At 48.5% G+C, this 70,160-nt stretch overlaps 2 protein-coding genes across 3 annotated transcripts in view; both read left to right on the top strand.

Moving 5' to 3' along the window:
- Nucleotides 1–10,338: 10,338 nt before the first annotated feature.
- bcl2l12 (BCL2 like 12) lies at nt 10,339–51,176 on the top strand. Of its 2 annotated transcripts, none has more exons than XM_068019753.1 (7): nt 10,339–10,531; nt 35,543–35,746; nt 36,765–37,381; nt 39,079–39,213; nt 39,607–39,707; nt 43,313–43,576; nt 46,041–51,176. In XM_068019753.1, exons 2-7 carry the CDS (start codon nt 35,550–35,552, stop codon nt 46,086–46,088), a joined length of 1,362 nt encoding a protein of 453 aa, XP_067875854.1. In that variant the 5' UTR covers nt 10,339–10,531; nt 35,543–35,549; the 3' UTR covers nt 46,089–51,176. The 2 variants fall into 2 exon arrangements, with proteins under 2 accessions (XP_067875854.1, XP_067875855.1); XM_068019754.1 differs by lacking the exon at nt 10,339–10,531 and adding an exon at nt 34,658–34,731.
- Nucleotides 51,177–58,062: 6,886 nt separating this feature from the next.
- The window catches only part of prmt1 (protein arginine methyltransferase 1), a 19,421-nt gene continuing 7,323 nt past the window's right edge, over nt 58,063–70,160 (top strand). Inside the window, exons 1-8 of the mRNA XM_068019752.1 lie at nt 58,063–58,119; nt 60,230–60,343; nt 60,711–60,866; nt 61,883–61,946; nt 63,532–63,674; nt 64,667–64,754; nt 65,420–65,535; nt 65,819–65,969. Of these exons, the coding sequence (XP_067875853.1) occupies nt 58,102–58,119; nt 60,230–60,343; nt 60,711–60,866; nt 61,883–61,946; nt 63,532–63,674; nt 64,667–64,754; nt 65,420–65,535; nt 65,819–65,969 (850 nt within the window). The 5' untranslated portion in view covers nt 58,063–58,101. The remainder of the gene's footprint in view (nt 58,120–60,229; nt 60,344–60,710; nt 60,867–61,882; nt 61,947–63,531; nt 63,675–64,666; nt 64,755–65,419; nt 65,536–65,818; nt 65,970–70,160) is intronic.

The following is a 70,160-nucleotide window of genomic DNA, read 5'->3' as shown; positions in this document are numbered from 1 at the left end:
TTATCTTTGTATTTGGAAAACAAACTGGAGCTTCATCCCCAGTCACCAGTAGTTAGTTTTAAAATTGCACTGAAAATCACAAATTCAAGCACACAAACATCAGGCGCCCAAATACAATAAATAAATACACACACACACACAGACGCACACACAGACACACACACACACACAGACACACACACGCACAGACGCACACACACACAGACACACACACGAGTAGCACGTGCGTTTAAAGGAAGGGAAACAGAAATAAATCAATTACGTCAACGATCCCAATTCTCCTCCTTCAAATGTCTTACAACAACTATAATTAGAAACTAAAAGAAAAAGATAAACTCTCACAAGTCAAACAAACTCCAAGAGGTTATGCAGCAGCCTTTCACAGTCATTCTTTGATGAATATTCTGAACTAGCTGATATGTGTCCCCTTTTCTGAGGCCCATAGCCCTAGTTACCCAAGTCTTCATTTTGTCCCAGGTGCCTCCAGCCATTCTCCCTTCCTCTGGTAGGACTGAGTAAATCTCCCTCCTGCTCATCTTCACTACACCTCTGCCTCAACAATCTCTCATCCGCCTCCCTCTTTTCCCTTTCCCTTGATATATCTACACAATGTGCCTTCAGGAATTACACTTTCCTGGCTCACCGAGTTCTCTCTTCTATATGTCTGAGTCGTTCCTCCTCTTGTTTATCCCTTTTATCTGTAATTGACTCTTTGTCTTGTCAACTATGGAACACCTATCTTCCTTCTCTTTCCTTAATTTACTCAATTCTAACTCCGACTGTCTACACATTTCCTCCTGCTGCTTACACTTAGCCTGATACACCAACAGCCAGACTGCTTTCATTTATCTGTCTTCACATGTGGACCATGTATCGACTGTTCTGCCTCACCGACAGGGTTGTCAGAAATCTGTACAACCCAGAGCCACCCTATAAATTTCACTACCACCAAACAAAGCAAGTTAGAAAGCAACGCTTTCTAATAACTTAAACACTCCTCTTAATAGTAGCTTCTTCTTTTAAACCAATTTAATACAACTTCACTCAGATGTTTCACACACATTCATATTTACCATTCAACAACTCTGAACACACAAAGAGACCAAACACCAACATAGACAAACACAAACACACAGACACAGACACAGACACACACAGACACAGACACACACACACAGACACACACACACACAGACACAGACACACACAGACACACACACACAGACACAGACACACACACACGTTTTCCTTCTTTTGTCCTTTCAACAGCATTTTAGACTACTGTGATACTTCCAATGTAATTTCTACCGATCGTTTCCTGAAACTTGTTTCTGGACTGGCTATTAATTTGTTTCTGCTTTTGGAAATGTTTGTGGACTTGTCGGCAGAGTTCCATATAAGAATTGATTCTGATCCTAATTGCCTTATTTTTCAGACCTTTCTTTTGGTCCTTCCACCATGCTCTTTGTACGTCTGGGGGGTTATTAGAATTCCACTGTCCTTTACTGGTCAAGTTCTCATCTGCTATAAACCTGGTAAAGGACCCCTCCTGTCCCCAATCTAGACCTTCTGCTCTATTGGTCATTCTGTCAGAGTGTGGTCTGCCCGATTAGTATTGACCTGCGGGATACCATTTAAATCCCCTGGGTGGTATTGACCTGCAAAAGCCTATTAAATCCCCTGCGCAGTTCAACCTCTTGTGAAGGTCTGCCTTGTGGTCTCTCTCTGCGAGGTCTCCTGCACAGTAACTGCCTTCTAGATACCTCTAAATCCCCTGCGCGGCTTCACCTACTATGTGGCTCTGCGTTGCGGCTTTCTCAGTGCGGCTGTCTGCCCGGTTCTCTCAACTCTCGACCTATTACCCTGCCTGCGCTTTGATCGCTCGGCACTCAAGTCTCCAGGTGTTGGTTCTTTGATACCCACTTAAAGTACCAGTCCCGTGACTGTGAAGTAGACCTTTCCTAACTATGGGTGGTAAAATAAAAGGTACTCACTCCTTGATTGGTCTCCTCACTGTCGTGGTCCTGATGTGGTGTATCTTGCCGACTACGCCAAATGTAAGGGTGAGGGCTTGCCCCGGTACCCAAAAACACCTCGAGAGTCAGATCTCTTGTACAAACGAGCAATCTTTATTTACGAGCATGCAAGGAGAAGTCCTACTCTCATGAATGATTGTAGGGGTTCTGCGAGTACATTGTTCCAGTAGTTATTTTATACAGTTTTATTGGAGGTTTATTTGATAAACTATTTCTTAATTACATCATCTCCCATCTATTGCCTTCCCTGATCTCATCCTGCCTTGGTTATATTATTCATAGCGTCAACCTCTTGATTACCCTATTTATATGATTCTTAGACTATTCATAGGATTTGGGTGTCTCCCTCCTGAGCTCATTTCCTTCTGATTAGGCAATTCATAGGATTCGGGTATCTCCCTCCTGAGCTCCTTACCTTCTGATTAGGTATTCATATAATTCATGTGTCTAGCAGGCAAGCTTTCTCAAGTTACAGGGACCTAGGTTACACCAAGTATCCCATGGTTCCCTATGCCAGCCTCCCCTACAATTGGGATGCCAAAAAGGGCAGTTTAAAGCAGCACTGCTACCAAGAAAAGACAAGCTGTAACAACTTTTAGGATTTCTGAGTGACTGACATAGATGCATGTGTGTTTTCCTGTACCTACTCTTCTCTCTAATCCCTTTTAATGAACTTCTCTTCTAAAAATCGCATTTCATTTCACTGTGTGGAGGTGTCATGAAGACCCCATCTGCCAAGAATGAGGCATATTAATTTCATTATATGAACATTAATTTTAAACTGTTGCTGGAATGAAGAAATGACTTGTTTAAAGAGATCAGCAGTGGCTGGAAAACATTTGCATACTAAGAGACAGTGCCTGGAGACAATAGAACGGCTCCCTGATCCAATTAACCCAAATAGATTTTAATCACCAGACATTGAAAGTGTAAGAAAGCCAGCATTCCAGGGTGTCTGCTAAGATGGAGAATCCACAAAAAAAGAGAGTTTGTTTAAAAAAAAACTACTCACATGACTAACCTGCTGGCCCAGGTTGCTCACAGGACAGTTTGGGAGATTGCAACTGAACTTGGAAGAAGAGGGCCTCTCTCCTGGCTTGCTCTCTCTCTCTCTCTCTCTCTCTCTCTCACAAATCTCCGGATACACTGAAGTCACTTAAACCTCAAGAGAGAAAAGACTCCTACATCGAAACAAGTTTTAAAGCATCCACTGGGCCCCAACGAAACAGCAAGACTTACCTGCAATCAAAGACTCTACATCGAACTCAAAGGACTGAAAATAAATCCCAGCCATTGCCTCAAACTTTTCCCCTTTATTCTTTCTACTTTTCTGTCTCTATCTGCGTGTATTTATCGCGTATACATGCTAGCATAGTCACGTTGTGTATTTATAGTCATTAACCGAATTAGAGTTTAAGGTTAATAAACTTCCACCTTCCTTGTTTAAATCTAAGAAAACCTGTCTGGTTGATTTCTTTGCCATTATAATTGGAGAGCAGTGAACAAGGACTCACTGAGGGGAAGCTAAGAACACGATGTTTTTAAAATTAAACCCTGTTATGATTAAACCATTTAAAGGCTGACAGGGAAACCCTAGACCCCTTTCTCACCTGGTCTTAACAGTGTGTGTGTCTGTGTGAATGTGGCCCTGCTGCACAGATACTCCCACTCTCCCAGGGGCTTAGGAGGCCGAAGATGATAATGGCGCATGGTGATCGGTGGCACCCTCATCCTCCTCTGTCATCCTCGGATGTTGGCTGGTGAGGAGCGTCAGCTGGGGCGCAACTGGTATCCCCTCCCAACATCTCTCCACCATCAGCGCCACTGATGGTCCAGGTTACAGAGTGTGACATGCACCCTGTGTAAATCAATGCTCAGTTCCTGCATGCACTCCAAGTGGTGCTGCACTTTCCATGAGGTTGGTCATGGGGGGGGAGTGCTTGTGTGTTTGAAGCCTGAGCCATGGTGGCGCACATGAGCTGGATGGACTCCTCCATTTTCAGCCCATGATCCCTCAGTGCCTTGGGGAACTCCGACATGTGGGAGCACATCCGCTGCTGCTGCTCTAGGTAGAGCCTCCTTTCCAGTGACTTCTGAGGCCCTGCATCTGTACTAAGCTGAGCAGGGCTGAATCTGCCCTCCCTCTTCTGAGGGGAAATGCCCACAGCTGCCTCTGCCTCTGGCACCTCCGTCTGCATACTAGTAAACGTGCGCAAGGGCCCACCGAGGTGAGTGTATTTGCGCTGGTGGATGGCGCGCTGGTAAGGTGTGACAGTGTTTCTTCGTAGCTTGCTGGCACTGTGGTGGAGAGGGATAGGATCTCCTTGGGTGGGCATCTGACCTGTGGGAGACACAAGAAGAGGTGATGCGAGCTAGCCTTGGACAGCAGAAGCCTCTGCGGTGCAACTCAATGTTCGGCATGCGGGGTGGGGCGTAATGCACCCCCTTAATGAGCGCATTGCCCTCTCGAATCACTGTCAGTCACCCACAGTATCTCCATTGCTCCCTCTTCCATGGTATGACTTGGATGTAGGGAACGTCTCCACCCATTTGGGCTCTCTCTCCGGCATTGTGTGTCCATTTCTCCTGCAAGGACAAAAGAGAGCATGAGAAGGGAGTGATGTTCTCTAGGGCCAATGGCAGTTGCTCAAATTCATTGGTGGGTGCAATTTTAGTGTTGGCAGCTCCTCAGCAGCTCTATGGCTGTGAGCTATTCTGAGGGGTCCTCCCATTGTTCAGGAGCAGCGTGTTCCCTGAGCTTCCTCTGCTGGTGTGTCTGCTGGAGGGTGAATGACGAGGCCTATCCTGGGGGGTTGGGTATAACACTCACCTTACTAGAGATAATCAGATCATTAAACCTCTTCCGACACTGGATCCATGTCCTTCTTGCAACACGTCTTCCACTGACAGTGGCAGCTACCTCCATCCAGGCCTGCATGATCTTGTGGGGGGGAGGGGGGAAATGGCCTCTTCCTGCCACCCTCCGGGAAGAAGCTCTCCCTCCTCTTCCTCAGCCTCCAGCATCACCTCCAGGTAGGCCCAGCCCCACATTCCAGGCCTCCGGCTCTCCTGGGATATCATGGAAATGAAAAATGCAGCCTGAATTTCGAGGGGAGGCGGTGGCGTACTGGTATTGTCACTGGACTAGTAACCCAGAGACCCAGGTATTGCTCTGGGGACATGGGTTCAAATCCCACCACAGCAGAAGGTGGAATTTGAATTCAATTAATAAAAAAAAAAATCCGGAATTTAAAGCCATGAAACCATTGTCAATTGTTGTAAAAACCCATCTGGGTTCACTAATGTCCTTTAGGGAAGGAAATCTGCTGTCCTTGCCTGGTCTGGCCTACATGTGACTCCAGATCCACAGCAATGTGGTTGACTCTTACATGCCCTCTGAAACGGCCTAGCAAGCCACTCAGTTCAAGGGCAATTAGGGATGGGCAATAAATGCTGGCCTAGCCTGCGACGCCCACATCCCATGAAAGAATACAAAAAAAAAAATTTCTCTGTGATTCGTCACTGTCCCGTCACTGCACTCAAACAGCTGCCGCAGTAATGGCTGCCATGGTGAGTCTGAATCGGGCTCACACTTCAGTTGACTCCCTCCATTCCAGTCCCTGAGCAAACCTGTCTTCACATCAATTAACCGGTCGCCCCCTGAAACTCAGGGTTCATTTCTGTTTCTCCCTGGGGCCAGGTCGGAACCCGAAAGCTGTCCCTACTTCCGTTTCTCTGTCCCTGCAGCAATTATCCAGCCCAATGTGTGTGAGGTGACCAGGAATCAGCTCCTCCGATAGACAAGGAGTAAAAAGAAGACAAACAAACGCTTCAAAATTCTTCAGCGTCTTGTCCATCCTCTCTGACAGCTGGAGGAGTGGGAGAGGCAGCAGCTGTTCTGGACAACTGAACACCAAGCAAACACTCACTCTCCAGCAGAACTAAACACACAGTCATTATGAGCTGCTCGTCTCCCACACACAAGGCAACATTGATCTTGAGAAATGCGGGTTTCCCTCCCATCACATTCAGGCAGCTGAGCCCTCATCAGTGCTGCCTCTCAATCGATGAGGATCCTTTCCCCCCCGCACCCCCCCCCCCCCCCCCACCCGCCTCACCTGAAGCAGCCCACATGTTCCACATCTGTACAACACAAAGGCATTTCATTAACGTCTCCATCTTCTGCCCGCATTCGTGGCACTCCAAACACTCACAGCCTACTTATATTTCACAGAACATTCCCTGCAATTTATTTTTGGGCCATCGCCTCATTCCAGTAAAGGTCAGACTGCCTGTTGAGACTGAGAACCCAGACAGCAGGTTAAGTAACTGAGGGTTGTGACCTCTCTTAAAGGGGATGAGAAACTTGATTTACTGAGCGTGCCTACACCCTGCACTCTCCTGCACAAAGACGACTTACTTCCATCTCCACCTGACTGTGCTCATCTGCTACTGAAACATGCAACCGCTATGGACACATGCTATCCCACACAGTCCTGCTCACCCTTCACTCCTGTCCTTGCCGACCCTATATTGGCTCCTAGTCTACCAGCACCTCCAATTTGTGACCTCACCACTCTCTATCTCTGTAACCCCCTCCAGCCCTACAACCAACCCCCATCCCCATAACTCTCTGACCCTCTGACTCTGGCCTGTTGTGCATCCACTACTCCCATCACCCCACCACTGGTAGCCATGCTTCAACTGTCTAGGCTCTAGGCTCTGAAATGCCCTCTTTAAACCCATTCACCTCTCCATCTCTCTCTCCTCCTTTAAGATGCTCCGTAAAACCCACCTCTTTGACCAAGCTTTTGATCACCTGTCCTAATATCTCTTTCTTTGACTCAGTGTCTGGTTGTATCTGATTATGGTTCATGGATTTATTAGTGACTATTTTATATTTATGACCTCTAGCTCTGGTTTCACCCACAAGTGGAAACGTCTTCTCTATATCGATCTTGTCAAATCTTTCATAATTTTAAAGACCTCCATCGTGTCACCCCCTCAGCCTTCTGCCTTCTAGAGAAAAGAGCTGCAGCTTGTTCAGTCTTTCCTGATAGTTATACCCTCTCAGCTCTTCGGAAAAACTCTTGAAGAAATTCCTCCCGACTCCCTGTGGCAATCTAGTGAAGCTCGAGCAGACACAGTCCGCCCGCAAACTCAACTACATAGCGACTCACTGTCCGACAGCTGTAGGTGGCCTCTTCTCCCAGGAACTTGCCCAGTTTCCTTTAAAAGATATTTCTGAGGCAATGTCAGAGCGAGCAAGTTGCGTCTGAATTCAAACCATCAGATTAGATTAGATTAGAGATACAGCACTGAAACAGGCCCTTCGGCCCACCGAGTCTGTGCCGAACATCAACCACCCATTTATACTAATCCTACACTAATCCCATATTCCTACCAAACATCCCCACCTGTCCCTATATTTCCCTACCACCTACCTATACTAGTGACAATTTATAACGGCCAATTTACCTATCAACCTGCAAGTCTTTTGGCTTGTGGGAGGAAACCGGAGCACCCGGAGAAAACCTACGCAGACACAGGGAGAACTTGCAAACTCCACACAGGCAGTGCCCGGAATCGAACCCGGGTCCCTGGAGCTGCGATGCTAACCACTGCGCCACTGTGCCGCCCATAAACCCATAAGTTTAAAGACAATCCTTAAGGGTACATGCAAACTATTTATTCAAATACAGGGCACAAACAATGGGGCAAGGACAATCAACAGGGATACAGCCAATCCAAAAGAACAGACCATAAGGACCAAGGACAATCTTGTTCAGTCAAGGGGATAGAACATTCTGGGCTGCACATTCTCTCCCAGTTGCGTGGAAGGCCAGAATGGTCTGTGGAACTGTTTGCCACAACAAGCAAAAAGTGAATTCCCAATTTGAAGAGTTGTCATTGCCTTTGCATTCCCAATGCTTCTCGTAGTGATTACTGTTTCAGAACCAAGAAACTGGCACGGGGCACCCACTTGTGGCTGAAATGTATAATACCAATGTCAGTGGCAAAATGAGGAGTTCCTCTCCCTCACTCGGTCATACCTACAACTGGTGAAGGTTTCCTGGGTTTGTACCAAAGGTAAAATGTAGGGGGTTGGGAAACGAAAAGACCACATGGGGCTGCTTCGTGACAGGGGCTTTGACGTCAGCCTTTGAACAAATCACAATGTATTTGTGATGACGACTTTTTTGACCAACCTCAAACAACAACAGCATGCATTTATATAGCACCTTAGATGTACGAAAACATCCCAAGGCGTTTCGCAGGACTATAATCAAACAAAATTTGACACTGAGTCGCAAAAGGAGAGATTAGGACAGGTGACCAAAAGCTTGGTCTAAGAGGCAGCTTTTAAGAAGCATGTTAAAGAAGGAGAGAGAGGGGTAGAGAGGTTTAGGGAGGGAATTCCAGAGTTTAGGGCCCAGGAAGCTGAAGGCACGGCCACCAATGGTGGAGCAATGAAAACTAGTGATGTGTAGGAGGCCAGAATTGGAGGAGGGCAGAGATCTTGGAGGGTTGTCGGGCTGGAGGAGGTTACAGAGATAGGGAGGGTGAGTGAGGTCATGAAGGGGTTTGAACACGAAGTTGAGAATATTAAAATTGAGGTGCTGCCAAATTTAGATAATGGGGTATAAATTTGTCCAGGGGCTGCAGATGTGGGGACACACCCATAAACAAGAGGCCTGAGGAGCGACAGAAATCCTGGAACCTCATCTGAATAATTGGTCACATCCTAACAATCATCTTGCCCGAAGGGGAATGTCAATTTTGGGCCATCTGCCTCACTGGCAGTGATCCTCAGATAAGTCCCAGAGGCGGCAGGGTGGGCTACAAAAACAGGGACCAGTTGAGAATTATTGTTTGTTAGTCATGGGATGTGGGCATCACTGGCAAGGCCAGCATCTGTTGCCCATCCCTAATTGCCTTGAACTGAAGGGCTGCTGTAGGATCCAATTCAACAGGGTTACTTGAATAGATGTTAGATTCCTAATTTACAGATACAAAGAGCTTTGTTTTAGGCATGTATCTACAATGTTAATAAAGGATTCAATAGGGTAGAGACAGGGAAACTATTCCCTCTGGTCCGGGGGGAGCCAATAACAAAGAGGTATAATCTTAAAATTATAGCCAGGTCATTTAGCAGGGAAATCAGGAAGAACTTTATCACACAAAGGGGAGTGGAAATCTGCAACTCTCTGTCCCCCAAAGGGCTGTGGATGATGGGGGTGAATTGGTGTGTTGAATACTGACATTGATAGATTTTGTGAGTAAGGGTATCGAGAGATATGGAGCTAAGGCGGAGAAATGGAGTTGAGGCGCATATCAGCCATGATCTAACAGAATGTCCTGAGGGGCCGAATGGCCTCCTCCCATTTCTAGTGTTCCACAATGGGGGAGGCCATTCACCACACCTTGTATCTATCATGTTTCATTCCCCCCAACCTCAACTCATCATGTAACAGACTCGTGAATGAATCTAATTTCCCATACTGTTTTTATTGGAGAAACCGGGGGCTGTTCTTCTGAGAGCAGAAAAGGTTAATGGGAGATTTAATAGAGGAGTTCAAAATTATGAAGGGTTTTGACAGAGTAGAGAGGGAGAAACTGTGCAGGAGGGTTGGTAACCAGGACACAGATTGAGGCAAATGGCATAAATAGAGGGGGGAAATTATGAGAATTTTTTTTTACACAGCGAGTTGTTGTGATCTGGAACGCGCTGCCTGAAAGGGGCGGTGGAAGCAGATTCAATAGTAACTTTCAAAAGGGAATTGGATAAATACTTGAAAAGAAAAATTTGCGGGGGCTGTGGGGAAAGAGTTGGGGGAGTGAGACTAATTAGATAGCGCTTTCAAGGCTATGTATGTGGTGGGCCAAATTTCCTGCTTCGTGTGTTGTATGATTGTATGATTCATTCACAGAATGTGGGTGTCACTGGCATTTATTACCCTTCCCTAAATGCCCTTGAGTGGCTCACTAGACCATTTAAAAATCAACCAGATTGCTGTGCGTCTGGAGTCACAAACAGGGTAAGGAGAACAGATTTACTTCTCTAAAGGGACATTGGTGAACCAGATGGGCTTTGACAAACAATCCTGTAGTTTCATGGTCACTATTAATGATACTGGTCTTTTAAACTTCGAGATTTTGTTTAATAAACGACTCAGACTCCCCAACTGCTCTGATGGGATTTGAACCCATGCCTCTGGGATCATGAGAGCCATCCAGAGATTTTGGTCTGTATACATTAAACAGTTTCCAGATCCCTTTAAGACAAGAACCCGGAAGCGGGCCTCCTTGTCCGCTCCGTCGAAACTCTTGTCAGTTTCATTGTAGAAGCAAACAGAAAGTTTGAAAAGTTGTGAGCGATGTGAGACCGAGCGCCGGCGCTGCTGCTTCTCCAGCAACTCGCCCTCAAACTCGGCGAAACTTTGTAGGAAAACAATCTTCTGACACTTGGATCAGTGAGTGAGCTGGTTGCCCGGGTATGTTTCCTGGAGTTTATTCCTTTGTGTTCTGCTGTAAGGGGATTAAAACTAACCGGCAGTGTCTGCACTCGCAATTACTGCTGCTCGGCTTTGTTTCGGTTCGCCCAGCTCTGATCCTCTTCACTCTCTTCCCCATCTCTGACACCACCCACCCACCTCCCCCTCACTCCATCGCCCCCTCACTCCATCGCCCCCTCTCACCCCGATACCCCATCCCCCCTCTCTGACCCCCTACCCTGCCCCCCCCTTCTCTGACCCCCCCCCCACCACGCCCTCTCTCTGACCCCCCTACCCGATCTCCTTCTCTGACCCCCTACCCCGACCCCCCCACCCTGCCCCCCTACCCCATCCCCCCTCTCTGACCCCCTACCCTGCCCCCCCCTTCTCTGACCCCCCCCACCACGCCCTCTCTCTGACCCCCCTACCCGATCTCCTTCTCTGACCCCCTACCCCGACCCCCCCACCCCGACCCCCCCACCCTGCCCCCCTACCCCATGCCCCCCTCTGACCCCCCCTAATCTATGCCCCCCTCTGACACCCCCTATTCTGACCCCCCCTACCCCGCCCCATCTCTCTGACCCCCCCACTCCATCCCCCTTACAGCGCCCACTCTCTGACCCCCCCCCAACCCTGCCCCTCCTCTCTAATCCCCTACACTCCCCCACCTCACTCCCCCACCTCACTCCCCCACCCTCTGAGCCTCCCCCAACCCCCCTCCCCCCCCTCTGACCCCCCCCCTCTGACCCCCCCCCTCTGACCCCCCTCCTCTGACCCCCCTCCTCTCTGACCCCCCTCCTCTCTGACACCCCTCCCCCCCACCTCCTCTCTGACCATCCCCTGCCCCCTCTCTGGCCCCCCCCTCTCTGGCCCCCTCCACCACAATCCCACCCCCTCTGGCCCCCCCCACCAACACACCCCCCCCTCTCTGACCCCCTGTGCCCGCCCCCTCTCTGACCCCCTGAACCCGCCCCCTCGCTGATCACCCCAACCTCACTGAACCCCCCCCTACCGCCCCCAAGCTGAACCCCCACCGACCTCACCCCCTCTCTGGTCCACCTTTCCCCGTGCCCCCCCTCTGGCCCCCTCCTCTGACCCCCCTCGAAACGCCCCCTCATCCCGCCCCCCTCTCTGACCCCCCCTCACCCCGCCCTCCTCTCTGACCCCCCCTACACCGCCCCCCCTCTCTGACCCCCCCTACCCCGCCCCCCTCACTGACCCCCCCTACCCCGCCCCCCTCACTGACCCCCTCTACCCCGCCTTGTTCTTTGGCCCCCCCCACCCCGTGCCCCTTCTCTGACCACCACCACCCCGCCCCCCACCTCACTGACCCCCCTCTACTTCGCCCCCTCACTGACCCCTCTACCCCGCCTTGTTCTCTGCCCCCCCCATTCCCTGCCCCCCCCCCATTCCCTGCCCCCCCTCCATTCCCTGCCCCCCCTCTCTGGCCCCCTACCCCTACCCCTACCCTGCCCTCCCTGACCCCCCCCCCTACTCTGCCCTCCCTGACCCCCCCCTACTCTGCCCTCCCTGACCCCCCCCTACTCTGCCCTCCCTGACCCCCCTACCGTGCCTCCTCCTCTCTGACCCCCCCTACCCTGCCCTCCATTTGACCCCACTACTGCCCCCTCTCTGACCCCTACCCCGCTCCCCTCTCTGACCCCCTAAACCCTCTCTGACCCCACCTAAAACCCCTCTCTGACCACCCCTTGCCCCACCCCCTCTCTGACCCCCCCACCCCTTCCCCCCCTCGCTCCCTACACTGACCCCCTCCCACCCCCTCTCTCCCTCCCCCTCGTCCCCCCTCCCTCCCACTCCGTCCCTCCCACTCGTCCCCCCTTCCACCCACCCCGTCCCTCCCTCTCGTCCCCGCTCCCTCTCATCCCCCCCTTCCTCCCTCCCTCTCGTCCCCCCCCCCTCCCTCCCTCTCGTCCCCCCCCTCCCTCCCTCTCGTCCCCCTCCTCCCTCCCTCTCGTCCCCCCCCCTCCCTCCCTCTCGTCCCCCCTCCCTCCCTCTCGTCCCCCCTCCCTCCCTCCCTCTCGTCCCCCCTCCCTCCCTCCCTCTCGTCCCCCCTCCCTCCCTCTCGTCCCCCCTCCCTCCCTCTCGTCCCCCCTCCCTCCCTCTCGTCCCCCCTCCCTCCCTCTCGTCCCCGCTCCCTCCCCTCCTCCCCCCCTCCCTCCCCCCTCCCTCCCCCCTCCCTCCCTCTCGTCCTCGTCCCTCCCTCCCTCCCTCCCTCTCGTCCTCCCTCTCGTCCTCCCTCTCGTCCTCGTCCTCCCTCCCTCTCGTCCTCCCTCCTTCCCTCCCCCTCTCCCGTCCTCACTCCTTCCCTCCCCCTCTCTCGTCCTCACTCCTTCCCTCCCCCTCTCTCGTCCTCACTCCCTCCCTCCCCCTCTCTCGTCCTCACTCCCTCCCTCCCCCTCTCTCGTCCTCACTCCCTCCCTCCCCCTCTCTCGTCCTCACTCCCTCCCTCCCCCTCTCTCGTCCTCACTCCCTCCCTCCCCCTCTCTCGTCCTCACTCCCTCCCTCCCCCTCTCTCGTCCTCACTCCCTCCCTCCCCCTCTCTCGTCCTCACTCCCTCCCTCCCCCTCTCTCGTCCTCACTCCCTCCCTCCCCCTCTCTCGTCCTCACTCCCTCCCTCCCCCTCTCTCGTCCTCACTCCCTCCCTCCCCCTCTCTCGTCCTCACTCCCTCCCTCCCCCTCTCTCGTCCTCACTCCCTCCCTCCCCCTCTCTCGTCCTCACTCCCTCCCTCCCCCTCTCTCGTCCTCACCCTCCCTCCCCCTCTCTCGTCCTCACCCTCCCTCCCCCTCTCTCGTCCTCACTCCCTCCCTCCCCCTCTCTCGTCCTCACTCCCTCCCTCCCCCTCTCTCGTCCTCACTCCCTCCCTCCCTCCCTCTCTCCCTCTCGTCCTCCCTCCCTCCCTCCCTCTCGTCCTCCCTCCCTCCCCCCCCTCGTCCTCCCTCCCTTCCCCCCCCCTCGTCCTACGTCCCTCCCCCCCCTCTCGTCCTACGTCCCTCCCCCCCCCTCTCGTCCTACGTCCCTCCCCCCCCTCTCGTCCTACGTCCCTCCCCCCCCTCTCGTCCTACGTCCCTCCCTTCCCCCCCTCTCGTCCTCCCTCCCTTCCCCCCCCTCTCGTCCTCCCTCCCTTCCCCCCCCTCTCGTCCTCCCTCCCTTCCCCCCCCTCTCGTCCTCCCTCCCTTCCCCCCCCTCTCGTCCTCCCTCCCTTCCCCCCCCTCTCGTCCTCCCTCCCTTCCCCCCCCTCTCGTCCTCCCTCCCTTCCCCCCCCCTCTCGTCCTCCCTCCCTTCCCCCCCCCTCTCGTCCTCCCTCCCTTCCCCCCCCTCTCGTCCTCCCTCCCTTCCCCCCCTCTCGTCCTCCCTCCCTTCCCCCCCCTCTCGTCCTCCCTCCCTTCCCCCCCCTCTCGTCCTCCCTCCCTTCCCCCCCCTCTCGTCCTCCCTCCCTTCCCCCCCCTCTCGTCCTCCCTCCCTTCCCCCCCCTCTCGTCCTCCCTCCCTTCCCCCCCCTCTCGTCCTCCCTCCCTTCCCCCCCCTCTCGTCCTCCCTCCCTTCCCCCCCCTCTCGTCCTCCCTCCCTTCCCCCCCCTCTCGTCCTCCCTCCCTCCCCCCCTCTCGTCCCCCTCCCTCCCTCCCCCCCTCTCGTCCCCCTCCCTCCCTCCCTCCCTCTCCCTCCCTCTCCCTCCCTCTCCCTCCCTCTCCCTCCCTCTCTCTCCTCCCTCCCTCTCTCTCCTCCCTCCCTCTCTCCTCCCTCCCTCTCTCCTCCCTCCCTCCCTCTCCCTCCCTCTCTCCTCCCTCCCTCCCTCTCCCTCTCGTCCTCCCTCCCTCCCTCTCTCTCTCGTCCTCCCTCCCTCCCTCTCTCTCACGTCCTCCCTCCCTCCCTCTCTCTCTCGTCCTCCCTCCCTCCCTCTCTCTCTCATCCTCCCTCCCTCCCTCTCTCTCTCGCCCTCCCTCCCTCCCTCTCACTCTCCCTCCCTCCCTCCCTCCCTCCCTCTCACTCGCCCTCCCTCCCTCCCTCCCTCTCGCCCTCCCTCCCTCCCTCCCTCTCGCCCTCCCTCCCTCCCTCCCTCTCGCCCTCCCTCCCTCCCTCCCTCTCGCCCTCCCTCCCTCCCTCTCTCTCGTCCTCCCTCCCTCCCTCTCTCTCGTCCTCCCTCCCTCCCTCCCTCTCTCTCGTCCTCCCTCCCTCCCTCCCTCTCTCTCGTCCTCCCTCCCTCCCTCCCTCTCTCTCGTCCTCCCTCCCTCCCTCCCTCCCTCTCTCTCGCCCTCCTCCCTCTCTCTCGCCCTCCCTCCCTCTCTCCCTCTCTCGTCCTCCCTCCCTCCCTCTCTCTCTCGTCCTCCCTCCCTCCCTCCCTCCCTCTCTCTCTCGTCCTCCCTCCCTCCCTCTCTCTCTCGTCCTCCCTCCCTCCCTCTCTCTCTCGTCCTCACTCCCTCCCTCCCTCTCTCTCTCGTCCTCACTCCCTCCCTCCCCCTCTCTCGTCCTCACTCCCTCACTCCCCCTCTCTCGTCCTCACTCCCTCCCTCCCCCTCTCTCGTCCTCACTCCCTCCCTCCCCCTCTCTCGTCCTCACTCCCTCCCTCCCCCTCTCTCGTCCTCACTCCCTCCCTCCCCCTCTCTCGTCCTCACTCCCTCCCTCCCCTCTCGTCCTCACTCCCTCCCTCCCCCTCTCTCGTCCTCACTCCCTCCCTCCCCCTCTCTCGTCCTCACTCCCTCCCTCCCCCTCTCTCGTCCTCACTCCCTCCCTCCCCCTCTCTCGTCCTCACTCCCTCCCTCCCCCTCTCTCGTCCTCACTTCCCTCCCTCCCCCTCTCTCGTCCTCACTCCCTCCCTCCCCCTCTCTCGTCCTCACTCCCTCCCTCCCCCTCTCTCGTCCTCACTCCCTCCCTCCCCCTCTCTCGTCCTCACTCCCTCCCTCCCCCTCTCTCGTCCTCACTCCCTCCCTCCCCCTCTCTCGTCCTCACTCCCTCCCTCCCCCCCTCTCGTCCTCCCTCCCTTCCCCCCCCTCTCGTCCTCCTCCCTTCCCCCCCCTCTCGTCCTCCCTCCCTTCCCCCCCCCTCTCGTCCTCCCTCCCTTCCCCCCCCTCTCGTCCTCCCTCCCTTCCCCCCCCTCTCGTCCTCCCTCCCTTCCCCCCCCTCTCGTCCTCCCTCCCTTCCCCCCCCTCTCGTCCTCCCTCCCTTCCCCCCCCTCTCGTCCTCCCTCCCTTCCCCCCCCTCTCGTCCTCCCTCCCTTCCCCCCCCTCTCGTCCTCCCTCCCTTCCCCCCCCTCTCGTCCTCCCTCCCTTCCCCCCCCTCTCGTCCTCCCTCCCTCCCCCCCTCTCGTCCCCCTCCCTCCCTCCCCCCCTCTCGTCCCCCTCCCTCCCTCCCTCCCTCTCCCTCCCTCTCCCTCCCTCTCCCTCCCTCTCTCTCCTCCCTCCCTCTCTCCTCCCTCCCTCTCTCCTCCCTCCCTCTCTCCTCCCTCCCTCCCTCTCCCTCCCTCTCTCCTCCCTCCCTCCCTCTCCCTCTCGTCCTCCCTCCCTCCCTCTCTCTCTCGTCCTCCCTCCCTCCCTCTCTCTCACGTCCTCCCTCCCTCCCTCTCTCTCTCGTCCTCCCTCCCTCCCTCTCTCTCTCATCCTCCCTCCCTCCCTCTCTCTCTCGTCCTCCCTCCCTCCCTCTCTCTCTCGCCCTCCCTCCCTCCCTCCCTCTCACTCTCCCTCCCTCCCTCCCTCCCTCCCTCTCACTCGCCCTCCCTCCCTCCCTCCCTCTCGCCCTCCCTCCCTCCCTCCCTCTCGCCCTCCCTCCCTCCCTCTCTCTCGTCCTCCCTCCCTCCCTCCCTCTCTCTCGTCCTCCCTCCCTCCCTCCCTCTCTCTCGTCCTCCCTCCCTCCCTCCCTCTCTCTCGTCCTCCCTCCCTCCCTCCCTCTCTCTCGCCCTCCCTCCCTCTCTCTCGCCCTCCCTCCCTCTCTCCCTCTCTCGTCCTCCCTCCCTCCCTCTCTCTCTCGTCCTCCCTCCCTCCCTCCCTCCCTCTCTCTCTCGTCCTCCCTCCCTCCCTCTCTCTCTCGTCCTCCCTCCCTCCCTCTCTCTCTCGTCCTCACTCCCTCCCTCCCTCTCTCTCTCGTCCTCACTCCCTCCCTCCCCCTCTCTCGTCCTCACTCCCTCCCTCCCCCTCTCTCGTCCTCACTCCCTCCCTCCCCTCTCGTCCTCACTCCCTCCCTCCCCCTCTCTCGTCCTCACTCCCTCCCTCCCCCTCTCTCGTCCTCACTCCCTCCCTCCCCCTCTCTCGTCCTCACTCCCTCCCTCCCCCTCTCTCGTCCTCACTCCCTCCCTCCCCCTCTCTCGTCCTCACTCCCTCCCTCCCCCTCTCTCGTCCTCACTCCCTCCCTCCCCTCTCTCGTCCTCACTCCCTCCCTCCCCCTCTCTCGTCCTCACTCCCTCCCTCCCCCTCTCTCGTCCTCACTCCCTCCCTCCCCCTCTCTCGTCCTCACTCCCTCCCTCCCCCTCTCTCGTCCTCACTCCCTCCCTCCCCCCTCCCGTCCTCCCTCCCTCCCTCCCACTCTCGTCCTCCCTCCCTCCCTCTCGTCCTCCCTCCCTCCCCCCCCTCGTCCTCCCTCCCTCCCCCCCCTCGTCCTACGTCCCTCCCCCCCCTCTCGTCCTACGTCCCTCCCTCCCTCTCGTCCTCCTCCCTCCTTCCCTCTCTCTCGTCCTCCCTCCCTCCCTCACTCTCGTCCTCCCTTCCTCTCACTCGCCCTCCCTCCCTCCCTCTCTCTCGCCCTCCCTCCCTCCCTCCCTCTCGCCCTCCCTCCCTCCCTCCCTCCCTCCCTCTCGCCCTCCCTCCCTCCCTCTCTCTCGCCCTCCCTCCCTCCCTCTCTCTCGCCCTCCCTCCCTCCCTCTCTCTCGTCCTCCCTCTCGTCCTCCCTCCCTCTCTCTCGTCCTCCCTCCCTCTCTCTCGTCCTCCCTCCCTCTCTCTCGTCCTCCCTCCCTCTCTCTCGTCCTCCCTCCCTCTCGTCCTCCCTCTCGTCCTCCCTCCCTCCCTCCCTCTCGTCCTCCCTCCCTCCCTCTCGTCCTCCCTCCCTCCCTCTCGTCCTCCCTCCCTCCCTCCCTCCCCCTCTCCCTCCCTCCCTCCCCCTCTCCCTCCCTCCCTCCCTCTCTCCCTCCCCTCTCTCGTCCTCCCTCCCTCTCTCCCTCTTTCTCGTCCTCCCTCCCTCTCGTCCTCCCTCCCTCCCTCTCGTCCTCCCTCCCTCCCTCTCGTCCTCCCTCCCTCCCTCTCGTCCTCCCTCCCTCCCTCTCGTCCTCCCTCCCTCCCTCTCGTCCTCCCTCCCTCCCTCTCTCCCTCCCTCCCCCTCTCCCTCCCTCCCTCCCTCCCTCCCTCCCTCTCTCTCGCCCGCCCTCCCTCCCTCCCTCTCTCTCGCCCGCCCTCCCTCCCTCCCTCTCTCTCGCCCGCCCTCCCTCCTTCCCTCTCTCTCGCCCGCCCTCCCTCCTTCCCTCTCTCTCGCCCGCCCTCCCTCCCCCTCCCTCGCCCTCTCTCGCCCTCCCTCACTCCCTCCCGTCCTCCCTCCCTCCCGTCCTCCCGTCCTCCCTCTCTCCCTTTTGAGATTTGTAGAATAGGAGAGTCAGTGTCAGCTTGGATAAAAAAATTGCCTTAAGGACAGAAAAACAGGAGTCGTGGTTAATAAAAGCAGATACTGGAAATCTGAAATAGAAACAGAAATGCTGAAAATACTCAGCAGGTCAGGCAGCATCTGTGGAGAAAGAAGCAGAGTTAACGTTTCAGGTCAGTGACCCTTCATCAGAGTGATGGTTGGTGTTTGTTTTTCAGTCTGGTGCGGGGGGGGGGGTGGAGTGGGGTAGACAGTGGGGGTGGGGTGGGGGTGGTGGGTATTGTTTTTCAGTCTGGTGGTGGGGGGGGTAGACAGTGGGGGTGGGGGTGGGGTAGACAGTGGTGTTCCCCAAAGATCAGTGCTGGGACTACCTGCCTTTTTGAAATATCTCAGTGACTTGGATATTGGAATACAAAGTAAAATTTCATAATTTGTCAACAATCCCAAACTTGCAGGTGTGGCAAACAGCATCGATTCTCCAAATTGACTGCAACAGGACACAGATCGGTTAGCAGAATGGGCAGAGAAGTGGCAGATGGAATTTAATACAAACGCGTGTGAGATGATGCGTTTTGGCAGAAGAGATAGGGAGAGTCAGTATAGAATTAGAATTAGAATATTACAGCGCAGTACAGGCCCTTCGGCCCTCGATGTTGCGCCGATCATCTGACCTACACTATTCCATTTACATCCATATGTCTATCCAATGACCACTTAAATGCCCTTAAAGTTGGCGAGTCTACTACTGTTGCAGGCAGGGCGTTCCACGCCCCTACTACTCTCTGCGTAAAGAAACTACCTCTGACATCTGTCCTATATCTTTCACCCCTCAACTTAAAGCTATGTCCCCTCGTGTTTGCCATCCTCATCCGAGGAAAAAGATTCTCACTATCCACCCTATCTAACCCTCTGATTATCTTGTATGTCTCTATTAAGTCACCTCTCCTCCTCCTTCTCTCTAACGAAAACAACCCCAAGTCCCTCAGCCTTTCCTCGTAAGACCTTCCTTCCATACCAGGCAACATCCTAGTAAATCTCCTCTGCACCCTTTCCAAAGCTTCGACATCCTTCCTATAATGCGGTGACCAGAACTGCACGCAATACTCCAGGTGCGGCCTCACCAGAGTTTTGTACAGCTGCATCATGACCCCGTGGCTCTGAAACTCGATCCCCCTACTAATAAAGGCTAACACACCATATGCCTTCTTAACAGCCCTATTAACCTGGGTAGCAACTTTCAGGGATTTATGTACCTGGATACCAAGATCTCTCTGCTCATCTACACTACCAAGAATCTTCCCATTAGCCCAGTACTCTGCATTGCTGTTACTCCTTCCAAAGTGAATCACCTCACACTTCTCCGCATTAAACTCCATTTGCCATCTCTCAGCCCAGCTCTGCAGCCTATCTATGTCCCTCTGTACCCTACAACACCCTTCGACACTATCCACAACTCCACCGACCTTCGTGTCATCCGCAAATTTACTAACCCACCCTTCTACACCCTCATCCAGGTCGTTTATAAAAATGACAAACAGCAGTGGCCCCAAAACAGAACCTTGCGGTACACCACTAGTAACTAAACTCCAGGATGAACATTTGCCATCAACCACCACCCTCTGTCTTCTTTCAGCTAGCCAATTTCTGATCCAAAGCTCTAAATCACCTTCAACCCCATACTTGCGTATTTTCTGCAATAGCCTACCGTGGGGAACCTTATCAAACGCCTTACTGAAATCCATATACACCACATCCACGGCTTTACCCTCATCCACCTGTTTGGTCACCTTCTCGAAAAACTCAATAAGGTTTGTGAGGCACGACCTACCTTTCACAAAACCGTGCTGACTATCGCAAATGAACTTATTCTTTTCAAGATGATTATAAATCCTGTCTCTTATAACCTTTTCCAACATTTTACCCACAACCGAAGTAAGGCTCACAGGTCTATAATTACCAGGGCTGTCTCTACTCCCCTTCTTGAACAAGGGGAGAACATTTGCTATCCTCCAGTCGTCCGGCACTACTCCTGTCGACAATGACGACTTAAAGATCAACAACAACGGCTCTGCAATCTCCTCCCTGGCTTCCCAGAGAATCCTAGGATAAATCCCATCTGGCCCAGGGGACTTATCTATTTTCACTCTTTCCAAAATTGCTAACACCTCCTCCTTGTGAATCTCAATCCCATCTAGCCTAGTAGGCTGTATCTCAGTAATCTCCTCGGCAACATTTTCTTTCTCTACTGTAAATACTGACGAAAAATATTCATTTAACGCTTCCCCTATCTCCTCTGATTCCGCACACAACTTCCCACTACTATCCTTGATTGGCCCTGTTCTAACTCTTATCATTCGTTTATTCCTGATATACCTATAGAAAGCCTTAGGGTTTTCTTTGATCCTATCCGCCAATGACTTCTCGTGTCCTCTCCTTGCTCTTCTTAGCCCTCCCTTTAGATCCTTCCTGGCTAGCTTGTAACTCTCAAGCGCCCTAACTGAGCCTTCACGTCTCATCCTAACATAAGCCGCCCTCTTCCTCTTGACAAGCGCTTCAACTTCTTGAGTAAACCACGGCTCCCTTGCTCGACAACTTCCTCCCTGCCTGACAGGTACACACTTATCAAGGACACGCATTAGCTGCTCCTTGAATAAGCTCCACATTTCGTTTGTGCCCATCCCCTGCAGTTTCCTTCCCCATCCTACACATCCTAAATCTTGCCTAATCGCGTCATAATTTCCTTTCCCCCAGCTATAATTCTTGCCCTGCGGTATATACCTGTCCCTGCCCATCGCTAAGGTAAACCTAACCGAATTGTGATCACTATCGCCAAAGTGCTCACCTACATCTAAATCAAACACCTGGCCGGGTTCATTACCCAGTACCAAATCCAATGTGGCATCGCCCCTGGTTGGCCTGTCCACATACTGTGTCAGAAAACCCTCCTGCACACACTGGACAAAAACAGACCCATCTAAAGTACTCGAACTATAGTATTTCCAGTCAATATTTGGAAAGTTAAAGTCCCCCATAACCACTACCCTGTTACTCTCGCTCCTGTCGAGAATCATCTTCGCTATCCTTTCCTCTACATCTCTGGAACTATTCGGAGGTCTATAGAAAACTCCCAACAGGGTGACCTCTCCTCTCCTGTTTCTAACCTCGGCCCAGACTACCTCAGTAGACGAGTCCTCAAACGTCCTTTCTGCCGCTGTAATACTTTCCTTGATTAACAATGCCACACCCCCCCCTCTTTTACCCTCTTCTCTGTTCTTTCTGAAACATCTAAATCCCAGTATAGACTTAATGGCACAGTTCTAAAGAGTGTGCAGGGACAGAGGGACCTGGGGATAGATGTGCATCGATCTTTGAAAGTGGCAGGACGTATTGAGAGGCTGGGTAGTAAAGCATATGGGATCTTAAGTGTCATAAATAGAGGCATTGAGTACAAAAGCAGGGAAGTTATGCTGAACCTTTATAAAGCTTTATAGGGCGGCACAGTGGCGCAGTGGTTAGCACCGCAGCCTCACAGCTCCAGGGACCCGGGTTCGATTCCGGGTACTGCCTGTGTGGAGTTTGCAAGTTCTCCCTGTGTCTGCGTGGGTTTTCTCCGGGTGCTCCGGTTTCCTCCCACAAGCCAAAATACTTGCAGGTTGGTAGGTAAATTGGCCATTATAAATTGTCACTAGTATAGGTAGGTGGTAGGGAAATATAGGGACAGGTGGGGATGTTTGGTAGGAATATGGGATTAGTGTAGGATTAGTATAAATGGGTGGTTGATGTTCGGCACAGACTCGGTGGGCCAAAGGGCCTGTTTCAGTGCTGTATCTCTAATCTAAAAAAAAAAGCTCTGGTTAGGCACCAACTGGAGTATTGCATCCAGTTCTGGTCACCACACTTCAGGAGGATGTGAGGGTCCTTGAGAGGGTGCAGAGGAGATTTACCAGAATGGTTCCAGGGATGGAGAATTTTTAGCTATAAGGTTAGATTGGAAAAGCTGGGGTTGTTCATAGAGCAAAGGAGATTTAGTATGGTTAGACAGGCTTAGATCATTTAAATAAACAGGTAGCAGATAGTACAAGGACCAGGAGGATACACATTGAAGGTTTTGGGAAAGACATGCCGGGGGAATGTGAGGAGGAACTTTTTTTGCACAGTGAGTGGTAATGACCTGGAACTCGCTGCCCACAAAGGTGATGGAAGCTGAGACGATCAATAATTTCAAAAGGAAATTGGATGGGTACTTGAGAGCAATAAACTTACAGGCCAATCGGGGAATGGAACTGACTGGATTGCTCTACAGAGAGCTGGCATGGACTCGAGGTGGGTGGAGTGGCCCACATCTGTGCTGGAATGATTCTGACTATGACACTTGCTTCTTGATCTCTCTCTCTCTCTTCTCTCCCCGCACCCCCCCCCACCCACCTTCCCTCTCGCTCTTCCCCCACCTTCCCTCTCGCTCTTCCCCCACCCTCCCCTCTCGCTCTTCCCCCACCCTCCCCCCTCGCTCTTCCCCCACCCTCCCCCCTCGCTCTTCCCCCACCCTCCCCCCTCGCGTTTAAACATTCCTGCAAGGAAAACATTGCAAGCCTGCTGTTCTTTCTGCTATGGCTGCGAATGGTGACAGTAATTTGCCTTCACCCAAAGCTGCAAGTACATCATTTACACAGAAAACAGTGCCAGAAAAATATAATCGATGAAAAAAAAAATTACTTTCATCCTTGCTGGCAGGACTGTTGACAGTTTAATTGCTGTTTTAGTTTACTGGATCTGTGTAGTTAGATGCGATTTATCAGAAGAATTGGGAAGCGTCCCTCATTTAGATAACCAAATCATTTTGGATAAACCCAATTGCTGAGTTATTAAGATTAAGGGAGAAATCTGTAGCAGATATAACTGGGAATCAGCGTTCCAAAGGTAGAAAAGAAGGATTTTTAGCGTCATTTCTAGTCAGAATTCCCCAATGTTAAACCTCTAGACCCATCTTTAGTTTCTCTACCTGTCCCATTACCATCTCCTTTTGCCTTGCACCATCATCCCTTTTGTCATTTAGTCTCTCCTGCCTTCCTCCCAATCCCAGATACTCCTTACCTTTTATTCATCCCGTCCCGCCCCTGACCTTTGTACCTACATAAAACCTGTTTATCTCTAACCTTTGCCAGTTCCGATGAAAGGTCATTGACCTGAAACGTTAACTCTGCTTCGGTCCCCACGAATGCTGACCTGCTGAGTATTTCAAGCACGTTCTGTTTTCATCATTAATATCAAACCTCTCTTTTTTTTTACATGCTTATCTTGCATTTTACAAGCACCTTTTGACACCAGAAGCAGGATTTTTGGGCCCCGCCAAGGTCACGAATGGGGCTCGAAAATACCAGTCGGTGTGCCAATTTTCCAGTGCCGGCCGTTTTAGGGGATGTGGGTTTGGGGCCAGGCAAGGCTTCCTGCCCCCCTCCCCATGAGGCAGCCAGCCAATTAGGCTCATTAAGAGCCTTGTTTAGGGCACTGTTTTGAGACTGACTGGAATTTTTCAGTCGGCCTCCGGTTTCCCGACCCGACGGGGAGGTTTAACTGCCTGGAGGTGGGTGCCTAGCGTCAGGCCGACAGGCCTCACCCTGCCCCGCCTGCCTGGGTGCAGATGCAGCCAAAGGCCGCCCTGTGGGGGGTTCCTGACCACACACCCCCTAACCGTCTTTCAGATGAGATGTTAAACCGAGGCCTTGTCTGCCCTCTCGTGTGGATGTAAAAGATCTCAAAGAAGCATCCTGGTCAGCAGCCACTCTTTCGAAAAATGACTATCATGTCATTATCTCATCGATCAGTTGTCAGAGCTTGCTGTGTGCAAATTGGCTGCTGTGTTTCCTACAACAGTGACTCCTTTTCAAAAGTACTTCGTTGGCTGTGAAGCGCTTTGGGATCTTCTGAGGTTGTGAAAGGCACTGTAGAAATGCAAGTTCTTTTACTGCGAGTTCATTAATTGCATTGTCATACTGCCATTAAGAGATGAATTCAGCAAACCGCCCAGGCCAGAGCAGTTAAGTATTTCAACTGTGAAAGTGCTGGGTGGGTAAAGGATTGCCGGAACGCGGACCTACCGCTGCAGTTGTGTACCTATGCAACAGTGACTACATTGTACAATGAGTAATCTGTTGGCTGTTGAAGTAGTTTGGGATGCTCTGAGGTAGTGAAAGGTGCTGTGTAAATTACATGCCTTTCAAGTCTCTCTTTCCCTCTGTTTTTCCTGGCTGCTGGCAGGTTTGCTCTGGGGATTTTGCCGGTTACCATGGGAATCTGGGCACCAGCATCACTTTGAAGCCAGGCTGATATTGAATTATCCTAGCCATGCTGTGGGGAAGGGGAGTCCCTCTCAGACTGATCTTAGAACCCCCCCCCACCAACGTGCAGTTGCATTTGTAAATCGCTCCGCTGCAAATTCTGTGGGCCTGAAAATTCTCCTTTTCTGTTGTCTCTTGTGGTTCAATTTCTCGCTTCTTCCTTTCTTCTGGGTAGTTTATTTCAGATCTAAAGGAACATTACTGTAGCTTAGTTCGACAGACTCTCCAAACGGCCTCCATGTGTGTCTGTCTGCCCGTCTCCCCGGCCCACGTCTGCCTGTCTTCCCCTCCTCCTTGCACACGTCTTATTTAATTTTGAAAGAGTTTATTTTTATGCTGCCTATTATTTTTCCTGCATGGGCTCTCTCTTCATGTTCTAACCTGTCTGCATTCTCTTGCTTCCTCTCTGTAGTTGCAGTCAATACTTTTCTGCATGTGACCCCACCACAATAACACATCAGCGTAACGCAAATCAGAGGGCTTAATTGCTTGTGGCTCTTTTTACTCTGTACTGTTTTGCTCTGTGCAGTCTGCTGCAGTCATCTTTACAACATTGTCACCAACTATATTTCACTCTGTGCCAACAATATTTCATTCCGTGCCAACGGAGTGCACAGGAGGAACTCCACACACAGGTTGTGCAATATTCTAAGTCATCTCCCCGCCATCATTGGCAGACCTATAACCACCACTTTTTAAAATTTGTTCGGGGGATGTGGGCGTCGCTGGCTAGGCCAGCAATTATTTCCCATCCCTAATTGCCCTTGAGAAGGTGGTGGTGAGCTGCCTTAGAGTAACGAATCTAAGTTTGCCTGTGATACAAAGCTCGGTGGAAAGGTAAGCTGTGATGAGGATGGAGAGAGGCTGCAAAGAGATATAGACAGGTTAAGTGAATGGGCAACAAGATGGCAAATGGAGTATAATGTAGGGGAGTGTGAAGTTGTTCACTTTGGTCATAAAAAAAGAAAAGCAGAATATTTTTTAAAAGGTGTGAAATTGTTAAGTGTTGATGTTCAGAGAGACTTAGAGGAACTTGGACAAGGAACACACAAAGTTAACATGCAGGTGCAGCAGGCTATTAGGAAGGCAAATGGCATGTTGGCCTTTATTGCAAGGGGATTGGAGTACAGAAATAAAGAAGTCTTACTAAAATTGTACAGGGCTTTGGTGAGACCGCATCTGGAATACTGTGTGCAGTTTTGGTCTCCACATTTAAGAAAGGATATACTTGCACTGGAGGCAGTGCAGTGAAGATTTACTAAATTGGACCCTGGGATGAGGGGGTTGTCCTATGATGAGAGGCTGAGTAAATTGGGCCCATATTCTCTGGAGTTTAGAAGAATGAGAGGTGATCTAACTGAGACATACAAGATTCTGAAAGGGCTTGACAGGGTAGAAGCTGAGAGATTGTTTCCACTGGTCAGGGAATCTAGATCACGGGGACACAGTCTCAGGATAAGGGGTCAATCATTCAGGACTGAGATGAGGAGAAATTACTTCACTCAAAGAGTTGTGAATCTTTGGAATTGTCTATCCCAGAGGCGTTGTGAATGCTCCATCATTGAATACAATTTAAGGCTGGGATAGATAGATTTTTGGCTTTGTAGGGAATGAAGGAATACGGGGAGCGGGCAGGAAGGTGGAATTGAAGCCCAAGATCAGTCATGATTGTACTGAATGGCGGAGCAAGGTCAATGGGCCATATGGTCTACTTCTGTTCCTATTTCTTGTGTTCTTGAACCGCTGCAGTCCATGTGGTGTAGGTGCACCCACAGTGCTGTTGGGAAGGGAGTTCCAGGATTTTGACCCAGTGACGTGAAGGAATGGCGATATAGTTCCAAGTCAGAATGGTGTGTGGCTTGGGGGAGAACTTGGTGGTGTTCCCATGCAATTTCTGCCCTTTTCCTTCGGGGTGGTAAAGGTCACAGGTTTGGAAGGTGCTGTCTGAGGAGCCTTGGTGCATTGCTGCAGTGCATCTTGTAGATGGTACACACTGCTGTCACTGTGTGTCGATGGTGGAGGGAGTGAATGTTTGTGGATAGGGTGCCAATCAAGTGGGCTGCTTTGACCTGGATGATGTCGAGCTTCTTGAGTGTTGTTGGAACTGCAACCAACCAAGCAAGTGGAGACTATTCCATCACATGCCTGACTTGTGCCTTGTAGATGGTGGATGGGCTTTGGGTAGACTGGAGGTGAGTTACGCGCCGCAGAATTCCCAGCCTCTGCCCTGCTCTTGTTGCCACAGCATTATGTGGCTGGTCCAGTTCAGGTTCTGGTCAATGGTGATCCCTCAGGATGTTAATAGTGGGGGATTCAGCGATTGTAATGCCATTGAACGTCAAGAGGAGATGGTTAGATTCTTTCTTGTTTGAGATGGTCATTGCCTGGCACTTGTGTGGCCCAAATGTTACTTGCCACTTATCAGCCCAAGCTTGGATGTTGTCCAGGTTTTGCTGCATATGGACATGGATGTATTATCTGAGGAGTCATGAATGGTGCTGAACGTTATGCAATCATCAACGAACATCCCCCTTCTGACCTTATAATAGATGGAAGATCATTGATGAAGCAGTTGAAGATGATTGGCCTAGGAACTCCTGCAGTGATGTCCTGGGTCTGAGATGCTTGACCTCCAACAACCACAACATTCTTCCTTTGCACGAGGTATGACTCCAACCAACAGACTGTTTTCCTCCTGATTCCCATTGACTCCAGTTTTGCTAGGGCTCCTTGATGTCATACTCAGTCAAACGCTGCCTTGACGTCAAGGCAGTCACTCTCACCGCACCTCTGGAGTTCAGCTCTTTTGTCCACATTTGAACCAAGACAGTAATGAGGTCAGGAGTTGAGTGGCCCTGGCAAAACCCAAACTGGGTGTCAGTGAGCAGGTTATTGCTGAGCAAGTGCTGCTTGATAGCACTGTTGACGACCCCATCCATCACTTATCTGATGATCAAGAGTAGACTGATAGGACGGTTATTGGTCAGGTTGGATTTGTTCTGCTTTTTGTGCACAGGACATACCTGGGCAATTTTCTACATTGCCAGGTAGATGCCAGTGTTGTACTGGAACAGCTTGGCTAGTGGCACGACTAGTTCTGGAACACAGGTCTTCAGTACTATTCCTGGAATGTTGTCAGGGCCCATAGCCTTTGCAGTATCCTGTGCCATCAACCATTTCTTGATATAATTTGGAATGAACTGGATTGGCTGAAGTCTGGCATCTGTGATGCTGGGGATCTCGGGCGGAGGCCGAGATGGATCATCCACTTGGCACTTCTGGCTGAAGATGGATGCAAATGCTTCAGCCTTGTCATTTGCACTGATGTGCTGGGCTCCCCCATCATTGAGGATGGGGATATTTGTGGAGCTTCCTCCTCCTGTCAGTTGTTTAATTGTCCACCACCATTCACGACAGGATGTGGCAGGACTGTAGAGCTTAGATCTGATCTATTGGTTGTGGGATCGCTTAGCTCTGTCCATTACATACTGCTTCCGCTGTTTGGCATGCAAGTAGTCCTGGGTTGTAGCTTCACCAGACTGACACCACATTTTTAGGTATGCCTGGCACACCCTCCTGCACTTTTCATTGAACCAGGGTTGATCCCCCAATTTGATGGTGTATGAAAGTACTTCCATTTTTTGTTAAATTTTGAGGACTTGTGTTTCATTTGGGAAAACTGAAAAGGAGTCCATGGATTTTTTTTTTTACTCGGGTGATTGAAAGGACTGAGAGGTCTTGTTTACAAACAACATGTACTGGAGGTCATCTGTCTTCAGATAAATACCCAGCAGGGGCTTTTTTTCTTGGAGATGTTTACAGAGAAGTGACAGGTCAAGATTTATAGGGGTCAGTAGGCTTCACTCTTGAGATATTTTGGTTTCGTTTTGGGCATTCAGTTGGAGTTTTAAAAATCAACCTGAAGGACAAAACCCCAGCTCAGCTTGTTCCATCTCTGTCAAAAGCCTGCCAGTTTTTCTGTCTCTTTGAGAAACTCTTAGAAGCAAGTATAAAAAATAGAGAAATTGATGATGCATTCCTCCTGAAAGGCTGCATTTCTTCTGAGATGCTGGGAAATCCTGCCGGTTAAATCCTTGATGCCACCTTAATGAATTGCTCCAGAGAAAGATCCCAGTGACAGCCATCTACGCGTATTTGGGACACCGAACCAAATAAAGGAGATCTGACATCTTTGCATAGCTCAAGCTCTTTTTCTTCAAGAATTAGCAAGTATTTGGCCAAAGTTGTTTTTTGTCTTTTTTTTGTAACAGAGCTCTAAAAAGAAAATCTATTTTTTTCAGTTATTGTGTTTGTATGAGAGGGGCTAAGGTAAAAGGGAACTTTCATATTTCAATATGTGTGTTAATGCTTTGCTTCGAAACTGGTTATGTCTTGTTTTATGATAATTTTGTTGTTTATTAATGAAACCTGGTTGGTGTATTTTATTCTGGGATAAAGAGTAGAGTCTATGATTGACCATTTCGGTAACTGGGTAAACATTAAAATATATGTTGTGACCTGTGGAGAAGTGGAACTAGAAAAGACAGGCACCCCTCCTGCCTCGGTCGTAACAATGCTCATGGTAGAGTGGAGGATATGCAGGCCGTGAGGTTATAGATTGTGGTTGAATACAATTCTGCTGCCGCTGCTGATAGCTCACAGCACCTCATGGATGCCCAGTTTTGAGTTGCTAGATCTGTTCAAAATCGATCCCATTTAGCATAGTGGTAGTGCCACACAACACGATGGTGGGTACCCTCAGTGTGAAGAATGGACTTTGTCTCCACAAGGTCTGTGAGGTGGCCATCCTACCAATACTGTCATGGACAGATGCATCTGTGACAGGTAGATTGAGGACGAGGTCAAGTAGGTTTTTCCCTCTTGTTGGTTCCTTCACCACCTGCCGCAGACTCAGTCTAGCAGCTATGTCCTTGAGGGCTTGGTCAGTAGAGATACTACCAAGCCACTCTTGATGATAGACATTGAAGTCCGCCACTCAGAGTACATTTTGTACCGTTGCTGTTTGCTGTTGACGTTTCCAGTGCCTAGGTTGATGCCAGGTGTCTGTCCGGTTTCATTCCTTTTCTTGGACTTCGCATCAGTTTGATGCAATGGAGTGGCTTGCTTGGCTATCTCGGAGGGCATTTAAGAGTCAACCACATTGCTGTGGGTCTGGGGTCACATGTAGGCCAGACCAGGAAAGGATGGCAGATTTCCTTCCCTAAAGGGCATTAGTGAACCAGATGGATTTTTACAACAATCGACAATGGTTTCATGGTCACTCCTCGACTAGCTTTTAATTCTAGATTTCTTAATTGAATTCAAATTTCACCATCTGCTGTGGTGGGATTCGAACCCATGTCCCCAGACCATCAGCCTGGAGCTCTGGGTTGCTAGTCCAGTGACACTACCACTGCGCCACCGCCTCCACTTGTCAGCTTGGCTCATCCAGATACTCTGAGACACGAGGTTATGGGTTCAATCCCTGCTCCAGGATTAGGACAGGTCACTTCGGCTGACTGAGGGAGTGCTGCATTATCAGAAGTGTCGACCCACAGGTCAGACGTTCAGCAGTGGCCCTGTCTGCCTTATCCGGTAGCTCCTTATCCTCCTTTAACGTCCACCTTGAAACCCACCTCTGACAAAATTTTGTGGCATCCTTCTTATCAGCCCTTAGTTGAATTGGAGTCCATTAAATTCCCATTCACTTCTAAGCATCTGGGATACTTTTATGCATTAAAGGTGTTATATAAATGTTGTTTGGTTGTAGTTTGGTTTGGATGTAGAATATTGCAGGCACTAATCAAAGAGGATGAGGGTCCCAGCCAAAATTCCTCCCTGAATCAATGCCAGCTAGGGAAAGATCATTTGGAATTATCTAGAGCTTGCAGCACAGAAACAGGCCATTCAGACCAGCTGGTTTATGCCTGTGTTTATGCTTCACACGAGCCTCCTCCCACCCTACAACGTCGCATATCCTTCTATTCCTTTCTCTCTCGTGTTTATCCAGCTTCCTCTTAAATGCATCGATGCTATTTATCTCAACCACTTCTTGTTATGGACAGAACTGAGAGAACTGAAACCCCAGTTCTTCTCCCTTTACTGACCGTAATCCGGGTGTTTTTTGACCACTTGTGTGTTTTTCTTAACCCCTGGGTGTATGGCCAATTTGAATAACCAGCTTTTCGTGGGTTTAAATAAAGAGGATTATTTTTATTCAAACTTTCACTCCAATAGTCGAACACTACTTCACTCGCTCATTCACTACACACACACATAAACACACGAGAAAGAACGCCGTTAAAAGGATAATGCACTTTTACAAATTGCAAACAAAGGAATAGTTTGTAAGTCGCGTGATTTCGCTCATCTTGGCATGCATTGCGGACACGGAGAAGAAGGCGTTTTCACTCCCGACGTGTCGTTAAGTAGATTCGCTAGTCGGAGTCGTATATCACAGTCATTGCAGAATTCTCTCAAAGAGGTGGATTTTATTAGTAGGTCATGAAGTTATTGCTGGTAGTCTCATCACTAGGAGGTTGGTTTTCTGTACTGGTGGACTTGAAAAGGTTCGGAGACCTTAAGATGTTACAATCTCCAGTTCTTTTAAGGCACAATGGTTCTGCTTTCTCTGTAGTCTGTATTTAAAAAGATTTTTAAAAGGAGTCTAACATGGCTGTCCCACCATGTGACTTCTCCCAGTTCCTTTTCCAAATATGGTCGGGGGGAGGGTGTCCCATCCTGGTTTACAGTTGCAAGACATTCATCCTGAGGAAGGTTAAGACAATCACCTTTGTTTCAGGAGAAACCCAATTCAATTCAGGAATGTCTCCTGATGGTTTCAGGATGGGCGTTGATGGGCCTTCTACAAACTACGGCAGTGAGTGTTTGGCAACAAAGACCTCCGCATGTCAACAAAATGCTAGTGTACGGAGCAGTTGTCACCACACTTCTGTACTGCGGTGAGACCTGGACTGTGTATCAGCGACACATAAGAGCACTGGAGAAATTCGGTCAGCAATGCCTCCATCGCATCCTCCGGATTCAATGGGAGGACTGTCGAACAAACACGAGTGTCCTTCTTGAAGCCAGCTCCACAAGCATTCAGGTAAAACTCCAGCAAAAACCAACTTCGATGGGCTGGACACTGTCTGGATGGCTGCAAACCGTCTCAACCACGCGGTCCTGTTTTCTCAACTCTCAAATGGCCAGCGTTCTGGGGTGGACAAAGAAAACGCTTCGAATACAGTCTGAAGTGCTCTTTGAAGCACGGCAGCATTGACATTGGTGACTGGGAGGAGCTTGTTACCAATCGTTCAAAATGGCAACAACCTGTCCGTCAAGCTGCATCATGCTTTGAGTCCAAACGCCTTTAATGAGGAGGCAGAGCGGCGGCAGAGAAGGGAAGAAAAGGAAATAAATCCTGAACTCCGGATCCTGCTACCTTGTGGGACATCCTGCCCCATGGGCCCAAAAGATCTGCAGGGCGAGAATCGGCCTGTTTAGTCGCCTGAAGATGCACGGCAGAAACTAGCAACCTTGAGTAGACGTCATCCTCGAATCGAGGGACAGCCAACGACGAGGGGTGTTGATGACACCCCTTAGTCTGGGGGGTATTCTTTTGTCCTTTCAAGACAGTGAGTCAGTTCTTGAATACACAGGTCAGGTCAGCTGACATTTGGTAGCCATCTTTGCCGCCCATGCCCACTTTTAATGTACACTGTGGTTCATTTAAAACAAAAGGAAAATTCAGTTCCAGATGATGCCATACTGAATATAGTCCATTTTTTAAAGCTATGAATAGATGCCTCTACTGGTCATGACACTGGTAGCAAGTTCCACATTCTCACCACTCTCTGGGGAAAGAAATTTCTCCTGTATTCCCTATCTGATTTATTAGTGACTATCTTTTATATTTATGGTCCCTACTTTAGGATTCCCCCCAAGTGGAAACATCTCTGTCTACCCTATCAAACACCTTCATAATTTTAAAAACCTCTGTTAGGTTACTCCCAAGCCGTTTTTCTAGAGAAAACAGCCCCAGCCAGTTCAATCTTTCCTGATAGTTATAACCACTCAGTTCTGGTTTCATTCTTGTAAATCTTTTTTTTTTATTTGCACCTTCTCCAGTGCCTCTGCATCCTTTTTCTAATACCAAGACTCTTCACTGCATTCTACGTGATTATTTCTCTCAATGCCGCGTGCAAAAGGGCCACCACATTTCTTGCATAACAAGAGTAACTGCATTCCGCAGTCTTTCATGGCATGTAAAACACTTTTGGGATGTTTGCCGTCACTCCCACGACTTTTCCCTCCCTTCAACACACACCTGAATGGGCAGGTGGGGTCCTTGGTTTAACATTGAATTCGAAGTGACGCCACCTCCAACAGCTCGCTACTGCAATAAGACCATCAGCCTAGACTGTGGATTCAGGTTCGGCCAATTCTGGGGCCTTTTGGCTTCAAGGCAAAAGTACTGCCAACTGAGCCATTGTTGTACAGTACCGCTCAAATTGCTCTCCCCAGTCTCAACTCAAGTTTGGCTATGATGCCAAAATCCCACATGCCCTCCACCATCTTGGAGGGCGAAAGAAACTGATGAAATGGAAAAGTTTGCAAAGAACTGATTAAACCTTTTCATTAAACTCTGATGATCTGAGAATATACCTAGTAGTTAAGTGTGCCGACTGCTGTGGTAACTGAGTCTATGCCAAGTTAGTTGTTCTCAAGCAGACCAATTAACTTGGCAATACAGTGCACTCAGCACCTCTGGGTGGCAGAGATGAAATCAACCGAAAATTCTGCTCCCTTGCACTCCCCAGTGACCTCTGGAAAGTGCATGGGTGTTGGATGAGGATCTGAGGAGGGGAATATCTCTTTTCTGTTTGAATGGCCTGTTGACACTGTCCAGACTCTCCCAGGGGCTCTAGGACAAGGTGATGGACGCTATCCATGGAGCTTCTTCACCTCAACACCTTCAGGAGAGATGGGGAGAAAATTTGGAAGAGGATGATAATGGTTAAGGCAAATGTATCTTTAGCAGAATTGAATTGAGTGACGAGCACATTTCAGTATTTCACCAGCTACCAGGAAAAATGTAATACTGCAACAACTACCGTGGAATATCTCTGCTCCCCATAGTGAGGAAAGTCTTTGCTCGAGTCGTTTTGAACAGACTCCAGAAGCTGGCTGAGCATGTCTACCCTGAGGCACAGTGCAGGCTTTCGAGCAGAGAGATCCACCATTGACATGCTGTTCTCTCTTTGCCAGCTACAGGAGAAATGCCATGAACAACAGATGCCCCTCTACGTTCCTTTCATAGAGCTCACCAAAGCCTTTGACCTCGTCAGCAGACGTGGTCTCTTCAGACTACTAGCAAAGATTGGATGTCCACCAAAGCTACTAAGTATCATCACCTCATTCCATGACCATATGAAAAGCACAATTCAGCATAGCGGCGCCTCATCATACCCCTTTCCTATCCTGAGTGGCGTGAAACAGGGCTGTGTTCTCGCACCTACACTGTTTGGGATCTTCTCACTGCTGCTCTCACATGCGTTCAAGTCTTCAGAAGAAGGAATTTTCCTCCACACAAGATCAGGTGGCAGGTTGTTCAACCTTGTCCGTCTTAGAGCGAAGACCAAAGTACGGAAAGTCCTCATCAAGGAACTCCTCTTTGCTGACGATGCTGCTTTAACATCTCACACAGAAGAGTGTCTGCAGAGTCTCATCAACAGGATTGCGGCTGCCTGCACCGAATTTGGCCTAACCATCAGCCTCCAGAAAACGAACATCATGGGACAGGATGTCAGAAATGCTCCATCCATCAATATCGGCGACCATGCTCTGGAAGTGGTTCAGGAGTTCACCTACCTAGGCTCAACTATCACCAGTAACCTGTCTCTTGATGCAGAAATCAACAAGCGCATAGGAAAGGCGTCCGCTGCTATGTTCAGATTGGTCAAGAGGGTGTGGGAAAATGGCGCACTGACACGGAACACAAAAGTTCGAGTGTATCAAGCCTGTGTGTGTGGCAGCCAACATCCCCAGTATATACACCCTACTGAGCCAGCGGCACTTGAGATGGCTTGGCCATGTGAGCCTCATGGAAGATGGCAGGATCCCCAAGGACACATTGTACAGCGAGCTCGCCACTGGTATCAGACCCACCGGCCGTCATGTCTCTGCTTTAAAGACGTCTGCAAACACGACATGAAGTCCTGTGACATTGACTACAAGTCGTGGGAGTCAGTTGCCAGTGACTGCCAGAGCTGGCGGGCAACCATAAAGGTGGGGCTAAAGTGTGATGAGTCGAAGAGACTTAGCAGTTGGCAGGAAAAAAGATAGAAGCGCAAGGGGAGAGCCAACTGTGTAACAGCCCCGACAACCAATTTTATCTGCAGCACCTGTGGAAGAGTCTGTCACTCTAGAATTGGCCTTTATAGCCACTCCAGGCGCTGCTCCACAAACCACTGACCACCTCCAGGCGCTTTACCCATTGTCTCTCGAGACAAGGAGGCCAAAGAAGTTTCCGTGAAGTCATCCTCTCCAATGCTCTCCTTGTCCCCTCCCCTCCCTTCTCCCACATGACCCATACAAGTGGATTGAGGGAATAAACCACATGTTGTATTACCTGCTGGTTCACCATCAGTGCTTTTTATTTATTTTTTGCAAAAGTATTTTATTTTACGGTTATAGCCAAGACTACCAGCAAAATATACACCCATATGTCTTAAAATATATATCCTGCTAGTTTATTTTATTTGTAGCTGATAGGTAAATTATAAATTTAAGAAAAATTATTTTTGGCAGTTAAACACTCTCAAGTTGCACAAGGCATTCCCAATTTTAGTCCACTCAAAATTCATCCACTTACACTGAATTAAAATCGGGCCCAATAATTCAGTGCTCAAAAGGGTTAATCAGCCCTTTCTTTTCAGTATGTGCGCGAGTCACAAAATACTTGCTTTGGGCGTTTTATTTTAATTGCAGTTCCCTGCTGTTGTGAGTAGTTTACTTTGAACCTTCCTCCCTATTTGTGAATCTGATTGCATGTTGGTGAGTAACGTGCAGTGCTTGTTATTTCTGTTTTCTTCTTCAGCTCCAGAATGGGAACTAACTCGCTTGACCCCGGGATGGCGGAGAGTAAGCTGTGCCAAGAGGAGAGGCACAGCCTTATAGTCCTAAAAAATGAAACTAAGCTGGTCATGGAGGCCTTCCTACGGAAGATGCTGAAGAATGACGAGGCCACCAACATTGGACATGTTGGTCGTTACTACCACGACACTAAGAGGTTCCTGTCAAAGTAAGTCTCTCATTCTTGTGTCAATGACTTTCTGTGTCTTGCTCGTGGTGGGAGGGGATGAGGGGAAGGAATGTCTTGGCACATTGGCGAATATGTATGGATTGTAGAATGTTTTTACCCATTTTACCCATCCTGTCTGCGCCAACGTTTTCCACAAGAGCACAGAACGGAGGACGAGCTGCAGTGGAAGTGTTAAGAGAGCGGGATGAAGGACCTTCTAGAGATAGGATGGGATGAGGCCATGTTATACATGCACAAATTGATTTTCCTTCCCCCCCCCCCCACCCCCCCAACCAACAAAATAATGCAAAATCCCAACTCCAGCCTACTCATCCTCAGGCCCCATTAACTCCACCCTCCTTGCTCCCTCATCTCATGCCCCACCAATGGTCCCAGACTCTGACGTCCCCCTTTCTGGTAACCCTGCACCCATGCACTACCTCCACAACCCCCAACCCCACCCCTCCACCGTGCCCTGGTGCTCTTGAAGCCCAACACATCATTTGATAGAACAGCGTTGCATTTATGTGAAGCCTTTATGAACCTCAGCATGTGCTAAAGCACTTAATAATTAAGGGCACACTTTTGACTTGCAGTCATTGTTGTGCTATAGGAAACATTGCAGCCAAATGGTGCACAGCAAGATCGCACAAGCAGCAATGTGATATTGACCAGATGCTCTCTTTTAGTGATGTTGGTTGAGGGATACATATTGACCAGGACGCTGGAAAAAACTCCCCTGCTCTTCTTTGAAATAGCATATCTTTTACACCTGAGAGGGCAGACGGGGCCTCAATTTTAGTATTTCATCCAAAGGTTTGCTGCTTATAAAGTCCACCTTCTACCTCTTGCTGCTCCCAGTCATTTCCTTCCGATCTCACTCACATTGATTACCTAGCCTTTCCTCGGAGGCAGGGATTTACAGGGAGCTACCCAATCTGAAAAATCGACTTCCCTTGGTCATTAGCATGGTGCATGTTTTAATTACCATGTCTATTTAATATTTTCTTGTTAAAAGGACCACCGAAGGCCAGGATTCCAACATCACTGTAAAATCGCATGTTCGGAGAAAATCGAACCAAAAAGGGAATTTGGAACGAGAAGCGGAGGAGAAAAAGAGGAGTCTGAAACGAACCGAAGGAACTGAGGGCAACAGTGATTGGGATACAACAGATGAGGAAATCGCCCAGGCAGAGGAGAAAAAGCATGGCTTCAAAACGACTATCAAGAGGCTAATAAAACGGCAGAGGAAGAAGAGGAGCAACGATGCCTTTGACAAAAAGTCCAAGGAGTCTCTAGACCCACTCGAAGATCATGGGTCCGGGAAGAATAGCAGTAAAGTTGATGGAAAGTCCAATTCCTTGAGGAGACAGAAGAATACCAACCCTTTAATAGCCTGCACAGTTGGTTCGGTAGATTCTGTCACCTCCATTGCAAAGGAAGACACCCCAGAGGAGAACAGCAAGCATAACTCCAAGAAGAGCCAGAGATTTTTTAATCTGTTCAGGAAACAGTCACACGGGAAAATTGAAGCTTCTTCTCCAGCGTCAGAAAAAGGCCAGGATCCTGAGCCTCCCTCACCACGGCCCAACACACTCCCGCTAATTACTGACCAAATGAAAAGCACTGACAAAGGTGAGCAATTTGTCCTTCAGGAGCTGGTGGAACCCTGTTTAGAAGCTTCCTGGGTGCTTTTGAAGAAAGGAACTCCTTTCTAGAGGGATAGAAATGAAAAGCAGAGCAGTTACATTAAACTTGTATTAAACCATGATTAGATTACACTTGGAGTGCTATGCACAATTCTGATCTTCAGTTTATAAGAAGGATTACTGAGGCACTGGAGAACGTGCAAAAAAGATTTACTAGAGAGGTATCAGAACTGAGAGTTTCTACTTATCAGGAAAGATTAATCAGGCTAGGGCTGTTTTCTCTAAAGAGAGAAGGCTGAGGGATGACCTGATAGAGGTTTTTAGATTTATGAAGGGGTTTGATAGGGTAGACGTAGAGAAGATGTTTCCACTTGTAGGCCAGAGCGCCACTAGGGTATAAAGACAGTCACTAAAGAATCAATAGGGAATTCAGGAGAAACTTCTTTACCCAGAGAATGGTGAGAATGTGGAACTCGCTATCATGGGGAGTGGTTGAGACAAATAGTGTAGATGCATTTAAGAGGAAGCGCGATAAACACATGATGGGAGAAGGATATGTTGATCGAGTTTGATGAAGAGGAGGCTCATGTGGAGCATAAACTCTGGCATAGGCCTGTTGGACTGGATGGCCTGTTCAGTGTTGGAAATACTTTGTAATACATCCAAGGGTTCTACTGGAGGAGTTAGTGAAACAAGTGATCCAGTGTTGGGCTGCAGTAAGAATGACAAAAGTAGATGGGTTTCATTCTGGTTTCTGTAGCAATTGGTTAACTGCAAAGTATGGGCCATATAGGAACCGGAGGAGGCTATTCATCCCTTCTATGTCTTTTCTGCCATTCACTAATGTTAACCAGTGAAGTACTTTTGAGGTGTAGTCACTGTTGTAATGTAGGAAATGTGGCAGCCAATTTTCTTACAGCAAGCTGCTATAAACAGCAATGAGATAGTGACCAGTTAATCTGTTTTTCAATGATGTTGATTGAGGGATAAATATTGGCCAGGACACTGGGGAGGACTCATATGCTCTTTTTCAAAGCAGAGGGCAGATTGAGCCTCAGCTTAAGTCTCGTCCAAAAGAGAGCACCTCCCTTGATTCTACACTGGAGTGTCATCCTGGATTTTGTGCTCAATTATCTGGAGTGGGACTTGAACCCACAATCTTCTGGCTCAGTGATTTGAGCGTGACCCACTGAGCCATGGCTGACACTATGGTGGCGCAGTGGTTAGCACCGCAGCCTCACAGCTCCAGCAACCTGGGTTCATTTCTGGGTACTGCCTGTGTGGAGTTTGCAAGTTCTTCCTGTGACCGTGTGGGTTTTCGCCAGGTGCTCTGGTTTCCTCCCACAGCCAAAGACTTGCAGGTTGATAGGTAAATTGGCCGTTGTAAATTGCCCCTAGTATAGGTAGGTGGTAGGGGAGTATAGGGATAGGTGGGGATGTGGTAGGAATATGGGATTAGTGTAGGATTAGTATAAATGGGTGGTTGATGGTCGGCACAGACTCGGTGGGCTGAAGGGCCTGTTTCAGTGCTGTATCTCTAAATAAAAATAAATTAATAAAATAAAATGATTATGTCTAACCCTCTTGTGTTGCCACTCATCACACTCTCAGCCATCCTATAGTTCTCCATCCGTACTGTTTATCTCAAGCTTCTGGTGGACTTTTTTTTTCCATTGTTTCTAGGGTCAACCAAAAATGAAAATGAAGAGTTCTACTCAAAAGTGGCAAAGAAGTTGGATAAATTGGCACAGCAATACTGCGCTCAGGCCAGCATTGACCGCGTCAGTCCGAGCGTTGAAGTTGCTGCAGCAGAAGCAGGTAAGTGTTGTCTGGAACCTGAGAGGGAAGGAGGAGGCTCTGGAACTGGAGGGCGGGGTCTGAAACTCGAGGGGAAGGGGATGTTTAGGGAGTAAGGGAACCAGGTTGAATGTACCTATTCAACATTCCCCGAAAAGGTGTGGGGGAATTTACAATGCTCATTTTTCCAGCAAGCAACATTTTTTAAAAAACCCTCCCGACCTTTCAGTCCTGCCTGACCTTCCCTCCATTCTAGAGTCTGTGGAGAGGTTTGTCAGCTGGATATCCCATCTAATAGAAAGGGGATTAGTATGATGTGGGCACAGAGGACTGGCTGGCATGAATAGGAGCAACTGCAAATTCACTCGGTACAGTTTCTGCCACCTGACGTCTGTTCTCATTGAATTTCTTTAGTGAACAATAATGTCCCGCAGAATGTGATGACTGACAAGGAGAAGATGATTGAGAAAATTGTGCTGCTGTTACAAGACCAAGGCGATGGAATCGACAAGAAGGTGAGAGGCAGCAATGTGGCCTGAGATCAGCCGTGGTGAACTAAATGCCTGTGGAGAATGCGATCCACAGATCAAATCCAACAGACCACGGGAGTGATCAAAGCAAAATACTGCGGATGCTGGAAATCTGAAATAAAAACATAGTGCTGGAAATACTCGGCGGGTCTGGCAGCGTCTGTGGAGAGAGAAGCAGAGTTAACGTTTCAGGTCAGTGACCCTTCATCAGAACTGGCAAAGTTTAGAAAAGAATTAGATTTTAAGCAAGTGAAGTGAAGAGGAGGGGAGTGGGGGAGAGAACAAAGAGGAAGGTGTTTGATAGGGCAGAGGGTGATTAAATAACAAAGCTGTCCTGGGACAAAGGCAAAGCGTGTGTTAATGCTTGTGGTGAAAGACAAAGCATTAATCCAGAGAGACTGTTAATAGTGGAATAATGAGCAGCTCTGACTGCATGTAAAGCAGACACATGGTTAAAAAATAAAATATTGAAAAAAGGCCGGTCATGCTCTGAAGTTATTGAACTCAATGTTTGCAAGGCTGTAGCATGCTGTGGTACCTTCCCATGCAACCACAGGAGGTGTAATACCTACCCTTTTACCTCCTCTCTCCTCTCTATCCAAGGCCCCAAACACTCCTTCCAAGTGAAGCAGCGATTTACTTGTATTTCTTTCAATTTAGTATACTGTATTCACTGCTCACAATCTGGTCTCCTCTACACTGGGGTGACCAAACATAGCTTGGGTGACCACTTTGCTGAACACCTCTGCTCAGACCGAAAGCATGACCCCGAGCTTCCGGTTGCTGGCCATTTCAGCACTCCCCCCTGCTCTCACGCCAACATTTGTGTCTTTGGCCTGCTCCAGTGTTCCAGTGAACATCAACGCAAGCTCAAGGTGCAGCACCTGAACAGGCACTCTACAGCCTCGCGGACTGAACATTGAGTTCAGTAACTTCAGAGCGTGACTGGCCCTTTTAAAAAAAAAAAAAAATTTTTTTTATTTTTTTAACCATGTGCCTACTTTTTGTGCAGTAATGTAGCTGCTCATTATTCTGCTGTTAACACTATCTCTGGACTAATGCTTTGTAAAGGCCTGCTCGGATCTAAAATTGAAACCTGACCCGGGCCTGAGTCTCTTCATTTTTTTTTCCGTGCCCGACCCGAACATTGCAATAAATTTAATGATATCAAACATGTTATTGTGCTCTACCTTGTCCAATGGTAATATTTGTGGTCCTGTTCATCCATTCCGCCAGCAGGCTATTCCTGCAGATGGATTTGTAGGGAATCATGGGTGAGCCTAATCCCGTGAGTTCCCGAAGGCAGCACTGTCCAGCCCGACCTGACCCGATGCTGGACTCAGAATATAGACCTGACCCGACCCCGGCACACGTAGTCAGGTCTAGTCGGGTTCAGGTCGGGTAGCCAGGCATTCACCACACAAGCATTAACAACACACGCTTTGCCTTTGCCCCAGGACAGTTTTGTTATTTCATCACCCTCTCCCCTATCGGATACCTTCCCCTTTGTTCTGTCCCCCATCCCCCTCCCCTTCACTTGCTTAAAACCTAATTCTTTTCTAACCTTTGCCAGTTCTGATGAAAGGTCACCGACCTGAAACGTTAACTCTGCTTCTCTCTCCACAGATGCTGCCAGACCTGCTAAGTATTTCCAGCATTTTTGTTTTTGTTTCAGACCATAGAAGTGACTTATTCCAGCTTGCATTGGCTTTGGGGATGCTTTCAGTGTACAAACATGCACCATTCTGTGCTCACATGCAGGGTCTCATAGAGACTTATAGCACAGAAAGAGGCCATTCAGCCCATTATGTCTGTGCTGGCTCTTTGAAAGAGCAGTTGTGCTAAATTGGGCAGCGCAGTGGGGGCGGCGCAGTGGTTAGCACCGCAGCCTCTCAGCTCCAGCGACCCGGGTTCGATTCTGGGTACTGTCTGTGCGGAGTTTGCAAGTTCTCCCTGTGTCTGCGTGGGTTTCCGCCGGGTGCTCCGGTTTCCTCCCACCTCCAAAGACTTGCAGGTTGATAGGTAAATTGGCCATTGTAAATTGCCCCTAGTGTAGGTAGGTGGTAGGAGAATGGTGGGGATGTGGTAGAGAATATGGGGTTAATGTAGGATTAGTATAAATGGGGTGGTTGTTGGTCGGCACAGACTCGGTGGGCCGAAGGGCCTGTTTCAGTGCTGTATCTCTAAATAAATAAAAATAAATAAATTCCACAGTTCCCGCTTTTTGTTCGTAACCCTGCCAGTTCCTCATCCTCAGGTCCCTGTCCAACTCCCTTTTCAAATTATTTCACATCAGCTTCTGTCACCTTTTCAGGTCGAGAGTTCCAGATCCTGACAACTCTCGGAGTGAAAACGTTTCTCCTCATCTTCCACCTAGACCTTTTGCCAATGATCTCTATGGAAGGGTCTCTCTGGAAATTACCCCCTGCCAGCAAGGTAAAGGAGCCGTAATGTTGAGATGGGCCCTGTGGGCAGTTCCCTTCCCCATACACGGAGCTCAAATTCATTCTTAACTTGGATTGGACCCCTCAGAAACACAAAAGTTAGATTTCACTTCGTTCCCCATCTCTCCTGAGGGAGTGACCCTTGTTGGGCCAGATTCCAAACTGTGAACCACAAACCCATACCTTTCCCAAGTGGAGCCTAGAGAATGAATCTCAATGGAAAGGTATCTTAAATTCTGAGGGCAAGTTGCATGGGAAGTTCCCATTAGAACGAGAAACAGGCCATTCGGCCCATCATGCCTGTGTCGGCCCTATGATAGACCTGTCCAATTAGGTGCTCTCCCTGCTATTTCCCCATAGCCTTGCAATTTTTCCTTCAAGTGTTTATTTAAATTCCCTTTTGAAAGTTACTATTGAATCTGCTTCCACTGCCCTTTTGGGCAGTGCATTCCAAATCACAACAACTCACTGTGTAAAAATAATGCTTTCATCTTTCCTCTGGCTCTTCATCCAATTACCTTAAACCTGTCCTCTGATTACTGACCCTCCTGCTGGTGCAAACAGATTAAATAGGGAGAAACTATTTGAACACCTCTATTATATATACCCTGCTCTAAGGAGAATAACCCCAGCTTCTCCAGTCTCTCCACAGAACCGAAATCCCTCATCCCTGGTACCATTCTGGTAAATCTCCTCTGCACCCTCTCCAAAGTCTTGTCTTGCATTCTAAAGTGTGGTGCCCAGGATTGAATGCAATACTTCAGCTGATGCCTAACCCGTGATTAATAAAGGTTTAGCATAACATCCTTGCCTTTTATAACTCTATGCCTCAAACGATAAAGCCACAGCTCCTGTATATTTTTTTTTTCCAAACAACTTTCAAAACTTATTCTGCTATCTTTTTAAAGAATTGTGTACATCCACTTCCAGGTCTCCCTTCCTGCACCCCTTTTAAAATTGGACCATTTAGTTTACATTAGCTGTAGACATTATAAAAGAGAAAGTTTGGCACAAAAAATTGACAAGAACCAGAGAATTAAAAAAAACTTGGAGATGTGAAGTGAGTACCGATATAAGATTTAAAAGAAATATGTATATAGTATTTCAAGTTTAAAAGTGCTTCATGTTAGACTTACTGTCTTGTAGATAAAGAACGACCCTGTGCTTCAGCGTACTATGAGCCGGATGTCCTACCACAGTTTTTCGCAGCTGGTGAAAGTCTTTACGGCTAATGTTGAAGAGCAACACAAGGGTCCCACCACCAGCCCCGAGCTCACAAAGATCGCACTGACAATGGAACTAACACGGAGAGTGGCCGGGATCAGCAGCCACCCGGTGCAGCAGCTGATGGGCTACAGCATGCAGTACATGGATATGTTTGTCCCCTGGCTGCAGGAGAATGGCGGATGGGTGAGTGCACATCACTGGCATTAAAAGAAGGACCTTTCTCTCCCAGGGTAAAGTTGGCTTCAGAACGGCCAAGGGTCCTACAGCCGACATAGAAGAAAAAAAAAAGCCCCCCCTTCCTTTCTTGAAGACCATAACACCTACAGGCACCTGTAGCTTCCAGTACCTTGAGCTATAGACTGAGTATGGGTAGGCTGTCCAACTGCAGAAGGCATCACAATGAGCTCTAGCTTGTCTTCAGTCACTGTCTTTTTGGCTTTCCCCAGAGATCACCAGATAGTGATTACAAGCTAATTTTCCAAAACATGCCCCCGGGACATAAGGCAATTGTAGTGTTTTGCACCTCAGGCCTGATTAGAGATTAATTAGCTAAGCTCAAGAATGTGGGATCTTCCTGCTCAGTCTCCGTATCACAGCAAGAGAAGACAACTGCCCAATTCTGTCAGGCTGGATCCACCAGTCATGGGACAAAAGCCACGTTCTCCAGTTCCTATTTCAACAAGAGTTTGTCTTACCCAACCAGATCTCTAGAACTTTATTCTGACGCACTCTGATGTCTGTCTTTATGACGACGCAGATGGTGTGATGCATTAGACATGACAGCATCAATGACAGGATTCTAAACCATCCCCGAACGAGGAATGAGGGACTTTTTCTTTCAATAAGAAATCTAGATGAAGGGCTAAGGCCTGTTGTGTCAGATGTCACCAATGTTAAGAATAGTTTAGCTGGTGCACCATTTGTTTTCCAGATAGGTCCAGAACTGTCCTTACTGAAGGGGAGGGCTGATCTCTCTCTCTCACTGAAGGGGAGGGCTGATCTCTCTCTCTCACTGAAGGGGAGGGCTGATCTCTCTCTCTCACTGAAGGGGAGGGCTGATCTCTCTCTCTCACTGAAGGGGAGGGCTGATCTCTCTCTCTCACTGAAGGGGAGTGCTGATCTCTCTCTCTCACTGAAGGGGAGTGCTGATCTCTCTCTCTCACTGAAGGGGAGTGCTGATCTCTCTCTCTCACTGAAGGGGAGTGCTGATCTCTCTCTCTCACTGAAGGGGAGTGCTGATCTCTCTCTCTCACTGAAGGGGAGTGCTGATCTCTCTCTCTCACTGAAGGGGAGTGCTGATCTCTCTCTCTCACTGAAGGGGAGGGCTGATCTCTCTCTCTCACTGAAGGGGAGGGCTGATCTCTCTCTCTCACTGAAGGGGAGGGCTGATCTCTCTCTCTCTCTTTAAATTTTAAAATTCTCACCCTTGTTTTCAAATCTCTCCATGGTCTCGCCCCTCCTTCTCTCTTATCTCTACCAGCCCTACAATGTTGGCATCTCTGCAGTTCTGGCCTCTTGAGCATTCCCAATTTCCATCACTCTACCATTGGCGGCCATGCCTTCAGCTGCCTCAGCCCCAAGCTCTGGAATTCCCTCCTGAAACCTCTCCGCCTCTCTGTCTCCTTTTAAGACAATTCTCAAAACCTGCCTCTTTGACCGAACCTTTAGTCACAAGTCCTAATATCTCTTTATGTGGCTCACTGTTATTTTTGATCTGATCACGTTCCTGTGAATTCCCTTGGAATATTTTACTACATTAAATACAAGTTGTTGCTCTACATTCTCTATCCCATTCACAAAGCAAAGAGGAAGAAAGAATGTGCATTTATATATCGACGCGTCACATCCTTCTGTCACCTCAAAAGAACTTTACAACAAAAAGAATTACAGTTGAAGTGCAGTCACTCAGCCAAATGTGGCAGCCAATTTGCACATGGCACATTCCCACAAACAGCAAATGTAATCAATGCCCAGTTACTTAGTCTATTTTTGGTGAGAGTAGGTGGGTGAGGGAGGGAGCAAAGTTGGGCCAGGGCACTGCCCTGGAGAATCACCCTCCAAATAGCGCCAAAGGAGTTTTTACACACCCCTCCATAGACAAATGGAGCCTCGTACAAAAGATGCCACCTGACAATGCAGTACTCCCTCAGTAGTGCATTGACATGTCAGTCTAGATCATGTGACTGTTGTCTAATTATATGCAGGTGGAGGGTGCTAATTGGGGTCTTATTTGAGCACATATGAGAAGACACTCACTGAAACTGGGGAAGGTTTTTGAGTGAGGAGCTACATGTTTGTAATCTTTTTACTCAGTTTCACATTTATTGTACAGAGTGAAAGAATCACAAACATCTAGCTCCTCACTCACAAAGCTTTCCCAGTCTCAGTAAGTGTCTCCTTTATAAATGCTCAAGTAAGACCCCAATTAACAGTGGCCAAGTTGATATGGACTGACTCAGAGGTAAGAATGTAATCAGCTGAAGTCAAACTGGTGTCCGAGCTAAATTGAGAGTAAGCACTCCATGTTGATCTGGGATGCTAGTCCAGCTTGCCCCTGAAAGCTATGTGTGTTTACAAGGGCATATGACCATCAGTGATATGGGACTGACTGTATTTATTGAAAAACTTGTTTCTTATCCTCTGACAGACAATGGTGCTGCCTCTGGATGATGTGTCTGAACACCAAATAGATTGACGTCTGCCAAACAAAGGAGATTAAAACAAAACCCCAGTGCTGCAGGAGGAAGAGAATTTTTGATTTGGCCTTTGCCTTGATCAAAGAAACAGGAACAACTTTTTAAATCTAGGAACTGTCCAAAGTGTTCAACAGGGCTGCAGCCATCGAACGACTGAGCGGGTTAATGCTGCCGAGAGCATGATGGGTAGCCGAGAACCTTCTGAGCCACAAATGAAAGGGATGAATCTGCCTCTGACATTTCCTCTAGAGAAACTTGGTAAAATCCATCTGTTTTTCATGTTTACTGGTATTACTGTGGCAACAGTTGTACTTTATACAAGTGAATTAGTGATTGTCTATGCCACCTGTGTGTGCACTACTTCACACACATTTTCCCCCTTAGCACCTTTCAAAGTCTTAACACTACCTTGCAGCAAACTGTTGTCCTAATAATATATAACCTTCTAATTTCTGATTGTAGTGTAGAAAATCCTAAATTTGTGCCTTCGAGGTAATGCTCCCTGTTTTCAAACGAGTTATTCCACTGAATGATGTTACAGGTTGATCATGGTAACTTAGAAAAGTTACGGCACAGAACAAGGTCATTCAGCACATTGAAAAAGAATTATCCAGCCTAATCCCACTTTGCAGCTCTTGATCTGTAGCCCTACAGTTTGCGGCACTTCAAGTGCATATCCAAGTGATGACGGTTCCTGCCTCTAGAGAACAGATAATGCAAGGAGATTGGCTGAGATTAGGGCTATAACATAATGAGAGGAACCGAGGTATTGGAGAGAGAAAAATATACTGGAGCATGGAAATCCACCTCGCTCTCCTCAATAGATTAAATTCTGACAATTAATGCTCTGTCATTCAAAGGTTTGGGATTTCCAATTTGGGACTAAAACTTTATGATGAGTAACCAATGTGTAGCAGTGTATAACTGGGTTTGATTAAGTGCAGATGGTCCATAACTTGTGTGGACATCAGTGAGTAAATCAAACCAGTCAAGTTTGGAAAACTGGGTACATGTAGGTGGTATAGACTGCATCAACTCTGTATCTATTTATTAATCTGTTACTGTGTAAATATGGAGAAGAAAGAAGAGAGATGTGAGCAGAAATTGTTCAGTTTGGTTGTGGTGTTGGGGAGGTGACATCACAGGTGAACATCTCCTACCTATTCCAAAGTTGCAATGTGTCGCTGTTGATAATGGGACAGGTATATTCAAAGTGGTTCTTCCTCCATTATTTACATGGTCTTTCCCTCTTGTGTATAATTGTGAAAGATTTGGTGCATGCTTGGCAGGGGTATGTTGTATTTCCAATGGGGAAGCAGTCGTGAAAGTTAACCTCTCGTTATCTGTCCTCTTGGACGAGCTGTAGATCCCACATTGGGACACTGCTACCCAGACTACTGGTAGGATTGTGTGTTTACTTGTTCCCTCTTTTACATGTAATTTCAAGATGTAACCTACAGGGGGAGAGAGAGAGCGAGATGGGAGAATTGCAAATCTTTACAGATAATCAGGCTGATTATCTGAACTTGCTGCTGAATGTACAGATCACCTACTGTTCCTGAAAACAGTAGATGATCAACCAACTAATTACCCCCTTTCACATGGCAAAATTCTGATTGTTACAATTTTAATACAGTACAAATATCAACATTGGAGTCTCCAGCTCTGCGAGAGCAGGACTAATTCTCGCTATTTCTACAGTTTTTCCCCAGTGACTTGCTCTGATTACTGTCGTTACTAGGTGTTGGTGTGTTCGACTACACATGTACCCTTTGCATTATGTCCTGAATTCTGTTTGATTCACTATCAGTGGACTGTAATCTACATTTAAACCACTGACAACATCAACTAAGAGACTTGCTTGACATAGTGCGATTGTATGAATGATCATTGATCATGGGCTGGTACCAACTAAAGGTAGACGAGCCAATTAAAGGCCAAATGAATCTCACTCCCTTGGACTTGACACAAAGTGAAGGGTGGAAACTGTTGACTGTCCCTCAGTGACATGCAGTGAGAGGGACTCCTGCATGTCAGAATTGGGATTGAGGGGGCCACACTTTCAGTCTTCAAACACCTTCACTCACCCAACGTTTGGTGAAGCAGTTTGCTGTATTCTGTTATTCACCCAATGTTGAGGTGAGTGAGCGTGTTAATGGCTTGGTTTGTCGTCAGCGATTACACCTCTAGCCCATTCTTTGTGCTCTGATGTGATGTATAATAGTTGACTTCTGAATTACTTAATTAGATAAGGAAGCAAGTTCATAATCTTCTACCTCAGACCCTTGACTCGCTTGGCTCAAACATGAAATTGATTGGTTTGGGTATGTAGGAGTTGTCGAATGAAAAAGACCAGGATCCATCCAGTTCACCTTCTCCCACCATGGTATCATATGTAACAATGATAATGGAGTTGTTTAATTACAGCGATCAATCTCTGTCAATGAATCTACACAGACCCAGACATGAGGTGAGGAAAACGCTCAGTGATGGGAGAGCTTTGGGAACCATTGATCCAAAGTCACCTGTTCCTCCCAAGCACATAACACTCACTCTGTCTCATGTTTGTGTTTGCCATTGTTTTTAAGGAGCCTAGCTTCAAACTTTATTAAGAACACTATGACTTCTTGAGTACTTTGAGGTATTCCTTATTTTAAAAGTTTTAAAAACATTTTTAAAGTTGTTTTTTAGACCTGGCAATCATCTTTTAATGGTTTTGTGGATTCCAGAATTGTGAGCACCTGGAAACCTCCAACATGTGTCACTTGGCCGGTTACTATTGCTGAATCAATAGTAACTAAGTAAGATGGACTTAAAAGTTAAGTTTTGCAAAGAACGAGGGCCTGAAACTCAGCACTTGTAATCATTGGGAAGAAAGTCACTGTAAATGACGAAGGGCAATGGCTGCAGTTAGTCATATTGTGCACCCCTTAAAAATGGATGTTTTTGTATTCCAGATGTTCTGATGCTACAAAGTTCTTGTAACTCTTCCACTCCAGTTTCTGTGCCCATTGTCCACCTATATAAATAACCAACAACTAGCAAGGCCCCTCCCCCACCCCATATGTCCATAACGAACCCCTAAACCAGGGGTAGCAAGTACCAGCTATCACTCCAAAGACCACTCCTCTTCCTGTCAGCCAGTGCCACCTGCTCCTTTACATTGCCTTGATCGTAGCTAAGAGCTCAATATCAGGGATATCGCTAGTCATTTGCACTGTCATGTGCCGCACTCCTTATTTGACTTTTTAGGCACTCAAAGGAAGCTGAGATTCACCCCTTCCCACCCCCACCAGCTGATCACAAAGAGTTATGTACTGGGGCACAAGGGAAGGAGGTGATCTTCCAATATGTATGAAAATATCCTATGGCTGTTTTATGTACATCCTTAGTCCCACCTTGAGTGTAGTGCAAGTCTGGGCTTAGTGTGGGGAATCAGAACAAAACTGCATTCAGAGGTAAATCTCCACAGTGCTTTTAAAGGACTCTGGAAACATTGTCTCCTCTTGGCACTAACCTGGCAAAGCCTTTGGTCTGTGCTAAGTTAGCTGCCTTCAGCTAAAGATGGCTCTGGAGGGTCTACAATTGATCTTTGCACTCTTGGGCAGGGCAGAGGAATCGACCAGGTCCTGGTCACGATCCAGTGACCCCACTACCTCCCTCCTGGACAGTGTGTGTGCCAATGGGTGAGGACAGAAGCATAAATAAGCAATGATGCCTACGACTGTCTTAAAGCCCACTGACACATGCAGTTTGCACTTGATCTGGTGTGGTATGGGATTGGGGTGTGTAGTTTATGTTCATGGATCCATATTGCAGTATGAATTGGCACAAGTTTTTAAAACTGGCTTACGGTAAGAACCATTTTTTTCCCAGACTCCAATGATTTTGACCACTACCGTAAAATCTGGTGTACAAGTTGCTCTATTTTATAAAGCTGCCATATCAGCAAATACTGTACATGTTTTATTTCGAAAGGTTTGAATTCTGCACCAGCATATGTTCTGTATACTTGATTTTGGTGTTTGCAGATGGATGTATAAAATGTGCATTGCTTTTTTTTTGGTATGATGTGTAATTGTGAATGGTTTTTTAAAAATGATTTGTATTGTTTTATGAAGTCTTAGACGTTAAACTGTGAGGCTACAGGATTTTGTTGACTTTCCTTCTGGATTCTCTGTGGCGTGAATTTTCTACTTTTGGGAGCCAGTCATATTCAGAATGTTTACAGAGACAGAGCCAAATCATCCTACTTTATTGCACAAATCATTCGACTGACCTTGCATTAAGTGGGAATGGTGCAAAGAGCCATTAGTTCTCAAATGGAGAAAACCGTCCATACAATTTAAAAAAAAAATAAAAAATTCTCCTTCAAGTAGCTCACTGACTTAGACTACCACATGGTGCGAAACCGAGATCCAGCAGGTCTCGCGTTCAATCTCCTGGCTTGCGTTGGGTTAATCAGTCACAGCCAAGATATTGTTGTAGCACTGCAACTAACCTCTGGGGCTGGGGCAAGGGGGAACAGTGGGGGAGAAATCCAACATGTTTCCCACTACTTGGCCCCTGCTGAAATGTAGAATTAAAGCTATGCGTGTCGGGAAGTGAAGATTGGCTGTGAGGCATCCCGTGGTCGAATGGCCTGCTGATGCTTGGCCAGGCCATCTAGACTCCTGTATGATAGCTGTTTGTTGGTTAAGGGTATCAAGGGATTATGGATCTATGGCAGGCAAATGGAGTTGCATTACAGATCAGCCATGATCTAATTGAATGGCAGAACAGGCTTGAGGGGCTAATGGCCTCCTCCTGTTCCGATGCTTCTGAATGATGTTCACTTTGGCAAAGGTCTTCCTGTGTCCATGGAAGCCAATCCCCAGCATGAGTCAGGAAATTATAGGAACAAAAAGCATGGAAAACCAGGGCAAGGGAAAGTCTTTGTGCAACTAGAATGATGCTAATTGACTGTCTGTAACTTTCCCGTTGCTACTCGGGAACTACTCAGTACATGTATAGAATGGTTACAGCACAAGGGGCCATTCACCCCTTTAATAATGTCTGTATTAATGTTCCACTAATAAATATTTCTAAGAAGCTTTTATAAGAAATTGTTTTTTTTTTTCAACATGGAATTCTGATTCTGACATGGTTATGGATTTATCCACCTTTATCTCCTTTTTGCGCTTTCCCCGATTTTCATTGCTCCACCATTGGTGGCGGTGATTACGGCTGTCTTAGTTCCAAGTTCTGGAATTCTCTCCCTAAACCTCTCTGCCTGTTACTCCTCCTTTATGATGCTCCTCTAAAATCAATTCTTTGACCAAGCTTTTTGTCCACCTGTCCTAACATCTCCCTACGCGGTTTAAAATGTTACCTGGTAATGCTCCTAAGAAGCGCCTTGTGCCATTTTACTTCATTAAAGGTGCTGTACAAACACAAGTTGTTCATGATTTAGCTTATTCCAGCGTCTAAAATCAGGAGCCGTTCGTTAATTTTAAACAATAATGAAAATGGATCACAGAGAATGTTGTGCGACCATGTAGGGGTGTCCTGTCAGTTTTTGTTTGTTGAAACCCTCTGATCAAACACATTCTGGAGACTGATAGATGGATGTGGGCAGAGCAGTTGGGGGTTTCCTGGTTGGATTGCTGCCTCCTCTTTCACACTTCCCCTCTTGTGTAGCTAACTTATAGTGGGCAGCACTTCCTGCTTATGATGTCATCAAAATGGGACATCATGACATTTGAAGTGCAGTCACTGTTGTAATGTAGGAAACACAGAAGCCAATTTGTGCACAGCAGGCTCCCACAAACAACAATGTGATAATGACCAGACAATCTGTTTTTGTGTATTATTGAGAGTTGAATATTCACCAGGAGGCCCCATCTCTTCAGATAGCGCCATGGGATCATTTGTGTCCAACCGCGAAGGAAGATGGGCCTCAATTTAATGTCGCAACCGAAAGCCGGCACCTCTGTCAATTCAGCACTCCTTCATCACTAAACTGCCGTCTCAAGCCTAGAGTTGGCACTCAAGTTCCTAGAGTGGGGCTTGAACCCACAGCCTTGTGACTCAAAGGTAAGAGTGGGACCCACTTCTTCTTTCTTTTTCTTTTGGGCCTCCTTATCTCGAGAGACAATGGATACGCGCCTGGAGGTGGTCAGTGGTTTGTGAAGCAGCGCCTGGAGTGGCTATAAAGGCCAATTCTGGAGTGACAGGCTCTTCCACAGGTGCTGCAGAGAAATTTGTTTGTTGGGGCTGTTGCACAGTTGGCTCTCCCCTTGCGCCTCTGTCTTTTTTCCTGCCAACTACTAAGTCTCTTCGACTCGCCACAATTTAGCCCTGTCTTTATGGCTGCCCGCCAGCTCTGGCGAATGCTGGCAACTGACTCCCACGACTTGTGATCAATGTCACACGATTTCATGTCGCGTTTGCAGACGTCTTTATAACGGAGACATGGACGGCCGGTGGGTCTGATACCAGTGGCGAGCTCGCTGTACAATGTGTCTTTGGGGATCCTGCCATCTTCCATGCGGCTCACATGGCCAAGCCATCTCAAGCGCCGCTGACTCAGTAGTGTGTATAAGCTGGGGGTGTTGGCCGCTTCAAGGACTTCTGTGTTGGAGATATAGTCCTGCCACCTGATGCCAAGTATTCTCCGAAGGCAGCGAAGATGGAATGAATTGAGACGTCGCTCTTGGCTGGCATACGTTGTCCAGGCCTCGCTGCCGTAGAGCAAGGTACTGAGGACACAGGCCTGATACACTCGGACTTTTGTGTTCCGTGTCAGTGCGCCATTTTCCCACACTCTCTTGGCCAGTCTGGACATAGCAGTGGAAGCCTTACCCATGCCCACTGAGCCACGGCTAACCGCCTAGTCTCGGCCTATGTCTCATCAGCAGTGTTAAAACATGTTCTATCCATGCCTCAGTTGGTACATTGTGCTTGCTAACATGGAATTGAGTTATACCAGATTCAGTCCCTGGTTTGCTGATGGGAGAAGATTGCCAAAGTCAGCGTGCAAAAAAACTACTAGAATTCCTGATCCTAATTGCGATGCATAAAATTGTGTGGGTAGACCTCCGGTGAAGCCAGGATTGTGACTGGCTGTTGCGCCATGCCAAGTTTGAAGAACCTGCTGGGATTCACTGGGTTCACAGAAGATACCAGAAGGTGGTTGAGCAATGGAACTGTACTCTCAATGTGAGTCTATTCTCTGAGCCACTTTTCCGCAGAGTCTCATCTCATTGTAATACTTTTTGTTTCATATTAATGCGCACTAGTGAACCAAGTTCTGTCTGCAGGTCAAATGATCTAGTAGGTATAACAACTGGCCATGCCACTTTTTTGCCTCCATGGTCTATCCAAGCTATTGACTATCCTGAATTTTTTTTTTTTATTTATTTCCAAAATATACTTTATTCATAAAAATCTGTAAAAATTACATTGCCAAACAGTTTCCAAACAGCACCAAAAAATACAAACATTGCAAGGGAGATCAGTTTCCTTCAATACTGTCATGAGTTTCTTCCCAACCCTTCCGTTTCACAATTGTCATGTCAATTACAGTTTTACATTTACAGCAATTGAGAATATTAACGATACAGTTCGAGGGGTTTCCCAGTGATCCAGCCCCTCAGTCCAGCTTGGTGGGGGAACCTTACACTGTGGTCTTTCCCCATTGAGCCTTTGCTGCGGCTGCCCCAAGCTTTAGTGCGTCCCTCAGCACGTAGTCCTGGACCTTGGAATGTGCCAGTCTGCAACATTCGGTGGTGGACAACTCTTTGCGCTGGAAGACCAGCAAGTTTCGGGCAGACCAAAGGGCGTCTTTCACCGAATTGATAGTCCTCCAGCAGCAGTTGATGTTTGTCTCGGTGTGCGTCCCTGGGAACAGCCCGTAGAGCACAGACTCCTGTGTTACAGAGCTGCTTGGGATGAACCTTGACAAAAACCACTGCATCTCTTTCCACACCTGCTTTGCAAAGGCACATTCCAGGAGGAGGTGGGCGACCGTCTCTTCCCCACCACAGCCAACGCGGGGGCACTGTGCGGAGGGGGCGAGACTTCGGGTGTGCATGAAGGATCTGACGGGGAGGGCCCTTCTCACCACCAGCCAAGCTACGTCTTGGTGCTTGTTTGAAAGTTCTGGTGATGAGGCATTCCGCCAAATGACTTTGGCGGTCTGCTTGGGGAACCATCCGACAGGATCCACCGTTTCCTTTTCCCGTAGGGCCTTGAGGACATTCCGTGCAGACCACTGCCTGATGGACCGGTGGTCAAAGGTGTTTTCCCGCAGAAACTGCTCCACGAAGGATAGGTGGTACGGCGCCGCCCAACTGCATGGTGCGTTCCGCGGCAATGTGACCAGGCCCATCCTTCGCAACACCAGGGACAGATAGAACCTCAGCACGTAGTGACACTTGGAGTTTGCGTACTGGGGATCTACACACAGCTTGATGCAGCCGCACACGAAGGTGGTCATCAGGATGAGGGCCACGTTGGGTACATTTTTCCCGCCCTTGTCCAGAGATTTGAACATCGTGTCCCTCCGGACCCGGTCCATTTTACATCCCCAGACGAAGCGGAAAATGGCTCGGGTGACTGCCACGGCGCAGGAGTGGGGTATGGGCCAGACTTGCGCCACGTAGAGCAACAACGTGAGCGCCTCGCACCTGATGACCAGGTTCTTACCCACAATGGAGAGAGATCGCTGCCCCCACATGCCCAACCTTTGTCGTACCTTGGCTACTCGCTCCTCCCATGTTTTGGTGCACGCCCCGGCCCTTCCGAACCATATCCCCAGCACCTTCAGGTAATCTGACCTGACGGTGAAGGGGACAAAGGATCGGTCAGCCCAGTTGCCAAAGAACATGGCCTCGCTCTTGCCGTGGTTAACTTTGGCTCCCGAGGCCAGTTCGAACTGGTCGCAGATGCTCATCAGTCTGCGCACTGACAGCGGATCCGAGCAGAAAACGGCGACGTCGTCCATGTACAGGGAGGTTTTGACCTGAGTGCCTCCGCTGCCTGGGATTGTCACCCCTCTTATGCTCGCATCCTTCCTAATAGACTCAGCAAAGGGTTCAATACAGCAAACAAACAAGACCGGGGACAGAGGACAGCCCTGTCTGACTCCAGATTTGATCGGGAAACTTTCCGATTCCCACCCGTTGATTGAGACTGCGCTACTGATGTTTGTGTAGAGCAGTTGGATCCAATTGCAGATTCCCTCCCCAAACCCCATTTTGGAAAGCACGTCCATCATGTAGGTGTGCGATATCCTGTCAAAAGCCTTCTCCTGGTCCAGGCTGATGAGGCAGACTAGCCTGAATACTTTACATAAACACCTATTAAGGCTGAAAGAAAGACCTGCGTTGCTATCGTGCCTTACACAGCCTCAGGATGTCTCAAAACAGTTTATAGTTAAATAGCTACTTATGAAGTGTAGTCGCTGTTCTAATGTAGGAAACATAGCAGCAAGGTCCTATATACAGCAGTTGAAATAATGACCAGATAATCTGTATTTAAGTGTTGGTATGAGGGATAAATATTGGCCAGGACACCAGGAGAATTCCCTGCTCCTCTTCGAGTAGTGCCATGGGACCTTTCACGTTCAACTGAGAGGGTAGACGGGACCTTGGTTTAACATCTCATCCAAAGACGGCACCACTGACAGTGCCGCATTCCCTCAGTACCGCAGTGAGTGTCAGCAGAGAGAACGTTCTCAAATTTCCAGAGTGGGACGTAAACCCACAACCTTGAGGTGAGAGTCCTACCAAGTAAGGCAGTGGCGGCAAGGGAACTACCTGAGTAGTAATGATGGATGTAGGTAAAGTGTGCATTTAAATCAACACATGAAAAGAGTGAAAAAAATCAAAATGGGTCTGATTTTTTTTATGGTGAGCAATTACTTTGAATATTTTTTTTTGATTCGTTTGGGGGATGTGAGCGTCGCTGCATAGGCCAGCATTTATTACTCATCCCTAATTGTCCTTGAGAAGGTGGTGGTGATCTGCTGCTTCCAACTGTTGCAGTCCCTGGGTGTAGGTACACCAACAGTGCTGTTAGGAACCGAGTTCCAGGATTTTGACCCAGCGACAGTGAAGGAACAGCGATATAGTTCCAAGTCAGGATTGTATGTGGCTTGGAGGGGAACTTGCAGGTGGTAGTGATCCCATGCATCTGCTGCTCTTGTCCTTCTAGGTGGTAGAGGTCGTGGGTTTGGAAGGTGCTGTTGAAGGAGCCTTGGTGAATTGCTGCAGTGTATGGTACACACGGCTGCCACTGTGCGTCGGTGGTGGAGGGAATGAATGTTGAAGGTGGTGGATGGTGTGCCAATCGAGCGGGCTGCTTTGTCCTGGATGGTGTTCAGTTTCTTGAGTGTTGTTGGTGCTACACACATCCAGGCAAGTGGAGAGTATTCCATCACACTCCTGACTTGTTCCTTGTCGATGGTGGATAGGCTTTGGGGAGACCGGAGGCGAGTTAGTCACCGCAGAATTCCCATCCCCTGACCTGCTCTTGTAGCCACAGTATTTATGTGGCTGGTCCAGTTCAGTTTCTGGTCAATGGTAACCCCCAAGATGTAGATAGTTGGGAATTCAATGATGGTAATGCCATTGAACGCCAAGGGGAGATGGTTAGATTCTCTCTCGTTTGAGATGGTCATTGCCTGGCACTTGTGTGGTGCAATGTTACTTGCCACTTATCAGCCTATGCCTGGATGTTGCCCAGGTCTTGCTGCATATGCACATGGGCAGCTTCATTATCTGAGGAGTCATGAATGGTACTGAACATTGTGCAATCAATGAACATCCCCACTTCTGACCTTATGATGGAGGAAAGGTCATTGATGAAGCAGCTGAAGATGGTTGGGCCTAGGACACTATCCTGAGGAATTCCTGCAATGATGTCCTGCCACTGAGATGATTAACCTGCAACAACCACAACCATCTTCCTTTGTGCTAGGTATGACTCTAACCAACGGAGAGTTTTCCCCCTGAATTCCATTGACTCCAGTTTTGCTAGGGCTCCTTGGTGCCATACTTAGTTAAGGGCAGTCACTCTCACCTTATCTCTGGAGCTCAGCTCTCTTGTCCATGTTTGGAATAAGGCTGTAATGAGGTCAGGAGCTGACAGTCCCTGGCAGAAAATAAGCTGAGCGCCAGTAAGCAGGTTATTGCTGAGCTGGGGAGGGACAACACTGTCGATGACCCCATCCGTCACTTTACTGATGAGCGGGAGTAGGCTGAGAGGGTGGTAATTGGCAGGTTTGGATTTGTTCTGCTTTTTGTGGACAGGGCATACCTGGGCAATTTTCCACATTGCCGGGTAGACGCCAGTGGTGTAGCTGTCCTGGAACAGTTCTGGAGCACAGGTTTTCAGTACTGTTGCCGGAATGTTGTCAGAGCCCATAGCCTTTGCAGGATCCAGTGCCTTCAGCTGTTTGTTGATATCCCATGGAGTGTGGCTGAAGACTGGCATCTATGATGCTGGGGACCTCAGGAGGAGCTATTTGTGGGGTTTTGAGTAATTTGTGCCAGTAATTAAAATGAAGATGATTTTAAGGGACTTGAATCTCCAACCATTAGGTTCCATGACCGAAGCTGCTCTGAATCCACGTGCGTACAGCTGTAACCTTTAATATTTCCTGTTGAGCAGCACTGGCCAATCGGCTGCCTCTTAAGGGGCGGTAAATGAGAAAGACCGCCTCCTTCTCTGATTGACATAATAAAGATCCAATGGAATACACGTGTTGGAGCACCGCCCTCCTGCTTCACCACCCAATGGTATGTCCGCTTTAAGTTTGATTGACATGCCAATGCACCAATTGCTGTTTCCGTCGTTACAGTGGGAGGGTGGAAAGATAGTGACGCGTCAGTGAGTGGCAGCCGCACTGAGCAATGGAGAAGCAGAGGGCGCTCAGACCAGCCAATCAGAGCGCTGGAGGGGCGAGGGCTCAGCTGTGCCTTCTGGGTATAAAAGAGACGACGAACATGACGGCATTTCTTTCACAAGATGGCCGAATGCATGGAGGTAGGTGAGGGCGGATGGGAAGGAGGGGGATGCGGCTGGCAGGCGGGCTTACCGAATAAAAGCCTGAGTCCACACGGTGGGGCCATCAAAATAAAGATCGGGGCACGGTGCTGGGGCCTGGCGGTGAGAGGAGCGGCGCCTGCTTCAGTTAGTTGTCTGAAGCGGGACGGCATGGTTGGGGGCGTGGGAGGGGGTGCAAAATGGAGGTGGCGGCGGGGATTTGGGGCCCTTATTTACCCGTCTCTGGGGCTGATGGAGGGGGAGAGGAGCGGGTTGGTTATTGGGGGGTGGGGGTTATATTTGACCATTTCCCGCCTCCCATCACCCCCTTGTGGATTGAAGCCAATCCTGGGCCCCATGGGGTGGGGGAGGGGCGACCTGAGACCCCTCCCTCCAAAATGCTGCATCTTCCCCTCCCCCTTAGCCTGAACCTGCCACCCCCAGACATTTATCACATAACCCCCTTAACATTATCTACTAGTCAGACTTACCTCTAAATATTCACACTTTTCACTCATTCATATATTCCCTTTTCTCCCCCACCCCAACCTACATTCTTAAGTGAAACCAGTCCAGCTCTCTCGAGTTTCAAGAGGTTGGTGGGGGAAGATTTCCTTTGTTTTCTCTAAATCTCCCACCGCTTACTTGGAGCCAACCATGCAAGATTATGTTGACCAACAGAATAGATGTTTGACTGATTTTTTTTTTTTTGGTGCATGCGGGAGAATAGTAGCCCAGGTTGTCCGAAAACTTTTAGTTTCTGCTGCTGTGACGGTTTTATCTCAAAGTCTGTAATCTTATCTGCAGTTCTGTGGTTTGTAGAGTTTGGGTTCTTTAAATCTTTCAATGTGGATTTTTTTTTTGGAAGTGAGTCATTGGACATTCAATCGGAAATGGCAATTAGAGATTTCCCCCCCCCAAAATGTTCATAATTGTGCCCAAGATTTGGATAAAAGTAATCTTGAGATTTGTCACTAATTTAAATGCAGCTCCTGAGAATTTCTTGAATAAGGGTTGCAAAGTGACTCAACTTTGTACCCCAAATTTGCATAAAACCCACTGATTTGAATATATGGTAGGTACTTGTTGCAAATTTATTATAGTCTCCAGTTTGATACCTATTGCTGTGAAACTTGTTTGTTTTGATCAATAAGGGATGTGCAGGCTACTTTTAATTCACTGGTTTAGGGATTGTCTCTGATCCGAACAATTCCTAGTTCCGGTTTAGAACTTTACGAGTATGGTGCACTGGAATGTTCATTATGCTATTGTCTGGATTAAAAGAGAAATATTTGAGAGAAGTGGGGCAGGTATTTTTACATCATCTGCCTTCCACCTCTAAATAAACATCAGATCATCTAAATCCTCTCGCATATCCTACCCTGCACTATTGTCTCAGTTGTCCATCACCTTGTCCTCACTGATTTCCATCGCTCCTGGTCCCCTAACACTCAAGTACACTCATTCTTCGCACCCTTCAATGGCTTCACTGCTCCGTGTATCTGTAACCTCCTCCAGGCCTACAGCCCACTTGTAAAACACCATTTCTTTCACTTTTGTGCAACCCTGTCCCTTCACCAAATGGTTGACGACTGTAACTTCAGCTGCTCATGTTTTGAAATTTCCTCCATAAACCAGTCTGTGTCCAACTCCCTCTCCCACTTGAAGATCCTCTACCCACTTTTTGAGTACAACTAATATATCCTGCCTTGGCTCCTTTTAAACATCTGTGAAGGTGCTATATAGATGCAAGCAGTTACGGTAAAGCCTGCAATTCAAACAGAGTTCAGATTGTTTGCTCCCTTGCTTTATTTTAATTTTAACGGCCAGATAGAACCCTTGGAGATCTGGGCTCACCTGCTGTGGTTGAAACCAATCATTTTTAATGCTTGTCTTGAGTACAGGTTGCTGATTGGGTCGTGGGAAGGAAACCATGAAGGTAACGTCACTCAGGTTTTTCTTTAGATTGGGGAATGGATGTATTCTGATTGAGTGACAAAGCAGGCTGCAAGGTAATATTGGCTACCTGCTGTCAAGAGGAAGACTTGAGCTTATGGTAAATCCATCTTCAATGTGACCTCTAACATTATATCTCTATTTTGACTGCCAGGTGTCTTCACTCCCTAGTGGTCCGGATGGCAGTGCACCAGTCAAGGCTGGTGCAGAGGACATGACCTCCAAGGATTATTACTTTGACTCCTATGCGCACTTTGGAATTCACGAGGTGAGTAGCAGAAATTGGGTAGGGGAGGGATTATCCATTCAGACCTGGATAATGGAGCTTCAGTTCTAGTCTAGCAGTTTTCCACCGAAGTGTATAATTTCGAATAAGATAAAACTGTAACTCAATGCTGAGCAGCAGCAGCAACTTGTTTCAGCGCCGACTGGTAGGACTTTGATTCCTGGCTGCGGTTTCTCGTGGTGAAGTCTCAACCTGGTGCCAGCCGATGGGTGCAGCGCTTACCCACAGGAGGGAAAATCTGACGTCCGCTCAGTTTAGCATTGGATGCTGGCAGCCTTGTTAGTAAACGAAAACCCGCCTCTGCTACCGAGAACTTTTTTGTGGCTAACGCTTTCCTCTTCTGCCAAAGGAAATGTTGAAGGATGAGGTTCGCACTTTGACCTACAGAAACTCCATGTACCACAACAAGCACCTCTTCAAGGACAAGATAGTCCTAGACGTGGGAAGCGGAACGGGCATCCTTTGTATGTTTGCAGCCAAGGCTGGTGCCAAGAAAGTTATTGGGGTAAGGATTGCACTACGTCTATCATCTGCAAGTCTCAGTTGATGGCGTTCTCAGGCTCTGGACTGTAATGCTGCACCAGGAATAATTAATCTTTTATTTCATTGCTGCTTGTGGTACATTGTTGTTCGCCTTCCTATGCAAGTAGTTTTACTGCACAAAGTAATTTGTTGCATAAAGTGCTTTGGATCAATTGAAACACAAGATACAATATTCATATAATTTCATCATTGTGTAGTTTATCCTTGTTAAATGAAAGGGTCAGGATTACTGTGTGCCAGATGCTGTGCTATTGGAGCCCCAGTGACACTGAGAAATATATGGCATGTAATATTTAGCCGGTCTCAACTAGGGTATAGCTGCCCCTGGACCAGGGAGGGAGAAGTTAGTCTGCACCTGTCTGGTGAATGGTACCAGAAAGTGAGTGAGGAGAGGATCGAGCTAGGCAGGTAATACCTGCATGGTGCCAAATAGTCTAGGATCGGTCCAACTTCAAGTACTATACCGAGGGGCTGGAACCTGTGTGAAACACCTCGGGCTGTATGCACCAAAATGTTTTTGCTGTGTAATGCAAATGTACATTACATATAAAATGGAATGGCAAGAATTGTGAGGCCCCTCATGTTTCTATATCGAAGAAATCTGATCTCTATTGCACTTTCCGAAATGTAAAATTTAAACTGTTTTGTGATGTATTTTTGCACATTTTTATGAATAAAGTATATTTTAGAGGGAAAAAAGTACTGTGTCTAAGAGATCAGTCTTTACTTGGTTTGACAGCCGCCCATCTGCCTTTCCCAACAAAAATCTGTAGTTAGTGGAGAGGAATGGGAATGCTAGTTTTTTTTTTTGCCGCCTTCCTCGAATGAAAAGAATGTGAAGATCCAAGTCTTTTTTTATTAATGTAGAATGACGACTTTGACCTTTTCCAGTTACAACGAATGTTTAAAATGTGAAAGAAAACATTCATTGTGTGGCCTAAAATGGAAACTAATTTTCTTTTCTTTTGAAAAAAACAGATTGAGTGTTCCAATATCTCAGAATATGCTGAAAAGATCATTAAAGCAAACAACCTAGACCATGGTGAGGATCCACGATATATTGTGCTCTATATGTTAGCACAACCTTTACAAACACATGACAGTCTTTTTGTCTTTTTTTTTCTTTCTCCTGGAAGGGCTGACTTGTACGGTACAGTTTTGCTGGCAGCTTGGTACCTGGCCAAGAGTACGTGCTAGAACTAGTGTGCTTCTGGACTGATCAGCCGTGGGTGCACTGTGGCTGAGACCATCTTCTGAATGGCAGGCTATCTGAATTAGTGATGGGGGCAGGGGTAGGTTTCCCTCCCTACTCTTGACTGAGCTAAGCAGGTTTTGCAACAAATTACTTCTGATGTGGCACTACTCGTATCTTGAGTGCTTTACAAGAATAGGGTTAGATACCAAGTAGGCTAGGAGTTTAGATAAGATTGGGGTGGTTGCGGCAAGGTGCTAAAGATGCAGTTAGTTTTTTTTTAAGGTGGCTTTGAAAGAAGAGGGAATCACAGTGAGTAGGCTCAGAAGAGAATTTCAGAACTTGAAATTCAGTGATGGAAGGATTGGAACTGTAGGAGGGAAGGGAGCAAGAAGCAACAGGCTACTTGAATAGCATGGGGCATGATGCTGGGGGATTTAAAAACTGAAGTGGTTGCAACCAATAGTCTTGGGTACTAGGAGTTCGAACGGGTGATGTGAATGCAAGGCAATGCAGGCTGTGACATCTACTAGAGTCTAACTTGACCGGTATGTTACAGCACCTTGCCAAGTGAAACCGTTGCCCACTAAGCCCTCGGCTTTTCACTGCATCTATATTTGGAGGGGCTATTGACTCAGGTAGAACACCAGGATACAGCTGTTGCTGTCAGCACCTTGAGAGATCTGTTGATTAATGGGAACGTGACATTTGGCTTTATTGTGACCCCTGAGGCACTGCACACAGGCAGTCTGTGAAAACAAACACTTTGCACCCAGGGATGTCATTGTGAAGCCATTACTGTTGTAGAACCCTGTGGCACATGCACAATCTCTCTCCCTGGCTTCAATGCGATAGAGCTTATTTTACAGAATGATTTGTTGTTTAATGACGGTGGAAAGCAGAACTGGAACTACGCCAAATCTACTCTAGTTTTCTGAGCTTGTATTTTGTTTGTTAGTGGTGAATCTTTGATTTCTGCCTTTCTAATGCTGACCCATGCCCAGCTAGCTTTGCAAAGTGATATTCCTTGAGTAAACCTAGATTACAGAGGGTGGGTAAAGAAGAGATTTCAGCTGCTGATTTGTCCTCGCCTGCTGTCTGCACTACTGTATATTCTTAGGAGTTACTGAACAGTTATCTGCAATGGAAATCATGACTATCTTAGCAATAAGGCCTATTGTAGTTGCTCCTCTGCTGAGATCTGCAAGCTCAACGCTGAATGACTGGACTGCGCCCCCACTATGGAGTTTCTCTGCTCTCTTATGTCTGAGCTGTAGATCACTGGGTTAGATTTTTACTGTCTGATATGAAATGGGGAGTGCTTGAGTTTGTTTAATTCTGTGTTGAGCTACTGTCTAAATGCCCATGTCATTGGAAGGAAAATGGTGCAGGGAGCTGCTCGTGAATATACTGACTGCTCCGCTTTCTGTCGCAGTTATCACTATAATCAAGGGCAAGGTAGAGGAGGTGGAGCTGCCCATGGAGAAGGTGGACATAATCATCAGTGAATGGATGGGCTACTGCCTCTTTTATGAGTCAATGCTGAACACAGTTATCTACGCAAGGGACAAGTGGCTGGTATGTGTAAGAGAGCAAATTGGGCAGAGGTGCAAGATTGTGTGAATGCTGTTAGTTTAGTACAGTCTGCTTAACCATTCAAACAGTGATCCAGTAGAGTCTAAGTGTAAACTTCAACTGGATTTCAAACATTTCCCCCGCCCCTCTCCGCCCCCCCCCCCCCCCCCCCCCCACCACCAGCTGCACCTGAAATGGTTGGCTGCAGTTTATTTTAATGCTGTTGGAGCCTGATTTCAGTAAGATCTTCTTGTGCTGAATAGACGCCTGCTGGAGATTTGGGCTTCCCAAAGTGCTATACAGCCAATCAAATACTTTTTTGAAAGGACTCACTGTTTTAATGTAGGAAATGCACAGGTCATGGCTTCCACTGCTGCCTGGCAGCTTCTCATACCTTGTTTGTATGGGAAGACAGACTGCGAACATCGGCAGGTGTGCTCAGCTGTCACCACAAAGTTTGATCCTGTCCTCATCTGAAAGCCCTGTGCACACTGTCTAGTTGCTGTCAGTGGTTCTGAGGCAAATTTGACATGTCCCAGTTGCTATCTGGCTGAGAGAATAGTAACTATTAATGTCCAGTTCAGAGTATCTCATATGCCATTAAAAAGCTTTGGACATATGCCCTGCATGAAGTAAAAATATTCCGCATGCTGTATATGATTACAAGTGAATTGGTGCTTCATTCCTTTCCTTTGATCCACAGACTTTGTGATGCAGCTTTGGGGAATTTCTTCACATTATATAAGTTTGAGTTATTGTTCAGTAAATGTCTGTGTGTTTCCTGTCTGGGTTGTTGAGGCACAGTGTTGAGTAGTTGGTCCAGTTACACGCACACGGGGCAAGCTGTGACTTCAATTAAAGCTTTGCTGTTCACCCTCCTTTGTGTAGCGAGGGCAGTAGTGCCTGTGTCTCCTGATCAGCAGTTGGATTGTAGGGCAAGGCTGGGGTTTTACTGCACATTTTATTCTTCCCTGATCTATCGGTCCCTTTTGCAGCAACCAGACGGCCTTATTTTCCCAGACCGAGCTGCTCTGTACGTCACAGCCATTGAAGACAGACAGTACAAGGACTACAAGATCCACTGTAAGTTTACATGGAAACTCATTTATTTGAGGGGAAAAAATGCATTTATATAGCACATTTATATGCTTCACCCTGGGGCCTCCCAAAGTGCTATACAGCCAATCAAATACTTTTTTGAAAGGACTCACTGTTTTAATGTAGGAAATGCACAGTGAGATCCCACATCCAGCAATGACCAGATAATCTGTTTGTGACGCTCGTTCTGGGATATATCATGGGCATGACCCAATGAGAGCTCCCCTCGGTTTAATGTCTGAACTGAAAGGCGGCACCTCCAACAGTGCAGCACCCCTTCAGTACTGCACTATATTGTTAGCCTAGATTTTTGTGTTCAAGTCTGGAATGAGACATGAACTCACAAGAGCACTGCCATTGAGCCATGGCTGACACTGGGACGTTTTAGGTGTACAGCAATTAATTTTTGTTATGTTAAGAGACCTCAGCACAAATCAAAGGGCTGCCTTGCGAGGGAGTCTGAGGTGAGTTCTCTATTTTGCTCGAGATTTGCTGCTGAGCCAAGGATAGTATCTGGAGATGATTCTGCAACTGTATGGTTTTATTAGGTTTGGGGGCGGTGGGTGATTACGTTGGGTAGAATTTTTTTTAAGCTATTATTAACTTAATCTGTGAGTTAGTAACCAGCTTCTTTTTACTTTTGTTGGTAGGGTGGGAGAATGTCTACGGTTTCGATATGTCCTGTATCAAGGACGTGGCCATCAAGGAACCACTGGTGGACGTAGTGGATCCCAAGCAGCTGGTGACCAATGCCTGCCTCATCAAGGTTGGCATGTGTTTTTATTCCATTCAGTTTCCTTCTTGGGACTGGTTGGGTGGGAGGTGGTGTTCGAGAATGGACACATTCAACTTCACATTCCTGCTTTACACTAGACCACTGCAAGGACAAACAATTGGGCAGGTAGGGTTTGGGGTTCCTGTTGTCTGAACTCCTTCCAGCAATATGAAGGATGGCACTAACTTAGCAGGAGTTTGGCTGCAAGATATGAGACCTGAAGGCATGAGGTTTGCGTGTGTGTGTAATGCAGTTGAATTATCTGTATCTTCAGGAGGTGGACATTTACACAGTGAAAGTAGACGACCTGTCATTTACATCACCTTTCTGCCTACAAGTCACACGCAACGACTACATCCACGCGCTGGTAGCGTACTTCAACATTGAGTTCACTCGGTGCCACAAGAGGACAGGATTCTCTACAGGTAACAGTTTGAAGAGAGCTTCGAGGCAGTGGACTTGTCATTTAATGCCGAGTGACCTAGAAGGTTGAAATCTGAATAAAAACAAGAAATGCTGGAAATACTCAGCAGGTCTGGCAGCATCTGTGGAGATCTATGTACACTGACCCTAAACATTAACTCTGCTTCTCTCTCCACAAATGCTGCCAGCCCTGCTGAGTATTTCCAGCATTTCATGTTTTTATTTCAGATTTCCAGCATCCGCAGTATTTTGCTTTTATTTTGGGTTGAAATTGCAATTGTGCTTAAAATGATGCTGGGAAACAGACCTTGCATTGAGTACTGTTGGCCTTAATTTCAAAATGATCAAGTTTGTGTTCAAAATCTTAAGTGGCATTACCCCATCCCATTTCTGTGACCCCCCCCCCACCTCCAACCATCTGATCTCTGTGCTCCTCCAATTCTGGCCTGTTGAGAACCTGTGATTTTCCTCACCTTCACCTGCCTGGGACCTAAGCTTTGGAATTCCCTCTCTAAACTCTTCCCCTTTAAGTTTGCTCCTTGTCTGCTACCTGTTATTAATCATAGAATCATTCAACGGAGGATGCCAGATTTTTCCCTTCAATTATTTATCCAGTTCCTTTTTGAAAGTTAACCTTTGAGACAATGCATTCCTGATCAGTTTTTACCAATTATCTTCAATCTATGTAGCCTGGTTACTGACTCTCCTGCCAGTGGAAAGTGTTTCTCCCTATCAAATGTGATCATAAAACCCCAGCGCAATTTAGGTCAGGGGGAGGCGGTGGCGTAGTGGTATTGTCACTGGACTTTTAACTCACAGACCCAGGGTAATGTTCTGTGGACATGAGTTCAAATCCCACCACAGCAGAAGGTGGAATTTGAATTCAATTAATAAATCTGGAATTAACAAGCTAGCCTAATGATGGCCACTAAACCATTGTCGATTGTTGTAAAAACCCATCTGGTTCACTAATGTCCTTTAGGGAAGGAAATCTGCTGTCCTTACCTGGTCTGGCCTACATGTGACTGCAGGCCCACAGCAATGTGGTTGACTCTTACATGCCCTCTGAAATGGCCTAGCAAGCCACTCAGTTGTATCTAACCACTACGAAGTCAATAAAAAGGAATTAAACTGGACGGACCACCCGGCATTGACCTAGGCACCGGAAAAATGACTGGCAAAACCCAGCCCTGTCAACCCTGCAAAGTCCTCCTTCCCAACATCTGGGGCCTTGTGCCAAAGTTGGGAGAGCTGTCCCACAGACTAGTCAAGCAACAGCCTGACATTGTCAGGTATGATTCCATAAGTATGGCTGTGTCCCAGACACTGCCATCACCAGCCCCGGGTATGTCCTGTCCCACTGGCAGGACAGACCCACCAGAGGTGGCAGCACAGTGGTATACAGTAGGGAGGGAGTTGCCCTGGGAGTCCTCAACATCGACTCTGGACCCCATGAAGTCTCATGGTATCAGGTCAAACATGGACAAGGAAGCCTCCTGCTGATTACCACCTACCGCCCTCCCTCAGCTGATGAGTCAGTACTCCTCCATGTTGAACAGCACTTGGAGGAAGCACTGAGGGTGGCGAGGGCACAGAATGTACTCTGGGTGAGGGACTTCAATGTCCATCACCAAGAGTGGCTCGGTAGCACCACTACTGAACGAGCTGGCCGAGTCCTAAAGGACATAGCTGCTAGACTGGATATGTGGCAGGTGGTGAGGGAACCAACAAGAGGGGAAAACATACTTGACCTCGTCCTCACCAATCTGCCTGCCACAGATGCATCTGTCCATGATAATATTGGTAGGAGTGACCACCGCACAGTCCTTGTGGAAACGAAGTCCCGCCTTCACATTGGAGGTCAATCATCTGAGCTCCAGGACATCACTGCAGGAGTTCAAACAAAAGAACAAGTACAGCACAGGAACAGGCCGTTCGGCCCTCCAAGCCTGTGCCGCTCTTGATGCCTGCCGAAACTAACACCTTCTGCACTTCCGGGGCCCATATCCCTCTATTCCCTTCCTATTCATATATTTGTCAAGATGTCTCGAAGATGTGATGAAGATGATTGATGAGGGAAGGGCGGTGGATGTTGTCTATATGGACTTTAGTAAAGCCTTTGACAAGGTCCTGCATGGCAGACTGGTGCAAAAGGTGAAGTCACACAGGATCAGAGGTGAGCTGGCAAGATGGATACAGAACTGGCTCAGTCACAGAAGACAGAGGGTAACAGTGGATGGGTGTTTTTCTGAATGGAGGGATATGACTAGTGGTGTTCCGCAGGGATCAGTGCTGGGACCGTTGCTGTTTGTAGTATGTAGAAATGATTTGGAGGAAAATGTAGCTGGTCTGATTAGTAAGTTTGCGAATGCTTTGCAAGACACCCAACACCACCTCCTTTTTGATATCTGCTATCGTATCTGCTTCCACCACCTCTTCTGGCTGCAAATTCCAGGCACTCACCACCCCCTGTATCAAAAAAAACTTGCCTCGCACATCCCCTCTAAACTTTGCCCCTCGCACCTTAAACCTATGTCCCCTAGTAACTGACTCTTCCACCCTGGGAAAAAGCTTCTGAATATCCACTCTGTCCATGCCGCTTATAACTTTGTAAACCTCGATCATGTCGCCCCTCCACCTCTGTCGTTCCAGTGAAAACAATCCGAGTTTTTCCAACCTCTCCTCATAGTTAATGCCCTCCAGACCAGGCAACATCCTGGTAAACCTCCTCTGTACCCTCTCCAAGGCCTCCACATCCTTCTGGTCGTGTGGCGACCAGAATTGCACGCAATATTCTAAGTGTGGCCTAACTAAGGTTCTGTACAGCTGCAACATAACTTGCCAATTTTTATACTCTATGCCCCAACCGATGAAGGCAAGCATTCCGTATGCCTTCTTGACTACCGTATCCACCTGCATTGCCACTTTCAGTGACCTGTGGACCTGTACGCCCAGATCTCTCTGCCTGTCAATACTCCTAAGGGTTCTGCCATTTACTGTATACCTCCCACCTGCATTAGACCTTCCAAAATGCATTACCTCACATTTGTCCGGATTGAACTCCATCTGCCATTTCTGCGCCCAAGTCTCCAACCGATCTATATCCTGCTGTATCCTCTTGACAATCCTCATCATTATCCGCAACTCCACCAACCTTTGTGTCGTTCGCAAACTTACTAATCAGACCAGCTACATTTTCCTCCAAATCATTTCTATATACTACAAACAGCAACGGTCCCAGCACTGATCCCTGCGGAACACCACTAGTCATATCCCTCCATTCAGAAAAACACCCATCCACTGTTACCCTCTGTCTTCTGTGACTGAGCCAGTTCTGTATCCATCTTGCCAGCTCACCTCTGATCCTGTGTGACTTCACCTTTTGCACCAGTCTGCCATGCGGGACCTTGTCAAAGGCTTTACTAAAGTCCATATAGACAACATCCACCGCCCTTCCCTCATCAATCATCTTCGTCACTTCCTCAAAAAACTCAATCAAATTAGTAAGACCCTTCACAAAACCATGCTGTCTCTCGCTAATAAGTTTGTTTGTTTCCAAATGGGAGTAAATCCTGTCCCAAAGAATCCTCTCTAATAGTTTCCCTACCACTGACATAAGGCTCACAGGCCTATAATTTCCTGCATTATCCTTGCTACCCTTCTTAAACAAAAGAACAACATTGGCTACAGGTGAGGTCCCAGAGGACTGGAGAATAGCCAATGAGGATGCAAAGATTTCTGTCAAGGCCCCAGCAATTTCTTCCCTTGCCTCCCTCAGTATTCTAGGGTAGATCCCATCAGGCCCTGGGGACTTATCTACCTTAATGCTTTGCAAGACACCCAACACCACCTCCTTTTTGATAATGAGATGACTTGAGACTATCTGCACTCCCTTCCCTAGGCTCATCATCCACCAAGTCCTTCTCCTTGGTGAATACTGATGCAAAGTACTCATTTAGCACCTCACCCATTTCCTCTGGCTCCACGCATAGATTCCCATCTCTGTCCTTGAGTGGGCCAACCCTTTCCCTGGTTACCCTCTTGCTCTTTATATATGTGTAAAAAGCCTTGGTATTTTCCTTAATCCTGTTTGCCAATGACTTTTCATGACCCCTTTTAGCCCTCCTAACTCCTTGTTTAAGTTCCTTCCTACTGTCTTTATATTCCTCAAGTGCTTCATCTGTTCCTAGCCT

The sequence above is a fragment of the Heterodontus francisci genome, chromosome 41 (genome assembly GCF_036365525.1).
Source record: "Heterodontus francisci isolate sHetFra1 chromosome 41, sHetFra1.hap1, whole genome shotgun sequence".
In the NCBI taxonomy this organism is placed as follows: Eukaryota; Metazoa; Chordata; class Chondrichthyes; order Heterodontiformes; family Heterodontidae; genus Heterodontus; species Heterodontus francisci.
Note: the sequence above shows the minus strand (reverse complement) of the source record. Positions and strands in the feature narration are given on the sequence as shown.

Bases quoted from the DNA above. Each gene is read 5' to 3' on its own strand.
- bcl2l12 (XM_068019753.1), top strand. From the start codon at position 35,550: ATGGGAACTAACTCGCTTGACCCCGGGATGGCGGAGAGTAAGCTGTGC. The intron at 37,382-39,078 runs GTGAGCAATTTG...CATTGTTTCTAG, and splicing joins AATGAAAAGCACTGACAAAG to GGTCAACCAAAAATGAAAAT. The intron at 39,214-39,606 runs GTAAGTGTTGTC...GAATTTCTTTAG, and splicing joins AGTTGCTGCAGCAGAAGCAG to TGAACAATAATGTCCCGCAG.